General features: G+C 43.9%; 1 non-coding gene and 1 pseudogene across 1 annotated transcript; one reads left to right on the forward strand and one right to left on the reverse strand.

Moving 5' to 3' along the window:
- Positions 1–8,433: 8,433 nt before the first annotated feature.
- TRNAR-UCU (transfer RNA arginine (anticodon UCU)) lies at positions 8,434–8,519 on the reverse strand. The gene is given in 2 exon segments: positions 8,434–8,469; positions 8,483–8,519. It is a non-coding gene; the product is annotated as a tRNA-Arg (tRNA).
- Positions 8,520–25,696: 17,177 nt separating this feature from the next.
- On the forward strand, positions 25,697–31,220 carry LOC142198575 (dead end protein homolog 1-like; annotated as a pseudogene).
- The last annotated feature ends 40,869 nt before the right edge of the window (positions 31,221–72,089 follow it).

The following is a 72,089-nucleotide window of genomic DNA, read 5'->3' on the forward strand; positions in this document are numbered from 1 at the left end:
TGGAGGAGGCGGAGTCTAAGATAGCTCCACACCAGTCTCCATTCAGGTCCGACCTTAGACTCCGCCTCCTCCGGCAGAGCCAGCGCTGATTGGCCGAATTCCGTACTCTGGCCAATCAGCACTGGCTAATGCATTGTATTGGCGTGATGAAGCAGTGCTGAATGTGTGTGCTTAGCACACACATTCAGCTCTACTTCATCGGGCTAATAGAATGCATTGGCCAATCAGCGCTGGCCAATGCATTCTATTAGCTTGATGAAGCAGAGTGTGCACAAGGGTTCAAGCGCACCCTCGGCTCTGATGTAGCAGAGCCGAGGGTGCGCTTGAACCCTTGTGCACACTCTGCTTCATCAAGCTAATAGAATGCATTGGCCAGCGCTGATTGAAGCAGAGCTGAATCTGTGTGCTTAGCCAACTACTCCACCGGTGTAGTTGAGCTAAACACACACATTCAGCACTGCTTCATCACGCCAATAGAATGCATTGGCCAGCACTGATTGGCCAGAGTACAGAATTCGGCCAATCAGCGCTGGCCAATGCATCCCTATGGGAAAAAGTTTATCTCACAAAAATCACAATTACACACCCGATAGAGCCCCAAAAAGTTATTTTTAATAACATTCCCCCCTAAATAAAGGTTATCCCTAGCTATCCCTGCCTGTACAGCTATCCCTGTCTCATAGTCTGTTAGTACAATAAACCTCATTTCAATCCTGAAATATTACTGTGTCCATCAGTTATTAGATATATCAAACTGAAATGGCTGTTGCAAATACCAGAATATTTAGAACTAAAAATGATTAAGATTAATAGGGGTGCCTAAACTTTTTCATAGGACTGTATCTATCTATCTATCATTCTTCTATATTTCTATCTATTTTTCTATCTATCTATCTATCTATCTATCTATCTATCTATCTATCACCTATCTATCTTTCTATCTATCATCTTTCTATCTATCATCTTTCTATCGATCTATCTTTCATCTTTCTATCTATCTTTCTATAATCCTTCTATATTTCTATCTATCATCTATCTTTCTATCATCTATCTATCTATTTTTGTATCTATCTATCTATCTGTCTGTCTTTCTATCTATCTATCTATCTATCTATCATCTATCTATCTTTCTGTCTATCATCTTTCTAGCTATCATCTATCTATCTATCTATCTATCTATCTATCTATCTATCTATCATTTTTCTATCATATTTCTATCATCTTTCTATCATCTATCTATCTATCATATTTCTATCTTTCTATCATCTTTTTTTCTATCTTTCTATTTATCTATCTTTCTATTTATCTATCTTACTATCTATCATCTATCTATCTTTCTAATGATCTATCTATCTATCTATCTATCTATCTATCTATCGTTTTATCTTTCTATCTCTTTATCATCTTTCTATCTTATCTATCTATCTATCTATCTTTCTGTCATCTATCTATCTATATCTATCTATAGTGTTGACCAAAAGTATTGGCACCCCTGCAATTCTGTCAGATAATACTCAGTTTCTTCCAGACAATGATTGCAATCACAAACTCTTTGGTAATATCTTCATTTATTTTGCTTGCAATGAAAAAATACAAAAGAGAATGAAAAAAAAAGTTAAATCATTGATCATTTTACACAAAACTCCAAAAATGGGCCGGACAAAAGTATTGGCCCCCTCAGCCTAATACTTGGTAGCACAACCTTTAGACACAATAACTGCGCACAACCGCTTCCGGTAACCATCAATGAGTTTCTTACAAGGCTCTGCTGGAATTTTAGACCATTCTTCTTTGGCAAACTGCTCCAGGTCCCCCCTGAGATGTGAAGGGGGCCTTCTCCAAACTGCCATCAAGAGATCTCCCCCCCACAGGTGTTCTATGGGATTCAGGGCTGGACTCATTGCTGCCACTTTACAAGTCTCCAGGGCTTTCTCTCACCACCATTTTCTAGTGCTGACCTGAAGTGTGTTTTGGGTCATTGTCCTGCTGGAAGACCCCTGACCTCTGAGGGAGTCCCAGCTTTCTCACACTGGGCCCTACATTATGCTGCACAATGTGTTGGTCGTCTTCAGACTTCATAATGCCATGCACACGGTCAAGCAGTCCAGTGCCAGAGGCAGCAAAGCAACCCCAAAACATCAGGGAACCTCCGCCATGTCTGACTGCAGGGACCGTGTTCTTTTCTTTGAAGGCCTCTTTTTTTCCCCCTGTAAATTCTATGTTGAGGCCTTTTCCCAAAAAGCTTTACTTTTGTCTCATCTGACCAGAGAACACACACTCACACAGCTCTGAAAAGAATATAAAAAGTTATGGTTATTGTATGGAGGGGAGAATAGAACAAATATAAAAATGCTAGATGGTTAAACTAGGCTAGGTGAGAGAATAGAGGGATCTTACAGGAGACAAATAATGTTTGCACGGCTGAAGCAGGACTGTGTAGGTGGAGCCTCAAACACATTCAGGAGCACATGAGATAAGCGGCCATGAGTAGCCCATTACCTCTCACTTTCCTATTCCTGTCCATTCTCAGCCCCAGGTATAACAAGGTGCAGGTAGCAGAAAGTATTTACCTTCTTGTCTTTGTAAGAATATAGGAATTAGCATATAAATCACTTTTCTTATTAAGGTGCAGACAGTCAGTGCATAGCTATAGGATGGGACAGGGGCACAACAAAAAGAAAGCTTAGGCCCCAGGGACCACAAAATGGCCCATAATAGATGAAAGGGTTTTACTTTTCTTCCTAAACTGAGTTTGGAGGACTTTTTATACAAGTCATATTGTTAACTTGCTATGTGTCCCGCCCCCAAATACTCTACATACACCCCTGACTGCGCATAGTAACAATAACTTATTCAGAACTATTCAGATTCTGCTGTCCAGCACCAAATACCCAGTGTTCTGGTTCCCGGCCAATTGTCCACTTGTGCTAATGTGAGAGGCGACAACTACACCGCACTTGTCCATGTCTGACAACCTGAATGACTACTGTTGTATATAGTTACACAATGTCGGCTGATTACATTATATTGTGTGGACTAATGGCCGGCATATAATCCTAATTGGGGACTTTAGAAATTTACCTTTTTCTTTTAATTTGTACAGAGATTTTTTTTCTCCTCTCCCCAAAAGAGAAAAAAACAAAAAACAAAACACAGAATATGGTAACTTCAAGTATTTTTTTTATTTTGCAAAGATTTGGATTTTTTAGGCAGTTGAAATGTAAAAAGAACTATATAAATGTGATATCCCCAGAATCCTACAGACCCATAGAATGCAGGTGACATGTCCGCACAAATGCAGCTATTCCTCCCATCCCCCCATTCTGAAATGTTTTCCATCTTCCCAGTACATTGTGCGGAATATTAAATGGAGCCATTATGAAGTAGAGTTTATCCCACAAAGACTAAGCCCTCATATGTCTCTGTGAATGGAGAAATAACAGTCATGAGGTTTGGAAGGCGGAGAGTCAAAAACAAAAGAAAAAATGGTTAAATCTCTATTTGTATTTATCTGATCATAGGACACTATAAGGCCCCACGTAGCGAGGGCAGGCGCAAAAGTATCACGGATTTCCCAGCAGCGCTGTTCACAGAAAAACCGCAGACTATCTGCTGAGTTTGTTGGGGTTTGAGGGCCCATAAGCTCACTTACTGATTCCTGCTCCTACTTATGGCCGTCTCCGCTTCCCAGGCGCGAGGAAATAAAACAAAAAACATAACGGGCCCACTGGACCCTTTAATGTCCTGCGCCCTGTGGCAGCGGCTACCCTGGTATTTATGCCACTGGTCAGAGGGATGGCGGCCATTACTGCTTCGTCTACGCCGTGTAAGACATCGGAGACCCAGTGCTTATGGTGCCGGCTCTGCTACTGAGCAAGCGCCATGTTTGAAGACTCAACATCTGCCGTAATGGTATGGTGGATGTCAGGAAGGGAGAACTATTTATCTGTAGACATATACAGTCCTATGAAAAAGTTTGGGCACCCCTATTAATCTTAATCATTTTTTGTTCTAAATATTTTGGTGTTTGCAACAGCCATTTCAGTTTGATATATCTAATAACTGATGGACACAGTAATATTTCAGGATTGAAATGAGGTTTATTGTACTAACAGAAAATGTGCAATATGCATTAAACCAAAATTTGACCGCTGCAAAAGTATGGGCACCCTTATCATTTTATTGATTTGAATTCCCCTAACTACTTTTTACTGACTTACTGAAGCACAAAATTGGTTTTGTAACCTCAGTGAGCTTTGAACTTCATAGCCAGATGTATCCAATCATAAGAAAAGGTATTTAAGGTGGCCAATTGCAAGTTGATCTCCTATTTGAATCTCCTCTGAAGAGTGGCATCATGGGCTACTCAAAACAACTCTCAAATGATCTGAAAACAAAGATTGTTCAACATAGTTGTTCAGGGGAAGGATACAAAAAGTTGTCTCAGAGATTTAACCTGTCAGTTTCCACTGTGAGGAACATAGTAAGGAAATGGAAGACCACAGGGACAGTTCTTGTTAAGCCCAGAAGTGGCAGGCCAAGAAAAATATCAGAAAGGCAGAGAAGAAGAATGGTGAGAACAGTCAAGGACAATCCACAGACCACCTCCAAAGAGCTGCAGCATCATCTTGCTGCAGATGGTGTCACTGTGCAACGGTCAACTATACAGCGCACTTTGCACAAATAGAAGCTGTATGGGAGAGTGATGAGAAAGAAGCCGTTTCTGCACGTACGCCACAAATAGAGTTGCCTGAGGTATGAAAAAGCACATTTGGACAAGGCAGCTTCATTTTGGAAACAAAAATTGAGTTGTTTGGTTATAAAAAAAGGCGTTATGCATGGCATCCAAAAAGAAACAGCATTCCAAGAAAAACACATGCTACCCACTGTAAAATTTGGTGGAGGTTCCATCATGCTTTGGGGCTGTGTGGCCAATGCCGGCATCGGGAATCTTGTTAAAGTTGAGAGTTGCATGGATTCCACTCAGTATCAGCAGATTCTTGAGAATAATGTTCAAGAATCAGTGACGAAGTTGAAGTTACGCCGGGGATGGATATTTCAGCAAGACAATGATCCAAAACACCGCTCCAAATCCTCAGGCATTCATGCAGAGGAACAATTACAATGTTCTGGAATGGCCATCCCAGTCCCCAGACCTGAATATCATTGAACATCTGTGGGATGATTTGAAGCGGGCTGTCCATGCTCGGCGACCATCTAACTTAACTGAACTTGAATTGTTTGTCCAAAATACCTTCATCCAGGATCCAGGAACTTTATTAAAAGCTACAGGAAGCGACTAGAGGCTGTTATCTTTGCAAAAGGAGGATCTACTAAATATTAATGTCACTTTTCTGTTGAGGTGCCCATACTTTTGCACCGGTCAAATTTTGGTTTAATGCATATTGCACATTTTCTGTTAGTACAATAAACCTCATTTCAATCCTGAAATATTACTGTGTCCATCAGTTATTAGATATATCAAACTGAAATGGCTGCTGCAAACACCAAAATATTTAGAACTAAAAATGATTAAGATTAATAGGGATGCCCAAACTTTTTCATAGGACTGTATATATATATATATATATATATATACATATATATATATACTAGAGGGAGGACCCGGCTTCGCACGGGTATATTACATTTTATGTTTGTGTACTGGCCCTATAAGAATTGTCCAATTTTGCACTGGTGTATTTTGTATGTGGTTTGTGTGTATGTCCATAAGCGTCATGTGATTATGTGTATCTCATTTTGGATGTCAGTGAAAAACCTGTGATCAGTTGTTATGGATACCTGGAGTAAAGCTGTATCTAATCCTTCCCCGTGTAGTACTGTGTTTAGATGCAAGTGTCTAATTCTTGTTGGTGTGGTACTTTGTGCAGATGCACATATCTAATCCTCCCCATGTGATATTGTGTGAAGAGGCGCGTATCTAATCCTCCAGTAAGTGAAACTGTGTGCAGACGCGCGTATCTAATGACTCTGGCGTGTGGTACTGTGTGCAGATGCGCGTATCTAATCCTCCCCCATGTGGAACTGTGTGCTGAGACGCGTATCTAATTCTCTGGCATGTGGTACTGTATGCAGAGGCCTGTATCTAATCCTCCCCTGTGTGGTATTGTGTGAAGAGGCGCGTATCTAATCCTCCCCCGTGTGATACTGTGTGCTGAGACGCGTATCTAATTCTCTGGCTTGTGGTACTGTGTGCAGAGGCATGTCTCTAATCCTCCAAAGTGTGATACTGTGTGCACACACGTATCTAATCCTCCCCTGTGTGGTACTGTGTGAAGAGTCGCGTATCTAATCCTACTGCATGTGGTACTGTGTGCAGACGCGTGTATCTAATTCTATGGCGTGTACAACTGTGTGCAGACGCGCGTATCTAATCCTCTGGAGTGTGGAACTGTGTGTAGACGTGTGTATCTAATCCTACGGCATGTGGTACTCTGTGCAGACGTGTGTATCTAATCCTATGGCGTGTAGAACTGTGTGCAGACGCGCATATCTAATCCTCTGGAGTGTGGAACTGTGTGTAGACGCGCGTATCTAATTCTACGGCATGTGGTACTGTATGCAGACGCGCATCTAATCCTCCCCCATGTGGTACTGTGTGTAGACGCGCGTATCTAATCCTACGGCATGTGGTACTGTGTGAAGATGCGTGTATCTAATCCTATGGCGTGTACAACTGTGTGAAGACACGTGTATCTAATCCTCCCCTGTGTGGTATTATGTGAAGAGGTGCGTATCTAATCCTACAGTGTGTGGAACTGTGTGTAGAAGCACGTATCCAATCCCCCGGCATGTGGTACTGTGTGCAGACGTGCGTATATAATCCTATGGCATGTGGTACTGTGTGTAGATGAGCGTATCTAATCCTCCCCCGTGTGATACTGTGTGCTGAGACGCGTATCTAATTCTCTGGCTTGTGGTACTGTGTGCAGAGGCATGTATCTAATCCTCCAAAGTGTGGTACTGTGTGCACACACACATATCTAATCCTCCCCTGTGTGGTATTGTGTGAAGAGGCGCGTATCTAATCCTTTGGCATGTGGAACTGTGTGTAGACGTGCGTATCTAATCCTACTGCATGTGGTACTGTGTGAAGACGCGTGTATCTAATCCTATGGCGTGTACAACTGTATGAAGACACGTGTATCTAATCCTCCCCTGTGTGGTATTGTGTGAAGAGGTGCGTATCTAATCCTACAGTGTGTGGAACTGTGTGTAGACGCATGTATCCAATCCCCCAGGATGTGGTACTGTGTGCAGACGCGCGTATATAATCCTATGACATGTGGTACTGTGTGTAGACGCGCGTATCTAATCCTCCCCCATGTGGTACTGTGTGCTGAGACGCATATCTAATTCTCTGGCTTGTGGTACTGTGTGCAGAGGCATGTATCTCATCCTCCAAAGTGTGGTACTGTGTGCACACACACGTATCTAATCTTTCCCTGTGTGGTATTGTGTGAAGAGGCACGTATCTAATCCTTCGGCGTGTGGAACTGTGTGTAGACGCACGTATCTAATCCTACTGCATGTGGAACTGTGTGCAGACGTGCGTATCTAATCCTCTGGAGTGTGGAGCTGTGTGAAGATGTGTGTATCTAATCCTATGGCGTGTACAAATGTGTGCAGACGAGCGTATCTAATCCTCTGGAGTGTGGAACTGTGTGTAGATGCCTGTATCTAATCCTTCGGTATGTGGAACCGTGTGCAGACGCGTGTATCAGATCCTTCAGTGTGTGGAACTGTGTGCAGAAGTGCGTATTTAATTCTCTGGTTTGTGGGACTGTGTGCAGACCCGTGTATCTAATCCTCTGGTGTGTGATACTGTGTGCTGATCTGTGTATCTAATCCTCTGATGCGTGTATCTCAGTTTGGATATCAGTGTTGTATTGTGCATGTGGAGTGACCGTGTGTATTGCAGTTGGAATATGAGTGAAAGACTTGCAGGTTTGTATTGGCTAAGGGGGGGGCACTGTGTTTGAAATGGTGTATCTCAGCAACGGTACGTCCGAGCGAGTTGGAGTCTCGTCTTAAACCTTCCCGGATATCTGAAGTATCTCTGTACCAAATTTGGTGAAGATCGGTCCAGTCGTTTGGTTCGCATTAGAGCACAGACAGACAGATAGACAGACAGACAGACAGACAGACAGAAATTCATTTTTATAATATAGGGAGATATGTATGTATATAAATATTATTTTTTTTTTAAATCAGTAACATTTTTATATCTGAAACCAAATCAAAATTTCTATAAAGATATTTCAGGGATTATTTGGGGTTGAAACAAAATACTCTATGGGGACTAAGAAACCAGAGCGGATATTTCAACAAATCTGAGAAAAAATTCACATTTTGATTCATTTTTTTTTCTTTTCTGAAAAGCTATTTGAAAATTTTTGTGCAGCAAAACCGCAACTCTGGTGGGACTCGAACCCACAACCTTTGAATGTCGTCTTCTCACTAGAAGGCCAATGCGCTATCCATTGCGCCACAGAGCCATCAGTTGTGTGAGTGTTGTGAGCTGATGTCTCTGCTACACTACATGTCATTGACACGATGTAGCCGAGGCTGAACGTGTAGCCGCAGTGTATACAGTACAGGAAAGACAATCCCACAGTCACCAAACATCACACTGACTCACCCTAGTGGAGGATAAGAGGAACTACACTGAGAAAATCTCAAAAAGGCAGAGGGACGACAAAGTTTGGCCCAGATTACTTTTCTTATAAACCATTTTGGAAACCTATTTTCAGGGAGACTATTAGGACTTAATATTGGGGCTCCCCAGATTTTGGAGCTTGAAGAGCAACTACAAATAGTAAGTTTTTCCATTTTTGGGTTGCTGACACTTCCAGCGCTATTATTTTGCAGGGCTTAGACCCAGGTGTGACCCAACAAGGACAACAGGTCCATGGAGTTTGGATATTCTCCCATATTTGTATTGGGTTCCACCAAAAACGTACCATGAGGTTTAGGCCTTATTCACACAACATTTTTCAAAAAGCTGATATGCGCTACCCATCGTATTCTCCAACACAGAAACCATTGGATCCGCTTTTAATGGGTCGGCATCTGGGAAATAACGGATCAGTGGGTCGGGTCACGTACAGAAGACTGATAAAATTCATTGTTTTTTATCGGCCCATTAATGGATGACACTTGTCCCCTCTCCAAAAAATGGAACAGGAGCAAAACAACCTATTTAATGGACGTTAGAGGAGTTCAAAGTGGCACAGTCGTGTGAATAAGGTGAATGCATTGTGTTAGTGAAGCAGCACATTACCATGTGTGAACACGGCCTGAGGAAACCAATATGGCAAAATCTGCATCAGGCGGTGTTCACACCTGGTAATGTGCTGCTTCACTAACACAATGCATTTGTATGTGCAGAGTCCTATAGTCTATTCTTACCCATTACTTTATGAAGTATTCCTTGTCCCTGGGTATTACTATGGGATTGTTTACCCCCTACTGGGGCATTATCGGGGAGGTTTTGGGATCACTGGGGCTTGGAGATTCCCAAGTCTTGTCACAGTAATGTCTCCATTTGGGATATTGGTCATTTTATCTCTATTATTTATCCCCTTGTTTCCTATTTATACTCCGAACGCCTCCAAACCTTCTGGAGATTTTGTTCCCATTTCTATATTTGTGGATGAAATGTTTTCTTAAATGTTTTTCAATAATCTTATATTTTCTGTGTAATATTTTGGTGGTTTCCGCCTTTTTGGCGCAGTTTCCTTTATAATTTAGGGTTTCTACCATATCACTGTAATTAGTTGTCGGCCCAGATTGTGTATTTTGTGTCTGAGGCCGGGGCCCCACAAGACGGAAACGCGGCGATTTGTCCACGGAGGAAACGCCGCCAGAATAATCATGGCGTATAACAGTAAAGGCAAAGTGAATGGGATTTTAGCTAATTCCATACCCACTTTGCAGTATAAATTGCGGCCCGGACACGCCGCGATTTCCAAAACCGGTGCGGTTTTGGAAATCACAGCATGTCAATTATATCTACGGAAATGCCGGCGGTTTCCCCATAGATATTATTGTAACAGAAAGTCTGCGGAGGAAAACTCAGTGAACTTTCTGTTTAAATCGCTGCAGAAAGAACCACGAAGACATGCCATCGCAGTTTTTCCCGCAGGACACATTTTTGCTATAGGACATCCCGTGGGGTCTTAGCCTCAGTGTTATCAGTGGGAAAAATCCCTCTAATTCCACTAAAAAAAAGTCACAAGTTTTTTGAACAAATCCAGTTTTGTGCACCAATGTGCGACTTTTTTTCAATTTAGTAGCGCCCCCTTCCATTTAAGTAGGATTTGTGCAAAATATTTGCGACTAGATTCATTATCATTCACCAGTTTAATGTTACAAGGTCACTTTATACTCTCATAGATTCACTTCCAACCTCCATACAATGTTACATTGCTACATGGAAGCATAGCAGTGTATTATTGTAGCAATACCGCCACCTAGTGTCTAAGGCTCAGTTTTGTACTAAGTGTAAACACTATGGGAGTCAGGAATGTATTACTGGGAAAGTTTCCCATAGTTCCTTGCAAAGTGGAGTGCTAAAGGCTTAACAAGTCTCCACACACCTATATGGTGGTCTCTCCCTAAGGAGTGACAATATCCCCCGAACCCTGTCTAAGCCTCTCACCTCTACCAGGTTATAGTCCTCTCTACATCGGGCTGATGAGATCCAACCAGATTGAAACAGCTGTCCTCGATTGAGAGACTATAACCTGGTAATAATCCCAGCGTCATTGCTAAACAAAGGCCTCTTGGAAGGTCGGGCATGAGGCTAAAGGGAGCAGCCATTATTGGGTTATTTCACTGGAATCCTGTCTTAAGACAGGCTTGCACATTCCAGTGAGCGCCCTCTATTGGTTTGCAACAATGAGGCAGCAACTGTCTTCCTAATTACATCATGGAAGGCGGATTTGCATATTCTTCCCATAGTTCCTTGCAAAGTGGAGTGCTAAAGGCTTAACAAGTCTCCACACACCTATATGGTGGTCTCTCCCTAAGGAGTGACAATATCCCCCGAACCCTGTCTAAGCCTCTCACCTCTACCAGGTTATAGTCCTCTCTACATCGGGCTGATGAGATCCAACCAGATCGAAACAGCTGTCCTCGATTGAGAGACTATAACCTGGTAATAATCCCAGCGTCATTGCTAAACAAAGGCCTCTTGGAAGGTCGGGCATGAGGCTAAAGGGAGCAGCCATTATTGGGTTATTTCACTGGAATCCTGTCTTAAGACAGGCTTGCACATTCCAGTGAGCGCCCTCTATTGGTTTGCAACAATGAGGCAGCAACTGTCTTCCTAATTACATCATGGAAGGCGGATTTGCATATTCTTCCCATGGGAAAGTTTGGTGACAAGACCAGTGTGACATCACTTTTCGCCATTTTGCTTGCCACCCAGCTTTCCCAGGAGCAACTAAATACAGCTGAATAGAATTTTCCATTTTGGCTTTTTAACCTACAGATACCAGGGCTCAGACTGCAGAGATTGTGCCTGTAGTACTCGTTCATCACGCTGTGCTTGTGATTGATTCCAGTATCTCAGCAGCTTGCTGGGGTGCCATATAATGAGCGTGTTGTTGGCATTGATGATCCTCCTCAGCTGCGCTTGAGGAGAACTCTGTGACTTCTGGCTTCCTTCATGGCTCTCGTTGTTTGCGACAAATTAGATTCTCTTTTTCCAGGCATGTTGAAAATTGGCAAACTGCCAATTTGGTTTAAAGGTGCTTGTCCTGTCCATCTGCATTGGAGCAGATCTATCTATGTGCCGAATTTCATTCAAACCCATTCAACCGTTTTTGCATGATTGAGGAACAAACATACAAACTTTCACATTTATAATCTCCCTATATTATAAAAATGAATTTCTGTCTGTCTGTCCGTCTGTCCGTCTGTCCGTCTGTCCGTCTGTCCGTCTGTCTGTCTGTGCTCTAATGCGAACCAAACGACTGGACCGATCTTCACCAAATTTGGTATAGAGATACTTCAGATATCCGGGAAGGTTTAAGATGAGACTCCAACTCGCTCGGATGTACCGTTGCTGAGATACAGCATTCCAAACACAATGCCCCCCCCCCCCTTAGCCAATACAAACCTGCAAGTCTTTCACTCATATTCCAACTGCAATACACATGGTCACTCCACATACACAATACAACACTGATATCCAAACTGAGATACATGCATCAGAGGATTAGATACACAGATCAGCATACAGTATCACACGCCACAGGATTAGATACACGCGTCTGCACACAGTCCCACAAACCAGAGGATTAAATACGCGCTTCTGCACACAGTTCCACATGCCGAAGGATTAGATACACGTGTCTGCACAAAGTACCACACGCCGGGGGATTGGATACATGCGTCTGCACACAGTACCACATGCCAAAGGATTGGATACGTGCATCTACACACAGTTCCACATGCCGTAGGATTAGATACGCGCCTCTTCACACAATACCACACAGAGGAGGATTAGCTACGCGCATCTGCACACAGTTCCACACACTAGAGGATTAGATAAGCACGTGTGCACACAGTACCACATGCCGTAGGATTAGATACGCGCGTCTACACACAGTTCCACTCACCGTAGGATTAGATACACGCCTCATCACACAGTACCACACAGGGGAGGATTAGCTACGCGCATCTGCACACAGTTCCACACACCAGAGGATTAGATAAGCACGTGTGCACACAGTACCACATGCCGTAGGATTAGATACGCGCGTCTGCTTACAGTTCCACATGTCAGACGATTAAATACGCACATCTTCACACAGTTGTACACGCCATAGGATTAGATACACACGTCTGCATACAGTACCACATGCTGTAGGATTAGATACGTGCGTCTACACACAGTTCCACATGCCGTAGGATTAGATACGCGCCTCTTCACACAATACCACACAGGGGAGGATTAGATACATGCATCTGAACACAGTACCACACTTTGGAGGATTAGATACATGCCTCTGCACACAGTACCACATGCCAGGTAATTAGATACGCGTCTCAGCACACAGTACCACACGGGGAGGATTAGATACGTTCATCTGCACACAGTACCACATGCCAGAGGATTAGATACACCTGTCTGCACACAGTACCACACGCCAGAGGATTAGATACGCACGTCTGCACATAGTACCACATGCCGTAAGATTAGATATGCACGTCTGCACACAGTTTCACTTACCGGAGGATTAGATACAACGAGTAATACTAAATGGCTACACATCGAACTGGAAGAAAGTCAAAAGCGGGGTGCCGCAGGGCTCTGTTCTGGGCCCAGTACTTTTTAATATCTTTATAAATGATCTGGACGATGGAATTATTGGGGAACTCATAAAATTTGCAGATGATACGAAGATAGGAGGAATAGCCAACACTAGAGAGGAGAAAGAGTGTATTCAAAAGGACTTAGACACACTGGAACAATGGGCTGAGGCAAACAAAATGGTATTTAACAGGGACAAATGCAAAGTTCTACATCTGGGTAACAGAAATGTAAAAAACATATATAGTATGGGAGGAATAGAACTAAGTGATAGCATAGGGGAAAAGGACTTGGGCATAATAGTAGATCACAAATTCAACATGAGCCAACAGTGCGGTGCTGCTGCAAAAAAGGCTAATAAAATTCTGGGATGTATTAAGACAAGCATTGAATCTAGATCAAGAGAGGTCATTATTCCGCTGTACTCTTCCCTGGTCAGACCACACCTGGAATACTGTGTACAGTTCTGGGCGCCTCAATTCAAGAAAGACATCGATATATTGGAGCAAGTCCAGAGAAGAGCAACCAAAATGGTGGAAGGTCTGCAAACCATGTCCTATGAGGAGCGGCTAAAAGAACTGGGATTGTTTAGTTTGCAGAAGAGAAGGCTGAGGGGAGATTTAATAGCAGTCTACAAATATCTGAAAGGTAGTCACAGTGCAGAGGGATCTCCCCTATTCTCATTAGCACAAGGAAGTACAAGAAGCAATGGGATGAAACTAAAGGGAAAGAGATACAGATTAGACATTAGGAAAAACTTTCTGACAGTGAGGGTAGTGAGAGAGTGGAATAGGCTGCCACGGGAGGTGGTGGGCGCTCCATCAATGGAAATCTTCAAGCGGAATCTGGATAAACATATAGCTGGGATGATTTAGGAAAACCTGCACTCGCAGGGGGTTGGACCCGATGGCCCTTGAGGTCCCTTTCAACTCTACCATAAGAATAAGAATAAGAATAAGATACGTGCCTCTTCACACAATGCCACATGGGGGAGGATTAGATACACACATCTGCACACAGTACCACACGCCGGAGGATTAGATATGTGCATCTGCACACAGTACCACACCAACAAGGATTAGATACTTGCGTCTAAACACAGTACTACACGGGGAAGGATTAAATACAGCTTTACTCCAGGTATCCATAACTGATCACAGGTTTTTCACTGATATCCAAAATGAGATACACATAATCACATGACACTTATGACATACACACAAACCACATACAAAATACACCAGTGCAAAATTGGACATTTCTTATGGGGCCACTACACAAACATAAAATGTAATATACCTGTGCGAAGCCGAGTCCTCCCTCTAGTATAATATATCTCCCTATATTATAAAAATGAATTTCTGTCTGTCTGTCTGTCCGTCTGTCTGTCTGTCTGTCTGTCTGTCTGTGCTCTAATGCGAACCAAATGACTGGACCGATCTTCACCAAATTTGGCACAGAGATACTTCAGGTATCCGGGAAGGTTTAAGACGAGACTCCAACTCGCTCGGACGTACCGTTGCTGAGATACAGCATTCCAAACACAATGCCCCCCCCCCCCTTAGCCAATACAAACCTGCAAGTCTTTCACTCATATTCCAACTGCAATACACACGGTCACTCCACATGCACAATACAACACTGATATCCAAACTGAAATACACGCATCAGAGGATTAGATACACAGATCAGCACACAGTATCACACGCCACAGGATTAGATACACGCGTCTGCACACAGTCCCACAAACCAGAGGATTAAATACGCGCTTCTGCACACAGTTCCACATGCCAAAGGATTAGATACACGCATCTGCACAAAGTACCACACGCCGGGGGATTGGATACATGCGTCTGTACAGAGTACCACATGCCAAAGGATTGGATACACGCATCTGCACACAGTTCCACACACCAGAGCATAAGATATGCACATCTGCACACAGTACCACATGCCGTAGCATTAGATACGTGCATCTACACACAGTTCCACATGCCGTAGGATTAGATACGCGCCTCTTCACACAATACCACACAGGGGAGGATTAGATACGTGTGTCTGCACACAGTACCACACTTTGGAGGATTAGATACATGCCTCTGCACACAGTACCACAAGCCAGAGAATTACATACACGTCTCAGCACACAGTACCACACAGGGAGGATTAGATACACGCGTCTGCACACAGTACCACATGCCGTAGGATTAGATACGCGCATCTACACACAGTTCCACATGCCGTAGGATTAGATACGCACCTCTTCACACAATACCACACAGGGGAGGATTAGATACGTGTGTCTGCACACAGTACCACACTTTGGAGGATTAGATACATGCCTCTGCACACAGTACCACAAGCCAGAGAATTACATACACGTCTCAGCACACAGTACCACACGGAGGAGGATTAAATACGCGCATCTGCACACAGTACCACATGCCAGATGATTAGATATGTGCATCTGCACACAGTACCACACGCCAGAGGATTAGATACGCGCATCTGCACACAGTACCACATGCCGTAGGATTAGATATATGCCTCTTCACACAATACCACACAGGGGAGGATTAGATACATGTGTTTGCATATAGTACCACACTTTGGAGGATTAGATACATGCCTCTGGACACAGTACCACAAGCCAGAGAATTATATACGCGTCTCAGCACACAGTACCACACAGAGAGGATTAGATACACGCGTCTGCACACAGTACCACATGCTGTAGGATTAGATACGCACCTCTTCACACAGTACCACACAGGGGAGGATTAAATACGTGTGTCTGCATACAGTACCACACTTTGGAGGATTAGATACATGCCTCTGCACACAGTACCACAAGCCAGAGAATTAGATACGCGCATCAGCACACAGTACCACACAGGGAAGAATTAGATACACGCATCTGCACACAGTACCACATGCCAAAGGATTAGATACGCGCGTCTACACACAGTTCCACACGCCGTAGGATTAGATATGCGACTCTTCACACAATACCACACAGGAAAGGATTAGATACGTGTGTCTGCATACAGTACCACACTTTGGAGGTTTAGATACAAGCCTCTGCACACAGTACCACAAGCTAGAGAATTAGATACGCGTCTCAATACACAGTACCACATGCCGTAGGATTAGATACGCGCGTCTACACACAGTTCCACTCGCCGTAGGATTAGATACACGCCTCCTCACACAATACCACACAGGGGAGGATTAGATATGCGCATCTGCACACAGTTCCACACACCAGAGGATTAGATAAGCACGTCTGCACACAGTACCACATGCCGTAGGATTAGATACGCGCGTCTGCTTACAGTTCCACATGTCAGACGATTAGATACGTACATCTTCACACAGTTGTACATGCCATAGGATTAGATACACGCGTCTGCATACAGTACCACATGCTGTAGGATTAGATATGTGCGTCTACACACAGTTCCACATGCCGTAGGATTAGATACATGGCTCTTCACACAATACCACACAGGGGAGGATTAGATACGTGCGTCTGAACACAGTACCACAATTTGGAGGATTAGATACATGCCTCTGCACACAGTACCACATGCCAGATAATTAGATACGCGTCTCAGCACACAGTACCACACTGGGGAGGATTAGATACGTGCATCTGCACACAGTACCTCACGCCAGAGGATTAGATACACCTGTCTGCACACAGTACCACACGCCAGAGGATTAGATACGCGCGTCTGCACATAGTACCACATGCCGTAAGATTAGATATGCACGTCTGCACACAGTTTAATTTACTGGAGGATTAGATACATGCCTATTCACACAATGCCACATGAGGGAGGATTAGATACACACATCTGTACACAGTACCACATGCCGGAGGATTAGATATGTGCATCTGCACACAGTACCACACCAACAAGGATTAGATACTTGCATCTAAACACAGTACTACACGGGGAAGGATTAGATACAGCTTTACTCCAGGTATCCATAACAAATGATCACAGGTTTTTCACTGATATCCAAAATGAGATACACATAATCACATGACGCTTATGGACATACACACAAACCACATACAAAATACACCAGTGCAAAATTGGACATTTCTTATGGGGCCACTACACAAACATAACATGTAATATACCCGTGCGAAGCCGGGTCCTCCCTCTAGTAATAATATATAATATTATTAGTAGGAGGATTAGAAGGATAGGATAGGATATACAGTCTTTTGAAAAAGTTTGCATTTTCAATTAAATGGAAAGACGCCACTCTCAGGTCACAACAGGATTTTATTGAATAAGACAATGATGCACAACGCTAAAAAATCACCGCGTTTCGGGCACACCTGCCCTTTCTCAAGTGCGTAACTTCACACAAAGCTCGGTCAGTCCGGAAGATGTATACAAATTAGGAGCCACGCTGTTTACTTGCTATACAGAGTGTAGCTTAGTTTAGCTGTTGTATGGCAGGTGAGCAGCATGGCTGCCGACAAGTTGTTTCCATTAGCCGCCCTGTCTTGGTACAGCTGATCTGCAGAGGTCCTGGCGGTGGGCCCCTAGAAACAATTCCACTGGTGGGCCCTAGACATCCCAGTCCAACACTCATGGTGATGAAAAAACAATATATTTTTTTTACCAAAATGAGGAAAACATAAAAAAATCCCACAGAATAAATGTGGTATCGTCATACTCCTACTGATCCCTAGAGTCAAAAAATGAATGTTTTTTAATTTCCCCAGAAAGAATTAATAAAAAGTTGTAGGCACCCCAAAATGTGTTTCATTGACAAATTTATCTTAGGGTGCATTCACACTGAGTAAACGCTAGCTTATTCTGAACGTAAAACACGTTCAGAATAAGCGGCGTCTAAAGCAGCTCCATTCATTTCTATGGGAGCGGGGATACGAGCGCTCCCCATAGAAATGAATGGGCTGCTTCTTTCACTACGAGCAGTCCCATTGAAGTGAATGGGGAGTGCCGGCGTGTACGCTCCGGCATGAGCAGAGCTTGCCGTATACGCCGGCACTCCCCATTCACTTCAATGGGACTGCACGGAGTGAAAGAAGCAGCCCATTCATTTCTATGGGGAGCGCTCGTATCCCCGCTCCCATAGAAATGAATGGAGCTGCTTTAGACGCCGCTTATTCTGAACGTGTTTTACGTTCAGAATAAGCTAGCGTTAACTCAGTGTGAATGCACCCTTATACTGCAAAAACCTCACCCTCATATGGGTGTATCAATAGGAAAAACCCCTTACAGCTTGCACAATATAATCGGCAAATCCTTTTTTTTTTTTGTTGCAGATTGTGAGTTCCATATAGGGATCACAATGTACATTTTTCCTACCAGTATGTCTTTGGAGTATGGGAGGAAATCCACGCAAACATGATGAGAACATACAAACTCCTTGCAGATGTTTTGTCCTTGGCAGGATTCGAAGCCAGGACTCCAGTGCTGCAAGGCATCAATGCTAGTCACTGAGCCACCATGTTGCCCGTACAACACGTCCTTTTCTGCAAAATTGGTTGTAGTAGGAAGGACAAAGTAAATCCTGGTACATTCTAAGTTTAATGTTTAGGATGAGAGACACTAGAATTGACCACTGAGGCTGAGTTCACACACTGCTTTTCTGCTGAAGAACTGCATATGAACAGTTCACACATCCAGGTTTTCAGTTTTTGAAGCCAAAATCAGGTGAAGACACAGAAGGGGTAAAAGTCTGGAGGTGATATCACTGGTTCTTCTTTATAGTCCGCTCCTGGTTTTTGCTTCAAGACCTGATTCTGAAAACCTGCCCATGTGAACCCGCCCTAATGCAGAGTAACATGTGCTGCTCATTACTGCAATTAAACCCTGCAGATAAAAAACACCGTGTGAACCAGTGTCAGAAATGTGGAGAGTGGCTGGAGTCAGTTGGTATTGGAGCCATTGCTGTGTAACATTGGAGGAAATACTGGAGCAGGACCATGTACAAGGAACCCCATGTAACAGTAAGCTTAGACCACTGGTAGAGGGACAATGGTAGTGATCTACTAGGGGGTGAGAGGTCCTGTATCTGTACAGGAGGGGACAATGGTAGCGATCTACTAGGGGGTGAGAGGTCCTGTATCTGTATAGGAGGGGACAATGGTAGCGATCTACTAGGGGGTGAGATGTCCTGTATCTGTATAGGAGGGGACAATGGTAGCGATCTACTAGGGGGTGAGAGGTCCTGTATCTGTATAGGAGGGGACAATGGTAGCGATCTACTAGGGGGTGAGAGGTCCTGTATCTGTATAGGAGGGGACAATGGTAGCGATCTACTAGGGGGTGAGAGGTCCTGTATCTGTATAGGAGGGGACAATGGTAGCGATCTACTAGGGGGTGAGAGGTCCTGTATCTGTATAGGAGGGGACAATGGTAGTGATCTACTAGGGGGTGAGAGGTCCTGTATCTGTATAGGAGGGGACAATGGTAGTGATCTACTAGGGGGTGAGAGGTCCTGTATCTGTATAGGAGGGGGAGTGACCAGAAATACTTATCTGCGTATAGAATATCCAGAAACTGTCTAATATCCTTCATCTGCCTGGTGACTATTCTATATGGTTGTATAAGGGTTTCTATGTCGTCTACTTGCTGTATGTGATGTTATAAATGGTTACTAGTCCCTGACCCCTATATTAGGGATATATGAGCTAGTTATAAGCTGTTGTCTATAGTCATAAAATGTGTTTTGTGGTTTTTTTTTTTTTTTTTTTTTTTTTTTTTTAAACCATATCTGTGCCATAAGAAATACAAATGTCACTGACAGCCTTAAGATATAGCTTTCCTATAGGGGTTGTTGCTAATATTGGATGAATATTACCTGCACTATAAAGATTTTACTGTTATGTATTCTATGAATTACTGTTACTTTTGGTATTACGTTGGTTTCCTCCATTCTGTGTAGTAGAAAACTGTGTAAGCAGAGCTGTATCCTGAAGCTCCTGGGTCCCAATGCAGAATATGTAATAGGGCTCAGACTTGGCGTCTGCCATCTATAAACCGGATGTCTTCTGTAATAGTTCTCTTCCTCCAGGGCTTGGGGGTGACTGCGGCCTCTGCACCCCTATAGCTATCCCTCACAACATGGGACTCATAGTGTGTGTGTTTTGAGACCTTAACCTTCTAGTTCTGTAGGAGACTTCTTAGATGTTGTCAATGATATCTGTTCCATTCTAACTCCATAATCAGAACAAGCTTCATTGAGTCTCAGAAGCTCGGTGTGTTTTCTTGGCCTTGTATGATGAAGTCTAATTCCTCGCTATCCTCTACCATGAATGTTCCCAACTCCTTTTCTTCTTTCTACTCCTATCACCTCTATAGGACATTAACATAACTAAGTCCTGGTTCACATTGATATTCAGGCCATTTATACCCTCAGATAAGTATTATCTCCATTTATTATATCCTGGTGTGATGTTATAGTCACTTTGGGTTAACAATAACCCCCCACTGCTTTGCCTATGATAATATACATGAGACTGCCGGATAACCTCAGAGCAGTTAGTAACGTTCAGGATGTCTGACACATAGGATAGCTCAGATTGTAAAGGGGGTTTGTTGTATCTGATGGGGAGACGAGAGCGACTAGTGGGAATATTAATGGCATTCTTTTCTTCCAATCACTAATTCTAATACTGTAGAGGAGACTCATTGGTACTAATGGTATTGTTATATCCCCAGGCTTGGTGTGATCTTCATTCTGTATGAGCTCAAATTCTTTGCTGTCCTGTACAATGAAGGTCACCAACTCTCCTTCCTCCTCTCCACCTCATTGTCAGTGACTTATTGGCTTCCCCCGGATGTTAATGTAGTCCAAGACTGAGAGACCATAATGTCAGGTAGAGGGGTCTTGGGTGAGGAGCAGGTTACACATGGTTAAGGCTTCTACTGGGAACTTCTCCTTATTAGTTAATAGAGGAGTAAGGTCTGATGTTTGTAAATTTGGTCCATCCTGTCTCCTGCAGTTACTTACTCCTTGGGGAAATATCCAGTCAATGCCACTAGTCTAGGAAAGGCAGGTAGTGGTCAGGCACACAAGTGGTTAATTCTGAATGGCTATGTGATCAATGGGTTAATAGATTCTGGGTATTGGTAAACTGCATACACTCCCCCTATTGTATTATACCTGACTACAGACAATGATCATAAGAGATACCATGGTGGTGGGAGGTTTGGTCTAGTCTTTTACTGGATTGCATTGAGTAACCATGTGATGGGAGAGCTTTTCCAGCTGATGTTACTATTGTCTCTGCCACCTTGAGGTCATGGCTGGACATCTCAGCCTTCCATGGGATGTTAATGTAGTCCAAGACCAAGAGCACATAATGTCAGGTAGAGGGGTCCTGGGTGAGGGGCAGGTTACACATGGTTAAGGCTTCTACTGGTAACTTCTCCCTATTAGTTGGTAGAGGAGTAAGGTCTGATGTTTGTGGCCAGTCGCTGTATAGCCGGCAGTGTCTCCTGCAGTTACTTGCTACTGGGGGTAATATCCAGTCAAAGCTATAAATGTACCAGAAAGCCCCGGTATCCACACTAGGACTTGTAATAAAACCTTCATCTTGCCTTATGTCACTGATCTCTGGGAATATAAATAATATGGGACTTGATGGAAACCAAACTCTCCAGACAGTCAATCCTTAGTCACTCGGCCTGATCTGGTAGCAATCTCTGTCCATGAGCAGTATGTTGTCTGGCTTCTGCTCTGTGCACCAGTCCTCCTCCATACATGTAGTTCAGAGCCCTGGATATTTGCTCTGCCCATCTCTCTGAAGGCCTATGTTCTGCTGATGCCGAGTACCCAGACTGTGCAGTAAGAAACCTCTTCACCCTGTTCCTATCTCTGCAGCTTCACAGCCAGTGGTGTAGCTAAAGAACAAAAGGGATTTACAGCGACCACCGAGACTTACATGGAAACTAAGAAATCTAACCCAAAACTGTGTAGATGACACTTTTATAAGATCTTCTATCTGACACTCTTGCTTCAGTTTACCTGTCTTCTGAACCATGACAACTTGACCAAACAATAAGGCCTGACAGATGTGCCAGTCTGGGAAAGGGTGGGGTGACGGCTTTTGGATTTGTTCTCCATTTGTGATGCACCTTTATTAATAATGTATAGGTGCCATGATATACATCTGCTTTGGGGCTTGCTGAGCACACGGCTGGTAGCCCCTGGATCATATTTATGGTGAGCTGCTCCCCTGTAGTGTTGGTCGGCCCTCACTGCTGTGGTGCTCGGCTGTTGCCTTGTCGGTTAATACCAATGGTGTTTTTTTCCCTTAATACTTTCACCCTTGCCTCATACAATCTGCATTATTTGAGAATTCTTCACCCTTAGGCCACTTAAGATGGGAATAAAACACCTCTGTTCTTGGAGTCTCAGCAGTCAAACCCCCAGCAATTGCATCAACAAGAAATGTTTCTTAACCTATGGAATAGGTATAATAAAAATATATAAAGTATACACTTGTGCTATGGCTAAGTTGTTAGAAGGGGTATTGCTCATTTTTTAGACATATGGCAGCCAAGTCAAGACCCCAAACCTTCAAGTAATGACCAACTGAATAAACCATGAAGGAGCAATGGTAACTGGGTAGTGGTGCTTGGGTCTTGTCAGTGGAGATAATCCAAGCTGTGTAACTGCCTTCTCCTCACCTTCCAGAGGTATCTTGGGAATAACTTGATGACGTCCTTGGCTCTTTTCTCTATACAGCTACAAGGAGTTGAGTTCATTCTCCTTACATCAGTAACTGGATGTAGATCTGTGTCTCTCAAAATAATCAACTAAATCCTCAAGCTTTGCCGTTCCCAAAGACTCTCGCCGTTGCGCAGGTTCTGAATAAGTGGACTAAGGAGCTAAGCAAATGGATGGATAACCATTAAATGGTCTCCATCAATAACCTAAAGCTATGACAAAAGGCTGAGCTATGAGACTTTATGATCTCTCATTGGAAAATCCACACCAACAACCAACTTATTTGAAGCCAACCACGACACGTTTCAGAGATGAGCTGCCTTAAAGTAATAAAGTGGACACTTGTACTACAATACTCTTTCCATTAGTACATCTCAAGCTGCAGAGAACAGGATCTAAAGATATACTTATGTACTATATTATATATAGGATTGTGGGAGTGATATTGATGGAGCAGTATATGGCCCAGCTTATGTACCTGACTTTGCCTTGTCTATTATATTTATACCTCAACCCATTTGCTAATCACTGTTCCTGACCTCAGTCCTCTGCTGCCTGTCCTGACCTCAGGCTTGGCTGCTGACCACAAATGTGTACTGGCCTTAATCCAGACTACAATCCTGCCTGACCTCTGGTGCATTGCATCAGTTACTTGGCCAGCTGCTACCAATACCGGGACCACTCCAAGAGGTAGCGACCTGGTAGTCTCCTTGCAGCGAAGTCCAGATCCCCGTATGGGGGTTAAAGGGTGAATACCGAGGAGGCTACTTAGACAACGCCCTTAGGAGTGGCCCAAAGCCAAACCGGTTTGGTAGCACAGTGGGTTCACATCCATTGTCGTGGCAATTTACTCAGCATGGAGACAAGGAAGGAATGATAGTAACTACAGTGTCAGGGTAAAGTCTCTACATTACTTCTCAATCTAGTAAATGTGTCTGGTTTCAGGTCTCTATACTCCAGTTCATTACTGTGCATTTATTTTGGAGCTTGTCAACTACAATGCACAATTCTGCACCATTGCTTCTGCACTTCCATCCTAGTACAGCAGAAGAAGCCATTTAATGTCTTGAGATACAAAATCTGTCTTGGAATTCAGCACAAATCCTGTCCTCTAGGGTCCTGATCTCTAACCTGTGGTTCCCACCAGTAGGAAAACTAATGATCACACCGAGCCTCAGCAGCCAAAGGCAAGAGTTAGATGCCACAGGTTGGAGACCACTGATCTGAAATCCATGAGAACTGTCAATCATTAAACACAAGAAAAAAACAACTTGATTGACTTTCATCTAGATTATTTCATAACACCTCTTGCATGTAACTTGGGTTTTCTTTTCACTCCATGACAGTTTGTTCATAGGTCTCTTTGCCCAGATTCAGGATTCCATTAGGTGTCATAGTGGACTGAAATACAAGGATTATATTGTATACATATGGAGGTTTTTTTATTTAAAGTTGGCCTTCCTAAAGCAAGTCTATTTGGACATTTAACCAATCGTGTTCTGTTTGGGGTTGTGAAGCATAGGATTGCCAATGAACGCTACCAAACCCCTTCTGTGTCCAAAGCAAGGAGCAGAGATGGTGAATGAGACTCCTCTGCCCATTGAATGAGGTTCATAAACCTCCAGGTGCTGCTGCTCCGTAACAAAGCCCTCTCTATGGGCCTTAATAGTTGAGGTGGAATCTTATATAGTCTAGTAGCTGGAACTCTGGTGTAAATTATATCACTAGTAAAGAAATGGGATGGAAATTAATCTTTCCAGCTGAAACATTAGGCTCTGCCAAAGTTTCCATCGGTGGCTGTTCTGCTTAAATGTCAGTAAGATGTGGAGATAAAATATCAGAAAAGTCTAATAGGGGTCAGAGGAGCTGTCAGGACCCGGGGCCTTATGTGGCCGTAGACATGAGATTTCCTCCACCAGAAAGTTACTGTAAACTCTCTACAGAGACCTCAGGCAGAAACATGAGCTCAGGAAACTGACAATAACTATAGTGAAGGGTTGTGGGGTGGAGGGGTCCCCTTAATGTTATACAGGGCTTCATAATGGGCTCAAAATTGTTGAGACGTTAGCCTGTGGTCTATTTTGTTCCCTTGTGAGTCCATGAGTAGCCATCTTAGTAATATCCTTCTGCTTTATGTATATTGTGGTAGATAATCTTTCCAGTAAGGTTCGGACCTCCTGATATAACATGTTATCTATCGGTGACATGGCGAGAGCAGCTTGTCTTCATTTACTCAGCGGCTTATTCTGACCATTATTCACTTTATCCACAACATGACCATTGCAGGACGGTGAAGAGACCTCATACAGATCAGCTATTCAGCATATAATGTAGTAATGTTTTACCTTCATAGATGAGAGATCCACAGTATACAGGACCCAGGATATATGTCCTGCCTATCAGGAGAATGGGGATTCCTTACTGCTAAAGACTGAATGGTGACGTGGCCGTGTATGTGCAGGACTTTCTATAAATCCCATGAATAGGAATAAAACTGCTAGAGGCCAAAACTGTTGAGGAATCCCCTTAATGTAGACACATCAGCCCTCCATGGGACATTAACATGTTCGACAATGCACATAATGTCAGGTAGAGGGGTCTTGGGTGAGGGGCAGGTTACACATGGTGAAGGCTTCTACTGGTAACTTCTCCCTATTAGTTGGTAGAGGAGTAAGGCCTGAAGCTTGTTGTCAGTGCATGTAGAACCTATGCATATGGCCTACAGTTACCTGGTTTCAGAAGAACTACTGTCAAACCTACAAAGTACCCAAAAAATCCAGTTCTCTACACTAGGGCTTATACCTACTCATTGTTCCTTGTTATATAATTATGAGGACATGAATGGAGTAATATGGGGTATGGTGGACACCAGGCTCCCCGCACAGTCAATCCAAAGTGTGTGTGTGTGTGTGTACTGCTGTAGACCAATTGGCTAAGAATTTGAACTCTCTTGCAAGAGCAATTATGTAATTTCCACCTCAGATCCAAGAGTCTATGCAATATTCAGACGGGACAATTAGGAGTGGGTTGTCTTCTATCTTGAGGCTTGGTGTACCATCTTCTTGGCTATCTATAGTTTCTTCCTCTGTCTTCTACAATGACTCACTGATTTCTCTTCCACCTCAATGTCAGTCTGTCATATCAGCCTTCCATGGGATGTTAATGTAGTCGCAGACCAAGAGGATAAAGTCACGGTGAGGGGCAGGTTACACATGGTGAAGGCTTCTACTGGGAAGTTCTCCTTATTAGTTGGTAGAGGAGTAAGGCCTGAAGCTTGTTGTCAGTGCATGTAGAACCTATGCATATAGCCTTCAGTTACCTGGTTTCATAAGTGTCAAAGCTACACGGTACCCTAAAAGTCCAGTTATCTACATTAGGGCTTATACCCACCTCCCCCCCCACACTGTTCCTTGTTGCATAATTCTGAGGACATGAATGGAGTAATATGGGGTATGGTGGACACCAGGCTCCCCGCACAGTCAATCCAAAGTCTCCCAACTTGATATGGTGACAATCCCTGTCCATTAGCAGCACATTGTCCAGCTTCAGCTCTGCCAGTCCTTTTGTGTATGTAGTCCAGAGCCCTGGATATATGTAGTGACTCCTATCCTTAGCTGATATATAATCATTATAGATCTTTAGGAAACTGGATACACTCAAGAAGAGGCTGGACGAAGCACAGCGCTCAGGGAAGCCTCACATGACGTGGGGCCGGCCGGACGGGAGGCGATTGGTTAATTTGAATGACGCCGCAAGTTGCGTCTTCGTGATTGGGTGAGGGTCGGCCTTTTAAAGGAAAAGCCCGCCAAAGCGCAGCAGTCGCGCTGCTGCAGTACATAGGAAAACTTGTCTCTGGCACCGAGCAGCTGCGATGTGGCATTAGAAGATCTTATCAGCGAATTGCGGGTGTCTGGGGAGCACCGCGATCCGGAGTGGCTGCATTGCCAATTGCGCAGCCGTCTACGGGGGCCTGGGGAGGCGCTGGCAGCGCCTTCACCCAGACGGCCGCGGAGACCAGGCCTCCGGCGTGCCTGAGTCCCGATGAGGCCCTCGGGTCCAGCGCCGTTGCAGGAGCCCCTCACGGGACCCTCCGACCCAAGGTACTCCTAGGTCTGCTGCCAGGAGGCAACCGAGGGGAGGGAGAAATCCATCTAGCAGGCGGTACCCGAGACGGAGGCGGCAGGCCGCGCCTCCGTCCTCTCCTACTACCAGCAGGATTTCCGGACCGTTGTCGGCAGTGCCGTGAGCTTCCGTGGTTGGCCCGGCAGTTGCTCAGCGTGGGTTGGACTCAGCGTCGACAGGGCCGGAGCTCACGGGCCCTCAGCGTGTGGAGGCAAGAGGGCTAATTCCTTTGGGCCTAGCCGTCAGCGTGACCGGGTTGTCGCAGTCACTGGGCCCAGCGACTCCTTCCTCATCTCTGGATAGGGGGTCTGAACTCTCCAGTGCTGCAGTCCCTTCCGTGGTACAGAGGATGGAAGCCAGCGGGTCGAGTGGTCATCTGCCTGCTGTTCAGCTGGATTCCGGAATGGCGGCTGATGGGGTGGCTAGCCCCAGGCAGTCAGGTGAGTCAACTTCTGTGTTTACCATGCAGTTTCCTCTCTTATCGAGCCAGGGTGGGGTTGGTTTCCCTGGGGAGGTGGGCAGGGGTGTTATGGATTTTATGGGATTGATGGGTTCCATGTTTCGGTCATTTCAAGCGGCGCAGTCTCCAGTTCCGGCATGGGTGGGGATTAGTCCGGGTAGTGGGGTTACTTCTGTGTCGGCAGGCACAGGTGTATCGGGCACTCAGGTTTTCTTTTTTTTTTTTTTTTTTTTTCTCTCCCCCCCCCCCCCCCCCGCACCTTTTCTAACTGGTTGCAAGCAAAACTACTGTCAAAGCTACAAAGAACCCAAAAAGTCCAGTTATCTACACTAGGGCTTATACCTACTCATTGTTCCTTGTTATATAATTCTGAGGACAGGAATGAAGTAATATGGGGTATGGTGGACACCAGGCTCCCCGCACAGTCAAGCCAAAGTCTTCCAGCTTGATATGGTGACACTCCCTGTCCATTAGCAGCACATTGTCCGGCTTCAGCTCTGCCAGTCCTTTTGTGTATGTACTCCAGAGCCCTGGATATATGTAGTGACTCCTATCCTTAGCTAATATATAATCATATAGATCTATAGGAAATTAGATACACCCATGCTTTGTCTTATTGGCACCTTGTATCTATTAATAGGGACATTGTCTGCCAGGCTAGGTCTATGTACATAATACTATAGTGACATCCTGTGATACCTGAGTATAAGATGGGGAGAATATCTTTGCTCCAAGAAATGTATAATATACAAATGCACATGTCACTATCTACACGTCCATATTCTCTAACAGGAATGGCCGGGTTTAAGACTCATTGTTGTTGCTCTCCTGTCCATACTGCATAACTTTCTAAACTTGACAAATAAAAAATATATATTTAACCAACTTCCACCTCTTAAAATTGTCTACCTTTTTGCCCAGAGAATATTGCTGTGTATCTGCCCCTGATATATAATGCTGGACATTGGTGTTGTCCTGGTGTCTAGCCATCATGTCCATGTCTCTGATATGAGGACACTTGGTCACACAACCACAGTCTCTGGTTATATGGTAGACTATTAATGGTGGCTTATTAAAATGGGATGTCCTTCTGTACCAACAGGTTGTTTGGGGTGGGAAAAAAACCCACTCTCCCTATCCTTGGGACCGTTATTGGTCTTGATCTTTGTTTTGCTCCGTTCTGAATTTAGTGGTGGACAAGACACATGAGTGTCACATTATATAGAGTATTTATCTCATGAGCTTTAGGGACCCTTCACATGCTGTAAGCGCGCCGCTCACTTATACACATGTCCGAGCACATTACTTCCAAACAGAGCCTATTGCTTTCAATGGGAAGCACAAGTATATCGACATATACGTGCGCTTCCCATTGAAATCAATGGGCTCTGTTTGGAAGCGCTGCACTTGGACACGTGTATAAATGAGCAGCGCGCTTACACCATGTGAAGGGACACTTAAATTTGATACATGTCTGACTGTTGCAGTGACATGAATGGCTACTCCTTGTTGGACCAGGTATTCCACATGGGTTCAGCACAATCTTTTGTAAATGAAACCAAAATGAGCAGCAGAACAAGCTCAACAGAAAATGACCAAACTGTACAGGATGATCCCTCATAAAAAAATGACAAGGTCTTACAACTTGTGTAATGGGACGATTTCCAATACAATTTTTGCATTATATTATAGGTTTTTGCATTTGCCTAATGTTCATGTGTAAATATTCTCCCCCCTTCCCTGACAATCTAGAACTTTTTGGTCTTTGTACTGTCATCCCCATGTACAGAGTATAATGGCAGGACTCTCACTAGGTAAATATCCTCCATATAGCATTGGTTTTTGCAGTGACTAGTATGGCGTCATAACCTAATCCTGCTCCATAACCTGAGTGGCCGCTGCCATATAACTGGACGTTCTCCTGTCCTTGTAGTCCATGATGTCTCCTATTCACCTGGAGCCAAATAGTGATGGGGTTCATCTGATTCTGGAAAGGGAATTACCAATTCTACAAACTGTATTTGGGAAGTTTCTGCTGGTGTTGGGTGACCAGACCTTTTCCTAGGTGAAGAATTATTGTCCATATACAAATTTAGGTTTTTGTGGATCAATAGAAACTTTCTTCTGGCTCAGTTTTCTTTGCTACACTGTAGACAACTTGCACATGACCCCACAATGCTTTATGTAGATGTAGATCTGTTAGTTTTTGTCCCTGAAAGTGATGATCTGTATTCCTGGTAAATGAGCACTTGCTATATAGAACGTCCTGGAAGTTTCAGAGCCCAGAACTGCGGTGCGAGTAGCTTGTAGTAGTCAGTGATGTCACATCAGTAGTCCTGGATATTGTAGCGGGATATTGGTCACAGCCATTACATGTTACCAGTTACTTGGGTGTCAATAATCCTCATTTTCCCTGTCATAGGGGATTGTTCTTACATAATAAGGATATTAGATGGTGCGGATGACATTACTCCAGCAACATCATTGTAATATAGAAGTGATGAGGATGTTGCAGTTAGTTGAGCACTTCATTGTTGGTTGGGTTGTCACACAATGGCCATTACACTGGTGCCGGTGAGGAAGACTCTCCTGCTGAGAACTGACTGGTAAATGGGACTTCAGGTGACCGTACACTCTGGTCTGGCAAGGGGAATTTTTTTTTGGGGGGGAAAAATGGTCAGAATCACATCTGGTAGAATCCTTCTAACATCATAGTGTGAATAGGGATAACTTGTGACCTGCAGAGAGCAGATGTGGCCATTGTCATAAAGCTTTCCAGTGACCGCCTCCTGCACCATCTGCTCCAGGTTGTCTCTGTATTGGCCCATATGAGCCCCAGTACTGACTGCTGAAGACAAGCCTGTAGGCCGATGGAGACCTCACTAGATTAATACACAGCCACAGACCATACAAGATGGCATTCTGAGAAACTGTTAGTATATTGTTATCCAAAGCACCGAGAAGAGTGAGATTACACTGGACGGCCTGCTGGGGTTTCTGGATAAAGATGTGATAGTGATAATCCTGGGAGAGTCCAGAACTGACATATATACAGTATCTCTATGCCAGCACCACCGCAAACTCCAAAAAACATGGCTGTTGTGAAGTACATCTCTCACAGGGCTGCCGCCTTGGCAAAGAAGCATCTCTGTGAAGGTGTCCAGGTCGTATGTGGCTATCTCTTCACAGTAGACTGGCTTCAGCAGTCGGTAAGACAAAGCTACAAGCTGCCACCCTGGTGAAACCAAACTTCTTACCTCTGAAAGTAACACCAGCGGCTGAGGTTACACAAGAGAAATTCACACCCAGTGCTGTCCAATGTCTGCAACGACTGTGTGACAACATGAAACTTGGCCACCTACACTACCAGATCAAGTTCCTGACCCTCGCACATGTGGATGCACAAGGTTTAGGTAGTAAGTGCAAATCCTGATGCGTCCTGTACACTTCACAGGGTATTGTTGGCTTGCGGGTGACAAGCTGATTCCAACAGACAAGTACCAGCAGGCCAAGGAGATGGTAGTCTTGCATATTCTGAAGTAACTGGGGTACATTGCAGACTAGCGGGCTTTTTTATTCTGAAGATTCTGAAAAAAAAAAATATATAATTTATTTGTATGCCAACAAATGAAATTATTTTTTATTTTTTTTTTTTAAACACATAAATCTGTATGACTTTGTCCTGAACAAGGCCCAGTCACTGCTCATTGACACTACACCCCCTCACTCTTGGTCACATAACTTTTTATTTTTTTGCAAATACAACTTGTCCCTACATTCCCCGGCCCGGGCTCTCGATGATGATTTTGTAGCACTTAGTGATGTCCTGAACCTCCAGTTTGGATGATGGCTCTATTGTAGCTTTATAACTGGTAAGACTGGCTTTCCTATTTATTAGAGATAAGCAAACAGTAAAATATTCGATACTCGTTTCGAATAGCTGCTCAATATTCAGGTTATTAATTTGGTCCAAGACCACAGAATGTCGATCAGAGGGGTCTTCAGCAAACAGTAAGCTGAATATCTGTAACGCTTGTCACGGTCTCCCAATTTGTAGGTAGCGGTGTAAGTCCTGAAGTTTTCTGCCACTGTCTGAATAGCTGGTACATCCAATCTTCAGTTGCCCCCACCCAGGGGTAATATCTAGAGATGAGCAAACAGTAAAATATTTGATGTTCGCTATTCGTTTTGACTAGCCTCTCAATATTCAACTATTGAACCCCATTATAGTCTGCGTGATGGGGAGCAGGTGATATACGCAGTAACTGCACGGAACAACAATATAAAACAGTTTAATAAAGAAAGGAGGGGAAGGGAATGAGAACGTAAGAAAGAAGTATACAGTAGCTAAGCAAAACGTATAACTTCAATATGGCAGTGTACACAACAGATTGTGGTAGTTACCCCTCTAGTGTCCTTAGTTAGAACCTGCATGCATTGTCTAGGAGAGGCCTCTATTAAAGTCAGTAACCCGGTGCACCGTATCAATCTTCCAGACAGAGGCCTGTTTTTTTCTTCCAGCACACAAAGCTGCTTTAAAGCTTGACCGAGCTGTATGGCTACTCACTCCCACGTACCTCTGTTTACAAGCTGACACAAGGCAGGAAAAGTGAAGTCTCTCAGGGCCCTTGTTTATCAAAGGAAAGTCCTTAATGGGCACAGCAGCCCTGCAGCAGGTCCTCCTAGCATGACATGTGTCTCCTTCTGCCTGCAGCTTCCTGTAGTCACACGCTTTTCCTCTCTGGAACATACCATTTTTCTCTGAGCTGTAGGGGGGGGTTCTTTTGTGAATAGATTTGCCCTGCAATTTGGTCTTTCAGCAGCAGAAGATCAGACAAATGACAGTTATTCCACAAGCCCCTTACATATGGGAGAAAATGCTTAGTTTCAGGGGATCCCACCATTTGACTCAGGAGGGTCACTAAGTCCACTATGACACCCCAGGAAATGATGTCAACACCCTGGAATACAACTGGGACAGCAGGGGAAGCTCTGGGGGCATCTAACAAGCCCAAGTCCCTGTTTTACCCCAACATCACAGCCGAACTACTACACACTTCCCACACTCCAAAAACTTCTATCAAAGCGGGAAAATACCTGGAAACCTTCTGTACTCCCCAAACGGATGGACACAAACCCAAATTTAAGCTCAACAAACATTAACAAGCACCCCTTTAAATCACATTGCCCATGACAACCACAGATGGAATAGACAATGGGAAATCCTTCAGTCCCCACCCTGAACTGTCATTGTGGATGTGTGTGATGTGGTAAGACCTTCCAAAATTCATTTTTCTAGCCCTTAACATGAGCCCTTCCAAATTCAGTTACAGGCCCTTAAGCTGAGCTACCAGCAGAGATTGAGGCCCTTCAGGAGACTTCAGCCTTTACCTGCAGAGTTTTAGGCCAGGAATGTGAAAGAGGTCAAAATCCTACTATACATGTACTGTCACGTTAGATATAAGGCCGTCACCTCACCTATCCCAGGCTGTGGAGTCTGTAGTGTTATGGCAGGTTTCAGGTTTATGATGGAGCTTCTTTGTGAAAGCAAATACCATAGACCTGGACATGGCCATATAATAACCCTCCATATACTGGATATTCCTGTAGAGTAATGTGGAGTCTGTAGTTGAAGTGATGTGGCCTACAAAACAGACTCCACATTACTCTACAGGAATATCCAGTATATGGAGGGTTATTATATGGCCATGTCCAGGTCTATGGTATTTACTTTCACAAAGAAGCTCCATCTGAAACCTGCCATAACACTACAGACTCCGCAGTCTGGGATAGGTGAGGTGACGGCCTTATTATATCTAATGTGGAAAGTTACAAAGGACGGGCACAAATCCTTTACACACGACCCCTGGATGTCTGCACAGCGCTCTATACACTGTATATGAACAGCTTGTGTGGGGTTTGTGATGAACTGTATATACCTGAGGGAGTATCTTGTATTGTTTGGTGCTATGTGGTGTGTGTGTGCGCTGTCTTCTGCACGAACTGTGTTCAGTCTATTAAGCACTTGGCTCGCACCACCATTTTTATAGCCTTGTGCCTAGTAATGGTGGATGAAGCCTCTTGTATATATTGTACCTGCAGCCGACCAGGTCTAGTCATAAACTCGTCTATTTCTGCATAAGAATTCTCCTTAATTACCAGTTCACACCATCAGGGCTCCAGGGACTACCGTTCTGACTGCATATATTCGGTAACTACAGTTCTTGCTGCTTCTGTAGGATCTCCTGATGTCCCCCCATGAATCAGTCTATGGCAGCTGAAATGTGTGGAGTAGGGTGATATGGGGAGGGGGATGGCATTGAATAGCAGAGGACTGTATAGAGACAATGTTTGAGGTTGCCATTGACAATAGTAGACCTATGTTTGATTCTCTTGGCCTTCTGATAGTTCATCCTACATATTGTAGGTCACAAGGGAGGCTACAACATAAGATGAACAGTGGAGTGAATGTATCTCCTGTGGTGAGACTTGTAATGCTAGTAACCTGTATGTATGGGGGGGGGGGAGTTGTCTATAGAATTTATTTACTTGACTTGGGATCATTCAGTAACGCTCTGATTATGGTTTAATGAAGAGTAAGTGTGAACTTTCCAATATACGTCTGCAAATCAACAAGTCCAAATCATTCGGTTGTTGATCTGGGCAGAAAGATAAACCCTTGGACATTAGACAAGATTCAGCTTCAGTGACTGTGTAGGAGGAGAGTGAAGATGTCGGTGTTACATTGTTCTTTGGCTTGTGGATATTGTCTCTGGGCTTCTTTCCCTTTTATAGCCTCTGTCTTGTACAGTTTCTTCTGACTTGTGGACGTCTAATTTTCTCCAAGTTTACTGGACTGTAATAGTCCTAGATTTTGGTAGAAATAGTTTCCTTTGTGATTTATGAAGGGAGTGGTGTTAGTACTGGGAAGCCCTAAAGACTCGGATGTATTGAGTGGAGATCTTGCTGGTATCTGGAGGATCTGGTATTACTAGAGGTCTGAGTGGTGGATAGAGGTGTATTGTAGCTTGTGATCAATGAATCCTCTAGTAACTCCTCAGTGGATGAGATGCTTAGAAGCCTATTATGTCTTCTGGTGTAGTGGTCGAGACTCTCGTCTCTCTTCTCGGAGTTTAGTGTAATCCATAGAGCCGTCTTTAAGGGTGTTTGGGGCTTCAAGGCTTCAACAAAAACAAAACCTATTTTGGAAGCATTCTTACTATAAAGAGATTTTGTACACCTGAATAAGTTTTAAATACAGTATATTGCCAGCATTAGTCTACAGTATATGCAGAGTCAGATTTTTGCCTTTTTTTCACATTCCTGTTGTGTAGGCTTCTGCAAGCACGACTTGTCCGTACAATCCTTCTCCAAGAGTCTTGATTATCCCGAAGACTTGGCAGATGAAATGGCTGGACACTGAAAATGTTGATGACTTCCATTGTGACGATATGGCCTACAAAAGAGACTCCACATTACTCTACAGGAATATCCAGTATATGGAGGGTTATTATATGGCCAGGTCTATGGTATTTGCTTTCACAAAGAAGCTCCATCATAATCCTGAAACCTGCCATAACACTACAGACTCCGCAGTCTGGGATAGGTGAGGTGATGGCCTTATATCTAATGCAACCCAGCAGAGGAGACCGGAAAGTGAGAGTAATGGTGATACTGGCTGTGCCACTTGCTAGGCCGGGGACACTGCTCACACTCCAATCCTACTCCGGGGCTATACATAGTTGTGATTGGGATATCAAATACCTGCCCCGCTAGTCTCATAGATGGCCAAGCACAGAACTTCAGCCCTTCCTGACACTTATTGAAATGGATCAAGGGCACAACTTCTGCTTCTACCACTACACTTAAGATGGGGATAAAATACCTCAGCTCTTGGGGTCTCGGCAGTCAAACCTCCCAGCAATTACATCGGTAAGAAACTTTTCTTAACCCATGGACTAGGTAAAATAAAGCATACACTTGTGCTATGGCTGAATCGTTACGATAGGGTATTGATCATTTTGTAGACATATGGCAGCCAAGTCAAGACCCCAAACCTTCACGCAATGACATCAACTGAATAAACCAGGGAAGAGCAATAGTATGTGTGGTGGTGCTTGGGTCTCTTCAGTGGAGATAATCCAAGCTGTGTAACTGCCTTCTCCTCACCTTCCAGAGGTATCTTGGGAATAACTTGATGACATCCTTGGCTCTTTTCTCTATACAGCTACAAGGAGTTGAGTTCATTCTCCTTACATCAGTAACTGGATGTAGATCTGTGTCTCTTAAAATAATCAACTAAATCCTCAAGCTTTGCCGTTCCCAAAGACTCTCGCCATTGCGCAGGTTCTGAATAAGTGGACTAAGGAGCTAAGCAAATGGATGGATAACCATTAAATGGTCTCCATCAATAACCTAAAGCTATGACAAAAGGCTGAGCTATGAGACTTTATGATCTCTCATTGGAAAATCCACACCAACAACCAACTTATTTGAAGCCAACCACAACACGTTTCAGAGATGAGCTGCCTTAAAGTAATAAAGTGGACACTTGTACTACAACACTTTCCTTTAGTGCATCTCAAGCTGCAGAGAACAGGATCTAAAGATATACTTATGTACTATATTATATATAGGATTGTGGGAGTGATATTGATGGAGCAGTATATGACCCAGCTTATGTACCTGACTTTGCCTTGTCTATTATATTTATACTTCAACCCATTTGCTGATCCCAGACTGTCTCCTGAGTACTGAGCTGTAAACTCCTCTTACTGCTGATCACTGTTCCTGACCTCAGTCCTCTGCTGCCTGTCCTGACCTCAGGCTTGGCTACTGACCACAAATGTGTACTGGCCTTAATCCAGACTACAATCCTGCCTGACCTCTGGTGCATTGCATCAGTTACTTGGCCAGCTGCTACCAATACCGGGACCACTCCAAGAGGTAGCGACCTGGTAGTCTCCTCGCAGCGAAGTCCAGATCCCCGTATGGGGGTTAAAGGGTGAATACCGGGGAGGCTACTTAGACAACGCCCTTAGGAGTGGCCCAAAGCCAAACCGGTTTGGTAGCACAGTGGGGTTCACATCCATTGTCGTGGCAATTTACTCAGCATGGAGACAAGGAAGGAATGATAGTAACTACAGTGTCAGGGTAAAGTCTCTACATTACTTCTCAATCTAGTAAATCTGTCTGGTTTCAGGTCTCTATACTCCAGTTCATTACTGTGCATTTATTTTGGAGCTTGTCAACTATAATACACAATTCTGCACCATTGCTTCTGCACTTCCATCCTAGTACAGCAGAAGAAGCCATTTAGTGTCTTGAGATACAAAATCTGTCTTGGAATTCAGCACAAATCCTGTCCTCTAGGGTCCTGATCTCTAACCTGTGGTTCCCACCAGTAGGAAAACTAATGATCACACCGAGCCTCAGCAGCCAAAGGCAAGAGTTAGATGCCACAGGTTGGAGACCACTGATCTGAAATCCATGAGAACTGTCAATCATTAAACACAAGAAAAAAACAACTTGCTTGACTTTCATCTAGATTATTCCATAACACCTCTTGCATGTAACTTGGATTTTCTTTTCACTCCATGACAGTTTGTTCATAGGTCTCTTTGCCCAGATTCAGGATTCCATTAGGTGTCATAGTGGACTGAAATACAAGGATTATATTGTATACATATGGAGGTTTTTTTATTTAAAGTTGGCCTTCCTAAAGCAAGTCTATTTGGACATTTAACCAATCGTGTTCTGTTTGGGGTTGTGAAGCATAGGATTGCCAATGAACGCTACCAAACCCCTTCTGTGTCCAAAGCAAGGAGCAGAGATGGTGAATGAGACTCCTCTGCCCATTGAATGAGGTTCATAAACCTCCAGGTGCTGCTGCTCAGTAACAAAGCTCACTCTATGGGCCTTAATAGTTGAGGTGGAATCTTATATAGTCTAGTAGCTGGAACTCTGGTGTAAATTTTATCACAAGTTAAGAAATGGGATGGAAACTAATCTTTCCAGCTGAAACATTAGGTTCTGCCAAAGTTTCCATCGGTGGCTGTTCTGATTAAATGTCAGTAAGATGTGGAGATAAAATATCAGAAAAGTCTAATAGGGGTCAGAGGAGCTGTCAGGACCCGGGGCCTTATGTGGCCGTAGACATGAGATTTCCTCCACCAGAAAGTTACTGTAAACTCTCTACAGAGACCTCAGGCAGAAACATGAGCTCAGGAAACTGACAATAACTATAGTGAAGGGTTGTGGGGTGGAGGGGTCCCCTTAATGTTATACAGGGTTCATAATGGGCTCAAAATTGTTGTGCATTTAGCCTGTGGTCTATTTTGTTCCCTTGTGAGTCCATGAGTAGCCATCTTAGTAATATCCTTTCTGCTTTTATGTATATTGTGGTAGATAATCTTTCCAGTAAGGTTCGGACCTCCTGATATAACATGTTATCTATCGGTGACATGGCGAGAGCAGCTTGTCTTCATTCACTCAGCAGCTTATTCTGACCATTATTCACTTTATCCACAACATGACCATTGCAGGACGGTGAAGAGACCTCATACAGATCAGCTATTCAGCATATAATGTAGTAATGTTTTACCTTCATAGATGAGAGATCCACAGTATACAGGACCCAGGATATATGTCCTGCCTATCAGGAGAATGGGGATTCCTTACTGCTAAAGACTGAATGGTGACGTGGCCGTGTATGTGCAGGACTTTCTATAAATCCCATGAACAGGAATAAAACTGCTAGAGGCCAAAACTGTTGAGGAATCCCCTTACTGTAGACACATCAGCCCTCCATGGGACATTAAAATGTTTGAAGACCAATTCACATAATGTCAGGTAGAGGGGTCCTGGGTGAGGGGCAGGTTACACATGGTGAAGGCTTCTACTGGTAACTTCTCCCTATTAGTTGGTAGAGGAGTAAGGCCTGAAGCTTGTTGTCAGTGCATGTAGAACCTATGCATATGGCCTACAGTTACCTGGTTTCAGAAGAACTACTGTCAAACCTACAAAGTACCCAAAAAGTCCAGTTCTCTACACTAGGGCTTATACCTACTCATTGTTCCTTGTTATATAATTCTGAGGACATGAATATATTGGAGTAATATGGGGTATGGTGGACACCAGGCTCCCCACACAGTCAATCCAAAGTCTCCCAACTTGATATGGTGACAATCCCTGTCCATTAGCAGCACATTCTCTGGCTTGAGCTCTGTGCCAGCCCTGTGTGTGTCCTTAGCTGATATAATCATTATAGATCTATAGGGAATTGGATACAAGCATGCTTTGTCTTATTGGCTCCTTGTATCTATTAATAGGGGCATTGTCTGTCAGGTTAGGTCTATATACATAATACTATAGTGACATCCAGTAATACCTGGGTATAAGATAGTGAGACTATTTTTGCTCCATAGGACTGTATAATATACAGATGCACATGTCACTGTCTACATGTCCCATATTCTCTAACAGGAATGGCTGGGTTTAAGACTCTCGTTGTTGCTCTCCTGTCCATACTGCATAATTTATTATGAAAATATATTTATATTAACTTTTAACCCCTTTTGATCTCTTAAAATATTTTCTACCTTAATTTCCCCCAGTGAATATTGCTGTGTATATGCCCCTGATATACAATGATGGACATTGGTGTTGTTCTGGTGTCTAGCCATCATGTCCATTTCTCTGAGGTCACTTGGTCACACAACCACAGTCTCTGGTTATATGGTAGACTATTAATGGTGGTTTATTAAAATGGGATGTTCTTATCTTACAACAAAGGTTGTCTCAGTTATAGCACAAAATAATAGCCCTATCCATAGGACCCTTATTGATTTCGAACTTTGTTTTGCCTCATTCTGAATGTAGTGGTGGACAATACACATGAGCCAGTCCTATTAATATCAATGAGTGTCTTAGCGAGCCAAGCGCAGGACTTCATCTATTTCCAGCATGCTCAATGAAATGAATAGGACAATGCTGCACATTCCTCATCCACTACTACAATTAGGATGGAGGTAAAACACTCCAGTTATTGGATTGCTGGGGGGGGTCTCCACAATGTGACACCCACCAGTCAGCACTTTACCCCCTATACTATGGATGTTGGATATGGTTTGGTGTTCCCACTGCTGTAGGCCACTCGGCCAAGAATTTTAACTCTCTTGCAAGAACACTTATGTAATTTCCACCTCAGATCCAAGAGTCTATGCAATATTTTTAGATGGGACAATTAGGAGTGGGTTGTCTTCTATCTTGAGGCTTGGTGTACCGTCTTCTTGGCTATCTATAGTTTCTTCCTCGCTGTCTTCTACAATGACTCACTGATTTCTCTTCCACCTCAATGTCAGTCTGTCATATCAGCCTTCCATGGGATGTTAATGTAGTCGCAGACCAAGAGGATAGAAAGTCACGGTGAGGGGCAGGTTACACATGGTGAAGGCTTCTACTGGGAAGTTCTCCCTATTAGTTGGTAGAGGAGTAAGGCCTGAAGCTTGTTGTCAGTGCATGTAGAACCTATGCATATAGCCTTCAGTTACCTGGTTTCATAAGTGTCAAAGCTACATGGTACCCTAAAAGTCCAGTTATCTACATTAGAGCTTATACCCCCCCCTCCCCCACACTGTTCTTTGTTGCATAATTCTGAGGACATGAATGGAGTAATATGGGGTATGGTGGACACCAGGCTCCCGCACACAGTCAATCCAAAGTCTCCCAACTTGATATGGTGACAATCCCTGTCCATTAGCAGCACATTATCCAGCTTCAGCTCTGCCAGTCCTTTTGTGTATGTAGTCCAGAGCCCTGGATATATGTAGTGACTCCTATCCTTAGCTGATATATAATCATTATAGATCTTTATGAAACTGGATACACTCAAGAAGAGACTGGACGAAGCACAGCGCTCAGGGAAGCCTCACATGACGTGGGGCCGGCCTGGAGGCGATTGGTTAATTTGAATGACGCCGCAAGTTGCGTCTTCATGACTGGGTGAGGGGGCGGCCTTTTAAAGGAAAAGCCTGCCAAAGCGCAGCAGTCGCGCTGCTGCAGTACATAGGGAAACTTGTCTCTGGCACCGAGCAGCTGCCATGTCGGCATTAGAAGATCTTATCAGCGAACTGCAGAGCACCGCGTTCCGGAGTGGCTGCATGACCAATTGCGCAGCCTTCTACGAGGGCCTGGGGAGGCGCCGGCAGCGCCTTCCCCACCTTCACCCAGACGGCCGCGGAGGACCAGGCCTCCGGCGCGCCTGAGTCCCGACAAGGCCTCTCGGGTCCAGTGCCGTCGCAGGAGCCCCTCACGGGACCCTCCAACCCAAGGTACTCCTAGGTCTGCTGCCAGGAGGCAACCGAGGGGAGGGAGGAATCCATCTAGCAGGCGGGACCCGAGACGGAGGCGGCAGGCCGCGCCTCCGTCCTCTCCTACTACCAGCAGGATTTCTGGACCGTTGTCGGCAGTGCCACGAGCTTCCGTGGTTGGCCCGGCAGTTGCTCAGCGTGGGTTGGACTCAGCATCGACAGGGCCGGGGCTCACGGGCCCTCAGCATGTGGAGGCAAGCGGGCTAATTCCTTTGGACCTAGCCGTCAGCGTGACTGGGTTGTTGCAGTCACCAGGCCCAGCGACTCCTTCCTCATCTCTGGATAGGGGGTCTGAACTCTCCAGTGCTGCAGTCCCTTCCGTGGTACAGAGGATGGAAGCCAGCGGGTCAAGTGGTCATCTGCCTGCTGTTCAGCTGGATTCCGGAATGGCGGCTGATGGGGTGGCTAGCCCCAGGCAGTCAGGTGAGTCAACTTCTGTGTTTACCATGCAGTTTCCTCTCATTGAGCCAGGGTGGGGTTGGTTTCCCTGGGGAGGTGGGCAGGGGTGTTATGGATTTTATGGGATTGATGGGTTCCATGTTTCGGTCATTTCAAGCGGCGCCGTCTCCAGTTCCAGCATGGGTGGGGATTAGTCCGGGTAGTGGGGTTACTTCTGCGTCGGCAGGCACAGGTGTATCGGGCACTCAGGTGGAGACGGAGAATAATGTCGGGGTTTCGGGTAGCAAGGAGAAGGACAAGGAGGGTGATAAGACTGGGGATAAGGCTGAGGAAAGACTTGCCGATGCGGCGAAAGGGGAGGTTTACGTCTGTTTCGAGGGCCCCCTCGGGGCTCACTTGAAACAGGATGTGAGGGGAAAAATATGGAAAGGGGAGTATGTGGAGATTTTCTCCCTGCTCCCTTTGGAACACTTTAACTTAGACAGGTCCAGGAAGGAAGAGAAGCGGCGGTATAGGCTTTTTTTTTTTTTTTTTTTTTTTTTTTTTTTTTTTTCTCTCTCCCCCCCCCCCCCCCCCGCACCTTTTCTAACTGGTTGCAAGCAAAACTACTGTCAAAGCTACAAAGAACCCAAAAAGTCCAGTTATGTACACTAGGGCTTATACCTACTCATTGTTCCTTGTTATATAATTCTGAGGACAGGAATGAAGTAATATGGGGTATGGTGGACACCAGGCTCCCCGCACAGTCAAGCCAAAGTCTTCCAGCTTGATATGGTGACAATCCCTGTCCATTAGCAGCACATTGTCCGGTTTCAGCTCTGCCAGTCCTTTTGTGTATGTAGTCCAGAGCCCTGGATATATGTAGTGACTCGTATCTTTAGCTGATATATAATCATTATAGATCTATAGGAAATTAGATACACCCATGCTTTGTCTTATTGGCTTCTTGTATCTATTAATAGGGGCATTATCTGTCAGGTTAGGTCTATGTACATAATACTATAGTGACATCCAGTGATACCTGAGTATAAGATGGGGAGAATATCTTTGCTCCAAGAAATGTATAATATACAAATGCACATGTCACTATCTACACGTCCATATTCTCTAACAGGAATGGTCGGGTATAAGACTCATTGTTGTTGCTCTCCTGTCCATACTGCATAACTTTTTAAACTTGACAAATAAAAAATATATATTTAACCAACTTCCACCTCTTAAAATTGTCTACCTTTTTGCCCAGAGAATATTGCTGTGTATATGCCCCTGATATACAATGATGGACATTGGTGTTGTCCTGGTGTCTAGCCATCATATGTCTCTGGTTGTGTGACCAAGTGTCCTCATATCACAGTCTCTGGTTATATGGTAGACTATTAATGGTGGCTTATTAAAATGGGATGTCCTTATGTACCAACAGATTGTTTGGGGTGGGAAAATAGAAATCTATCTCTATCCTTGGGACAGTTATTGGTTTTGATCTTTGTTTTGCTCCATTCTGAATTTAGTAGTGGACAATACACATGAGTGTCACATTATATAGTGTTTCTCATGAGCTTTTGGACCCCTTCACATGCTGTAAGCGCGCCGCTCACTTATACACATGTCCGAGCACGGCACTTCCAAACAGAGCCCATTGCTTTCAATGGGAAGCAAGCGTATATCGGCACATACGCGCGCTTCTCATTGAAATCAATGGGCTCTGTTTGGAAGCGCTGTGCTTGGACACTTGTATAAATGAGCGGTGCGCTTACATCGTGTGAAGGGGCCCTTAGATTTGATACATGTCTGACTGTTGCAGTGACATGAATGGCTACTCCTTGTTGGATCAGGTATTCCACATGGGTTCAGCACAATCTTTTATTAAATGTAACCAAAATGAGCGGCAGAATAAGCTCCACAGAAAATGACCAAATTGTACGGGATGATCCATAGGAAATACCAAGGTCTAACGATTTGTGTAATAGGACGATTTCCAATACAACTTTTGCATTATATTATAGGATTTTTGCATTTGTCTAATGTTGATGTGTAAATATCCCCCCCCCCCCCCCTTCACTGACAATCGAGAACTTTTTGGTCTTTGTACTGTCATCCCCATGTACAGAGTATAATGGCAGGACTCTCACTAGGTAAATATCCTCCATATAACATTGGTTTTTGCAGTTACTAGTATGGAGTCATAACCTAATCCTGCTCCATAACATGAGTGGACGCTGCCATATAACTGGACGTTCTCCTGTCCTTGTAGTCCATGATGTCTCCTATTCACCTGGAGCCAAATAGTGATGGGGTTCATCTGATTCTGGAAAGGGAATTACCAATTCTACAAACTGTATTTGGGAAGTTTCTGCTGGTGTTGGGTGACCAGACCTTTTCCTAGGTGAAGGATTATTGTCCATATACAAATTTAGGTTTTTGTGGCTCAATAATAGAAACTTTCTTCTGGCTCTGTTTTCTTTGCTACACTGTAGACAACTTGCACATGACCCCACAATGCTTTATGCAGATGTAGATCTGTTAGTTTTTGTCCCTGACAGTGATGATCTGTATTCCTGGTAAATGAGCACTTGCTATATAGAACGTCCTGGAAGTTTCAGAGCCCAGAACTGCGGTGCGAGTGGCTTGTAGTCAGTGATGTCACATCAGTAGTCCTGGATATTGTAGCGGGATATTGGTCACATCCATTACATGTTACCAGTTACTTGGGTGTCAATAATCCTCCTTTTCCTTGTCATAGGGGATTGTTCTTACATAATAAGGATAGTAGATGGTGCGGCCGACATTACTCCAGCAACATCATTGTAATATATAAGTGAGGATGTTGCAGTTAGTTGAGGACTTCATTGTTGGTTGGGCTGTCACACAATGGCGATTACACTGGTGCCGGTGAGGAAGACTCTCCTGCTGAGAACTGACTGGTAGATGGGACTTCAAATGACCTTATGCTCTGGTCCGGCAAGGAGATTTTTTTTTTTTTTTTTTTTTTTTTGGGGGGGGGGGGGAGGGGGAATGGTCAGAATCACATCTGGTAGAATCCTTTTAACATAGTGTGAATAGGGATCTCTTGACCTGCAGAGAGCAGATGTGGCCATTGTCATAAAGCTTTCCAGTGACCTCCTCCTGCACCATCTGCTCCAGGTTGTCTCTGTATTGGCCCATATGAGCCCCAGTACTGACTGCTGAAGACAAGCCTGTAGGCCAATGGAGACATCACAAGATTAATACACAGCCACAGACCATACAAGATGGCATTCTGAAAAACTGTTAGTATAATGTTAGCCAAAGCACCGAGAAGAGTGAGATTACACTGGACGGCCTGCTGGGGTTTCATGCGGTTGCATGAGGTTTAGGTAGTAAGTGCAGATCCCAATGCGTCCTGTACACTTCACAGGGTATTGTTGGCTTGCGGGTGACAGGCTGATTCCAACAGACAAGTACCATTAGGCCAAGGAGATGGTGGTCTTGCATATTCTGAAGTAACTGGGTTACATTGCAGACTAGCGGCCTTTTTTATTCTGAAGATTCTGAAAAAAAATATATATATTTGTATGCCAACAGATGAAATTTTATTTTTTTAAACACATAAATCTGTATGACTTTGTCCTGAACAAGGCCCAGTCACTGCTCATTGACATTACACCCCCTCACTCTTGTTCACATAACTTTTTATTTTTTTGCAAATACAACTTGTCCCTACATTCCCCGGCCTGGGCTCTCGATGATTTTGTAGCACTTAGTGATGTCCTGTACCTCCAGTTTGGATGATGGCTCTATTGTAGCTTTATAACTGGTAATACTGGCTTTCCTATTTATTAGAGATAAGCAAACAGTAAAATATTCGATACTCGTTTCGAATAGCTGCTCAATATTCAGGTTATTAATTTGGTCCAAGACCACAGAATGTCGATCAGAGGGGTCTTCAGCAAACAGTAAGCTGAATATCTGTAACGCTTGTCACGGTCTCCCAATTTGTAGGTAGCGGTGTAAGTCCTGAAGTTTTCTGCCACTGTCTGAATAGCTGGTACATCCAATCTTTTTCAGTTGCCCCCACCCAGGAGTAATATCTAGAGATGAGCAAACAGTAAAATATTTGATGTTCGCTATTCGTTTCGACTAGCCTCTCAATATTCAACTATTGAACCCCATTATAGTCTGTGTGATGGGGAGCAGGTGATATACGCAGTAACTGCACGGAACAACAATATAAAACAGTTTAATAAAGAAAGGAGGGGAAGGGAATGAGAACGTAAGAAATAAGCATACAGTAGCTAAGCAAAACGTATAACTTCAATATGGCAGTGTACACAACAGATTGTGGTAGTTACCTCTCTAGTGTCCTTAGTTAGAACCTGCATGCATTGTCTAGGAGAGGCCTCTATTAAAGTCAGTAACCCGGTGCACCATATCAATCTTCCAGACAGAGGCCTGCTTTTTCTTCCAGCACACAAAGCTGCTTTAATGCTTGACCGAGCTGTATGGCCCCTCACACTCCCACGTACCTCTGTTTACAAGCTGACACAAGGCAGGAAAAGTGAAGTCTCTCAGGGCCCTTGTTTATCAAAGGAAAGTCCTTAATGGGCACAGCAGCCCTGCAGCAGGTCCTCCTAGCAGGACATGTGTCTCCTTCTGCCTGCAGCTTCCTGTAGTCACACGCTTTTCCTCTCTGGAACATACCATTTTTCTCTGAGCTGTAGGGGGGGTTCTTTTGTGAATAGATTTGCCCTGCAATTTGGTCTTTCAGCAGCAGAAGATCAGACAAATGACAGTTATTCCACAAGCCCCTTACATATGGGAGAAAATGCTTAGTTTCAGGGGATCCCACCATTTGACTCAGGAGGGTCACTAAGTCCACTATGACACCCCAGGAAATGATGTCAACACCCTGGAATGCAACTGGGACAGCAGGGGAAGCTCTGGGGGCATCTAACAAGCCCAAGTCACTGTATTACCCCAACATCACAGCTTAACAACTACACACTTTCCACACTCCAAAAACTTCTATCAAAGTGGGAAAATATCTGGAAACCTTCTTTACTCCCCAAATGGATGGACACAAACCCAAATTTAAGCTCAACAAACATCAACAAGCACCCCTTTAAATCACATTGCCCATGACAACCACATATGGAATAGACAATAGGAAATCCTTCAGTCCCCACCCTAAACTGTCATTGTGGATGTGTGAGATGTGGTAAGACCTTCCAAAATTCACTTTTCTAGCCCTTAACATGAGCCCTTCCAAATGAAGTTACAGGCCCTTAAGCTGAGCTACCAGCAGAGATTGAGGCCTTTCAGCCGCCTTTACCTGCAGAGTTTTAGGCCAGGAATGTGAAAGAGGTCAAAATCATACTCTGCATGTACTGTACTTTCACGTTAGATATAAGGCCGTCACCTCACCTATCCCAGACTGCAGATTCTGTAGTGTTATGGCAGGTTTCAGGTTTGACGGAGCTTCTTTGTGAAAGCAAATACCATAGACCTGGACATGGCCATATAATAACTCTACAGGAATATCCAGTATATGGAGGGTTATTATATGGCCATGTCCAGGTCTATGGTATTTGCTTTCACAAAGAAGCTCCGTCATAAACCTGAAACCTGCCATAACACTACAGACTCTGCCGTCTGGGATAGGTGAGGTGAATGCCTTATATCTAATGCAACCCAGCAGAGGAGACCGGAAAGTGAGATTAATGGGGATACTGGTTGTGCCACTTGCTAGGCCGGGGACACTGCTCACACTCCAATCCCACTCCGGGGCTATACATAGTTGTGATTGGGATATCAAATACCTGCCCCGCTAGTCTCATAGATGGCCAAGCACAGAACTTCAGTCCTTCCTGACACTTATTGAAATGGAGCAAGGACACAACTTCTGCTTCTGCCACTACACTTAAGATGGGGATAAAATACCTCAGCTCTTGGGGTCTCGGCAGTCAAACCTCCCAGCAATTACATCAATAAACTTTTCTTAACCCATGGACTAGGTAAAATAAAGCATACACTTGTGCTATGGCTGAATTGTTACGATAGGGTATTGATCATTTTGTAGACATATGGCAGCCAAGTCAAGACCCCAAACCTTCAAGCAATGACATCAACTGAATAAACCAGGGAAGAGCAATAGTAACTGGGTAATCTTGGAATAACTCAATGAAATCCTTGGCTCTTCCTTTATCTCTATACAGGAGCATCTACAAGGATTGAGGTCACTCTCCTTACACTAGTAACTGGATGTAGAGCTGTTTCTTACATAGTTAATTGATTAAATCCTCAAGCTTTGCCATTTAGAGACTCTCGTCATTGAGTTAGCTCTGTATAAGCAGCCTAAGGAGCTAGGCGAATAGATGGATAAATGAGCCATTAAATAAACTCAATCAATAACCTAAAGCTATGACAAAAGGCTGAGCATTGTAACTTTATGATCTCTCCTTGGATAGTCCGCACCAACAACCAACTTTTTTTTATTTGAAGCCGACATGTTTCAGCGATGAGATGCCTTAAAGTGGAGACTTGTACTGCAATACTGTTTCCTTTAGTGCATCCCAAGCTACAGAGAACAGGATCTAAAGATATACTTATGTATTTTATATATAGGATGGTGGCAGTGATATTGATGGCGCAGTATATGACCCAGCTTATGTAACTGACTACTGAGCTATAAACTCCTTTTACTGCTGATCACTGTTCCTGACCTCAGTACCTCTGCTACCTGTCCTGACCTCAGGTTTGGCGGCTGACCCTAAATGTGTGCTGTCCACACTGACCTTTGGCCTGAAAAGCGACTACTCTCCTGTCTGACCTCTGGTTCTCTGCACCAGAATTTACTTGGCCAGCTGCTACCAATACCGGGACCACTCCAAGAGGTAGCGACCTGGTAGTCTCCTCGCAGCGAAGTCCAGATCCCCGTATGGGGGTTAAAGGGTGAATACCGGGGAGGCTACTTAGACAACGCCCTTAGGAGTGGCCCAAAGCCAAACCGGTTTGGTAGCACAGTGGGTTCACATCATTGTCGTGGCAATTTACCCAGCATGGAGACTAGGAAGGAATGATGGTAACTACAGTCTCGGGCTAAAATCTCTATTACTCATCAGTTTAGTAAATGTGTCTGGTTTCAGGTCTCTATACTCCAGTTCATTACTGTGCATTTATTTTGGAGCTTGTCAACTATAATGCACAATTCTGCACCATTGCTTCTGCACTTCCATCCTAGTACAGCAGAAGAAGCCATTTAGTGTCTTGAGATACAAAATCTGTCTTGGAATTCAGCACAAATCATGTCCTCTAGGGTCCTGATCTCTAACCTGTGGTTCCCACCAGTAGGAAAACTAATGATCACACCGAGCCTCAGCAGCCAAAGGCAAGAGTTAGATGCCACAGGTTGGAGACCACTGATCTGAAATCTATGACAACTGTCAATCGTTAAACACTTAATAGTCAATCAAGTGTTTTTTTTGTTTGTTTTTTTAAATCTAAATTATTCCATAAACATCCTAAATGTCTGTGCATTTAACTTGTTGTTCTCGCTTCCATAACAGCTTGTCCACCTACATCAGCTGCCTGTTCTTCTGTATACAAAGGTGGAGTTGGGAAGTCCGGTGTTTCCTTTATAAACAAATGATTGAGTATAGTTTATGCCATGAAGAAGGTGCAATGCACCGAAACGCGTAGCTATTGTTCCGGACTTGGTCGTTTGTACCTTTTTTAAATGGATTAACAATAAATTTGGAAGTTTTTAAATAACTTTCGGACTTTGGATATTAATGTTTATCTGGTTGGAGCTGAATTTTACAAGCTATTTCTATGTATTTAATGGAGAGAGTCCTTCCAGCTTCTTGACTCCCAGGATATGGCGAGCGGCAATTAACTTTTTTTTTTTTTTACTTATACTATATACAAAGGTATAGACCTCATATAGTAGCTCTGCTTTTTCTTGATCCCTGGTGACCAGCTCTCCATTACCATGATCCAGGAGACCTACTTGTTCTGACCTTGTTTTCATTTACACGATTTAAATTTTTTGGGAATTAGTCTTTGCTCTCCTTAGCCATCTGGATTTTAGTTGATTTCCCTTTTTTCATCCCCCCCCCCCCCCCCAAGTCTCCACCTTCTAATCATGGCTGTGAGTAAATGTTTAAGTGTATTCCCATGGGGAACATTTTTCTATAGACTTGTTCAGTGAAAATGTCTCCCCTTAACCTCTGACCTGGGAGCTGTAGTAGGACGTGTCTGCTCTGACCTTGTAAGACGTAGTGTTAGAGAACTGCATAGGATTATGGGAAATGTCTATGGTATAAAAGGATTCCATTAGGTGTCATAGTGGACTATATAGCCTGAAATACAAGGATTATATTGTACATAGTGGAATTTTTTTTTTTTTTTTTTGGACTTTAGACCACTCGTGTTCTGTTTGGCAATCCCATGCTTCACATCCCCAATGAACTCTACCAAAGCCCTTCTGTGTCCAGAGCAAGGAGCAGAGATGGTGAATGAGATTCCTCTGCCCATTGAATGAGGTTCCAGGTGCTGCCGCCCAGCAACACAACCCACTTTTTTGGGCCTTAATAGTTGCATTTGAATCTTATATAGTCCAGTAGCCGGAACTTCAGTGTAAACTTTATCACAAGTAAAGAAATGGGATGGAAATTAGGTTTCGGCAGTGACTATTGTCACCTCACACTTCAGCTGGAAAGCTTCCATTGGTGGCCATACTGATAAATGTCAGTAAAATGTGGAGATAAAATATCAGAAAAGCCTAATGGGGGTCAGAGGAGCTGTCAGGACCCGGGGCCTTATGTGACCTTAGACATGAGATTTCCTCCACCAGAAAGTTGCTGTAAACTCTCTACAGAGACCTCAGGCAGAAACATGAGCTCAGAAAACTGACTAACTGTAGTGGAGGGTTGGGGAGTGGAGGGGTCCCCTTAATGTTATACAGGGCTTCATAATGGGCTCAGAATTGTTGTGAAGTTAGCCTGGGGTCTATTTTGTTCCCTTGTGAGTCCATGAGGAGCCATCTTAGTAATATCCTTTCTGCTTTTATGTATATTGTGGTAGATAATCTTTCCAGTAAGGTTTGGACCCCCTGATATAACATGTTATTTATCGGTGACATGGCGAGAGCAGCTTGTCTTCATTCACTCAGCAGCTTATTCTGACCATTATTCACTTTATCCACAACATGACCATTGCAGGACGGTGAAGAGACCTTATACAGATCAGCTATTCATCATATAATGTAGTAAAGTTTTACCTTCATAGATATCCACAGTATACAGGACCCAGGATATATGTCCTGCCTATCAGGAGACTGGGGATTCCTTACTGCTAAAGACTGAATGGTGACGTGGCCGTGTATGTGCCTGACTACTTTTTTATAAATCCTGTGAACTGGAATAAAACTGCTGTAATTCTTGAGGCTACAAATTTTTGAGGAATCCCCTTATTGTAGACACATCAGCCCTCCATGGGACATTAGCATTTTTGACAATGCACATAATGTCAGGTAGAAGGGTCTTGGGTGAGGGGCTGGTTACACATGGTTAAGGTTTCTATTGGTAACTTCTCCCTATTAGTTGGTAGAGGAGACAGGCGTGTAGTTGGGACACGTCTCCTACAGTGGCTTGCTATTAGGGGAAATATCCAGTCAAAGCTACAGAGAAGTACCCAGAGATCCCAGGTATCCACACTAGGACTTATACCATTGCTTAGTGTGGTTTGTCACAACTGTGAGGGTTTATGAATGGGATAATGTGGGACATCATGGAAACTAGGCTCTCTGCAAAGTCAATCCAAAGTCTTCCAGTTTGATATGGTGACAATCCCCGTCCCTCTCTACACTAGCCCTCTTCCATGCATGTAGTCCACAGCTCTGGAAATTTACACCGACATCCCAACCTGCGATGCTTCCAGGAGAAATATTTTGTTAGAGCTAGAAATGTCCCCTTGACTGGGATATCCCCAAGTCCTTCTAAATAAACAAAGGATTAACCCCAAACCTGTTTACTGACAATAGAAAATAGCTACTTACTACTTAATAACTGAGACAGACACAAGATTCCGATGGATTAGAACGGCCACAACAGCCTATTTATTTAAACAAGTAAATAAAACAACTATACAAATGGGAGGTCTGACTGGGCCCACCAAAAGGGGAAGCAGTAGGATAACAGCTCCCAGCCGCAACGCGGACTCGAAAGCGGACAATAAGTCAGAATACTGCTTGGCAAAACATCCATTACTCGTTTTAATATGCAATTTCTCCCATGAACATAACTGAAAAGGGGGGGTACCCTATACCTTGGGTCTCCCATATTCTCCCCAAATGACCTTAGTGTGCCCTGCCAGACCTTCCAACCGCCGGCTGTCGTGACAGAAGGACGGTATCTTGAAAAAGAAGAAAAGAAAAAACACAAAACAAAACCACACCATAGAACGCTCACATCGGGCGGGAGGGAAAGCTTTAATCCGGGGAAGAGACAGGGAATGAGAGGAAGGAGAGGGGATATATATATCATGCAGTGAGGGTCATTGCCCGGTCACCACCTGGAGACCGGGCCATGAACTGTAAACAGCATTTAACAAGGAGTTAACCCTTGTGGTGCTGCAGAACCAGGCACGTGCAAGACTAGGAAATCCCAGTCAGGCTGGGCCTGCGCCCACTTCTTTAGATGCGGCCCTTCCTGAAACACAAACTACAGCTGTGAGTACAGAATCCTTAATGTCTGGGTCTGTACTTCTGTCTGCAGTTGTGGATAAATGGTGGTCATGTGTATGAGGCCTTAGTCCTCTGACCCCTCACAGGTGGCCCAGCAGGTACCAATATCAAACAAAACTTCTGCCTCATAGTGAATAATTTGAGGTACTACTTGTAACCCCAGACTTGGAGCTAATACAGGGGGTCTGTCCTGAGGCCTAATATTATAGGGGGCCTGGGTATATCTAGCTACACCCTTTTACATGAGCAGTTTCCCCATCCGATCCAAGCACCTGGGCTGCACTAACATTAGGAATTTCCACTTCATATCCAAGAGTTAGTGCAGCGTTTCCTGACCGGATGAGTAAGGGAGCCTTGACATGGAGTAACGCTGGGCTCAATCTGTGCTTATTTTTACTGGTGTAGAAATGCGAGGGTAGCATTTACCTCGCGTTTACATGGAGTTTTTTTTTACTATGTGTATACGCAGCGTTTACAGCCGCATTTTTTTTTGCTTGCGTAAACGTTTGTGAGCAAAAAACACGGCCGTATACGCTCATAGTAAAAAAGCAGCATAAACTCTACCCTCTCATGTCTACGCCAGTAAAAATAAGCACACATTGAGCCCGGCGTTAGTGTGAAGGCTCCCTAAGAATGGATTGTCTTCTATCCTGAGGCTTGGTGTGATCTTCATGAATGATTATTTCTAAGAGCTGTCTCCTAGAATGGATGTTATAAATTCATCTTCCTCCTCTACTGCCTCAGCGTCAGTATAACATCAGCCTTCCATGGGACATTAATGTAGTCAGTCCATGAGCACATAATGTCAGGTAGAGGGGTCCTGGGTGAGGGGCAGGTTACACATGGTGAAGGCTTCTACTGGTAACTTCTCCCTATTAGTTGGTAGAGGAGTAAGGCCTGAAGCTTGTTGTCAGTGCATGTAGAACCTATGCATATGGCCTACAGTTACCTGGTTTCAGAAGAACTACTTACAAAGTACCCCCAAAAGTCCAGTTATGTACTCTAGGGCTTAACCACACACATCACCATTGTTCCTTGTTACATAATTCTGAGAACATGAATGGAGTAATATTGGTGTATGGTGGACACCAGGCTCCCGCACACAGTGAATCCAAAGTCTCCCAACTTGATATGGTGACAATCCCTGTCCTTCAGCTATTTCCAGCACGCTCAATGAAATGTATGAGAAGGCTGCACATTCCTCGTCCACTACTACAATTAGGATGGGGGTAAAACATTCCAGTTATTGGATTGCTGGGGGGCTCAACAATGTGACACAAACCAGTCAGCCAACATCCATACTATAGGGGGGTAAAGTTCTATGGTTTGGTGTTCCCACTGTTGTAGGCCAGTTATTCAAGAATTTCTTGCAATAACTTTTCCAGCAAGAACTCTTATGTAACTTCCACTTTAGATCCAAGAGTCTATGCAATATTTTTGGACGGGACAATTAGGAGTGGGTTGTCTTCTATCCTGAGGCTTGTTGTACTGTCTTCTTGCTCTCTATAATGTCTTATTCCTCGCTGTCTTCTACAATGACTGACATTGAGGAGGAAGAGAAATCAGTAACAGTCTGTCATATCGGCCTTCCATGGGATGTTAATGTAGTCTAAGACCAAGAGGATAGAAAGTCATGGTGTGGACCAGGTTACACATGGTTAAGGCTTCTACTGGTAACTTCTCCCTATTAGTTGGTAGAGGAGTAAGGCCTGAAGCTTGTTGTCAGTGCATGTAGAATCTATGCATATAGCCTACAGTTACGTGGTTTCAGAAGAACTACTGTCAAACCTACAAAGTACCCAAATAGTCCAGTTCTCTACACTAGGGCTTATACCTACTCATTGTTCCTTGTTATATAATTCTGAGGACATGAATGGAGTAATATGGGGTATGGTGGACACCAGGCTCCCCGCACAGTCAATCCAAAGTCTCCCAGCTTGATATGGTGACACTCCCTGTCCATTAGCAGCACATTGTCCGGCTTCAGCTCTGCCAGTCCTTTTGTGTATGTAGTCCAGAGCCCCGGATATATGTAGTGACTCCTATGCTTAGCTGATAAATAATCATTATAGATCTATAGGAAATTGCATACAAGCATGCTTTGTCTTATTGGCACCTTGTATCTATTAATAGGGGCATTGTCTGTCAGGCTAGGTCTATGTACATAATACTATAGTGATACCTGAGTATAAGATGGGGAGAATATTTTTGCTCCATAGGACTGTATAATATACAAATGCACAGGTCACTGTCTACATGTCCCATATTCTCTAACAGGAATGGCTGGGTTTAAGAGTCTTTTTGTTGCTCTCCTGTCCATACTGCATAACTTTATTATGAAAATATATTTATATTAACTTTTAACCACTTTCAACCTCTTAAAATATTTTCTACCTTCATTTCTCCCAAAGAACATTGAATATCAGGGGCAGATACACAACAATGATGGACATTGGTGTTGTCCTGGTGTCTAGTCATCATGTCCATTTCTCTGATATGAGGTCACTTGGTCACACAACCACAGTCTCTGGTTATATGGTAGACTATTAATAGTGGTTTAATAAAATGGGATGTCTTTATGTACCAACAGAGGTTGTCTGAGTTATAGCACAAAACCTCTCCCTATCCATAGGACCCTTATTGATCTCTAACTTTGTTTTGTCCCATCCTGAATGTTGTGGTGGACAATACACATGAGCCAGTCCTATTAATATCAATGAGTGTCTCAGCGAGCCAAGCGCAGGACTTCATCTATTTCCAGCACGCTCAATGACATGAATAGGACAAGGCTGCACATTCCTCATCCACTACTACAATTAGGATGGAGGTAAAACACTCCAGTTATTGGATTGCTGGGGGGGGTCTCCACAATGTGACACCCACCAGTCAGCACTTTACCCCCTATACTATGGATGTTGGATATGGTTTGGTGTTCCCACTGCTGTAGGCCACTCGGCCAAGAATTTCAACTCTCTTGGTTTTGCAATAAATTTTCCCAGCAAGATCTCTTATGTAATTTCCAATTCAGATCCAAGAGTCAATACAATGTTTTTAGACAGGACAACTAGGAGTGGGTTGTCTTCTATCCTGAGGCTTGGTGTAAGACCTTGGCCCTCCAGAATTTCATATTCCTCGCTGTCTTCTACAAGGACTCACTGAGATGTCTTCCACCTCAATGTCACTGTCATATCAGCCTTCCATGGGATGTTAATGTAGTCTAAGACCAAGAAGATAAAGTCATGGTGAGGGGCAGGTTACACATGGTTAAGGCTTCTACTGGTAACGTCTCTCTATTAGTTGGTAGAGGAGTAAGGCCTGACGTTTGTGGCTAGTGGATGTAGACTTGGATCATTGTGTTTCCTGCAGGTACTTGATTCCAGGGAAAATACCTTACCAAAGCAATAGAGTACCCAGAAATCCAAGGTGTCCAAATGGAGGATACCAGAATCTACCTTTTATAACCACTGGCTAACACGGTACCAAAACACACTGGTGTATACAATTAACCACATAATGCCTTATGTTACATAATTTTGGGGACACAATGGAATATGGCTGTCGGCTATTGCTCAATTCACCCAGCTTGATATGTTGGCCAGCTCTGTCCATTAGTTACATGTTGGCTTCAGATGCCTGTACACCAGTTCTCTTCCATCTATGTTACCCAGTGCATCATCTGACATCCCAACCTGCAGAATTCAGATCAGGATCATGATATTCTTGTATACTACCATATACAACCCTTATATACACTGATGTGCTAAGACACTCTTGTATGCATCCTTGTACAGTTATGAGACTCTACCACAATAGTATGGATCAGTGACAGACAAATCTCCAGCTTTTGTTATCTCAAAGCAAAGAGGTTATAATGTGTGTGGGGAAGCTTATATGCAGTCGGCTTTTCATACCTGGGCCTTGATGAGATCGTGCATGGTTCCTGACGTTACTAGCTCCTGAGTAATGTCAAAGGTTGGATATGTTCTTCTGATTCCAGGTTACTGAGATTGTGATCCTCCATAAGAAACTTGTTCATTTCAGTCCTTTCCTTCCTCTGCAACTTCACAGCTAGTGGTTTACCTAAAGACCGATTTTAGGTTTTACAATGATCTTGGATCTCGCATGAAAATGTTATTAGGAGAACTTTTTATCAATATATTGGATATCATGTGTCTTACATATAGCAGGTATCTTCTACACATCTTTTGGGTAAGCGCTAAACTTCTTTCCATCCTCTGAAGTTTCTCAGATGCAGCAGGGTTCAGCACACTGTCAGCTCTGCATCTCAGATGGAGCAGAGCGGTGTCAACACTGCTACATCTGAGAGCGGACCACAATGGAGACTGCTGTGGACCGATCTTAGACTCCACCTCCTCTGGCAGAACCAGCATTGATTGGCCGAATGCTGTAATCTGTATGGCATTCAGCCAATCAACGCTGGTCAATGCATTCCTATGGGAAAGTCAGCTCGCGCATATTGCAAGCTGACAGGGATCCCGACCAGATAGAGCCCCAAAGAGCTAGGTGAGTAACATTCCCACCTAAATAAAGGTAATCCCTAGCTAAACCTGCCAGTACATCTATCCCTGTCTCAGTCACGCTATGGCTAAGGAACAGTAGGTTCTGAAACGCGTAGGCATTTTTAAATTATTTGTTTTCTTTTTTGTATGTTTTCATTTCACAAATGGAATAAAGGTTATATTTTAATATAAAAGTAACATCGGTGAGTTTCAGAACTTCCATTCCTTTTTTTCTTGTACACGTTGAAGCCCTAGGAGTCCGAGGGAAGTTTTCGTGCACCCCGAAGTGTTCCATGGATTATGTGGTGAGCTCCAAAGGCCTATTACTTACCTGTTTGTCACAGTCACATAGTTCAGGCTCATATGACCCGAATCTGAAATCAACTGTTTGTATAAATTGGAGGTCACCTGATTTAGAAATGAATACACAAGGGTGTAGGGAAACTAACTAATGCAAATACTTGAAGGGTCCCCACTTATCAAAATAAATTATAAAACTTAACTTTTAATAAATATACTTATAAAAATCGTCCCTCCTCAGTCCCTCTTAAAATGAAAGCTGCACCCTCTTGATACCAAATTGGGTGTATAAGAGATTCTGTGTGGACACCCAGATCAGGAGGTAAGTATTGCTAGGTGAGTGTTAACAGATGACTAATCAACACCCCAATCTACATTACCTCCACATCCATTCATTTTGGAGGTGTCATCACTATGTGTATAAAGTTGCTGATGCCTATCAGATACATAGCAGATACATTGTTAGGAATGCACTGATTTATCTGGTTGAGAGAGTGAAGGGGGTGAGTGGGTATGAGACCCTATTCATGTAGGTGGGCATTTAGCAGTCAGTCATTCCACCCCACGTCTATATCTCACCACTAATCCATCCCCCTTAGGTTAGGAACGGACACAGACCTGGTAACTAAAACAATCCCCTACGCGTTTCCCTATTTAGTTCAGTTCATCAGGGGGAGTAAATAATTAGATCATGCAACCGATGTGCGGTAAAAACCGCAGTTCGCGGGACCACGGTGGTTGGCCCCACTACTTGGGCAGACACAACGTCCAGTGTCAGTCTCTGAGTCTATATAGAATGAGATGGGCCGGCCCCGCCCAGAGTACATGCCCTCCTCGCCCTAGTGCACCAATCATTGTACGGGCTGATAGCTACTCGCGCATGCACGAGCTGAAAATAAAGCACAAATCTTTCCTTCGCAGCGCTACATGACCTACCTACATTCCGAGAGTATATCTATTAACCCTATTGTTTACTGCTGCCACCTATGTCTGTATACCCAACGCAAAGGCAGGGACCCGATTCGGAACCCCCAACCTTCCAGTGTACCTATAATTACTATAGATTGGGTTTCTTTGGGTGGTATTGGATCGGAACCTTGACTCATATACTAGAGATGTAATCATGGGGCATGGCATTTTTATGTATACTGTCACACTGTTTGTCTACTACTCTTCCCCCCCCCCCCCCATGTGTACCCTTATATCCAAACAAAGAACCGGACAGGTGAGTGTCATTTAATATTTTACACTACACATGTCCCGATGTATTACTTATTGCCACCTCCTGTATCCATACAGTCAGGGCAAGGACAGGTTTCAGAATCGGAAACCCAGAACTCCAGTATGCCCACAGGTACTGTAGATTGATATTTTTGGTGGTATTGGATCGGTACCTTAATTCATTGACTCAAGATGTCACATTAGGGCATGGTTATACAGTCACAGTGTCTATCTAATGATCACCCCATGTGTATCCCTCTATCCAAGGCAGCAAGACAGGTAAGTATCATGTTATACGCTCCACGTGTCATAATATTTTGACGTTTAATCCCCTGCTCCCACATAGTCGACCATACATTGAGAGGAGCCGCGCGTGCGACATTCATAAATGACATGAATGACAGCTTTTTATGGGCACCATGGATAACGGTTTCTACACATGCGTGTCCAATAAACACTGTCTCTTTTAAATAGTGCCACTGGGTATGGTCCTACTCTCCACTTTCGTAGCTCAGATGATGATCCACAAATTCCCATGTCACTAGAGGGTGATTCTCTGACAGATACCACTGTCTGGAATTCAAACAAAGGGTAGAAATGATATCGACTCATTTAGACCAGTCGGTTTAGTTGACTTGAATCTAAAGATCCATTGAGTCTCCTTCCGGAGAATCAATCCGTCCCAGTCTCCCTGTCTATTGGACCTTGGTACCCTCTCGATTCCTTGGAATCTAATTGCAAATGGATCGCCCGCATGGTGTAACCATATGTGGTTCGCTACTGGGGTATCCCTCCTGTGGACTATATCCCCTGTGTGGTCCAGTATCCTCCTCCTGAACTCTCACTTAGTCTTTCCAACATAATTAACCAAGCAAGAGCAGGTCGTGGCATAGATTATTCCCTCGCTCTTGCAGTTTATGAATTGTCGCGTCTTAAAGCTCCTACCCACTCCATACGCCATCACCTCCATGCCTTTCTTGATATAGGCGCACGCTCTACATGAGCCACATTTATATGTCCCTGTAGTTCTAGTTGCATTCAGCCAGGTACTCTCAGGGGATAAGGGAGCAAGATGACTCCTTGTTACAATGTCAGCTAGGTTTCTACCTCTCATGTACGTTATTGAGGGGCGTGTTAAGTCCTTTATGTCATTGTCTTGCTTCAATATCCCCCAATAATTGTCAAAAATCCTAGAGACCTCCATAGCATGTTGGTTGTATGTTCCAATCATGCGTATTGTCTTAGATGTTTGTTCTCTGACCTTTGGAACAAGTAAGGACTCTCTTGGGGTAGCTCTCACATCCTTCCGTGCCTCCTCCAGGATGCCCCTTGGATAGCCCCTGGCCAGGAATCTATCTAACAGGGATTGGCTTTGCTTCTCATATTCCATTAACGAGGAACAGTTCCTCCTGACGCGGAGGAATTGTCCCCTTGGTATTCCCCGCTTCAATGGCAGGGGGTGATGGCTATCCCATGCCAATACCGAGTTGGTCGCGGTATGCTTTCGAAACAAAGTTGTTTCCAGCGTGCCCTCATCCGTGATTGAGATGGTAATTTCAAGAAATGGTATCTGTTTTTTGTCAATGGTGGAGGTAAAACGTAGGTTCAGGTCGTTTGTTAAGCAGTTCCACAAACTCATTAAATTGTTCAATGTTCCCTGTCCACACTATCATAATGTCATCTATATAACGCAGCCAAAGCTGCACATGCTCCGTCCATTTTTCAAATTCCTCCCCAAATACAACAGTTTGTTCCCATAGTCCTAAATATAGGTTGGCATAAGTTGGTGCGGCGGGGCATCCCATCGCGGTGCCCTGCTGCTGGTGATACACTCTGCCATCAAAGAGAAAAACGTGTGTAAGTGTAAACTCCAGAAGCTTGATGATAAAGCTATTGTGGTCCCTAAAGCGATTGCCCCGGGTCCCGAGGAAGCGCCCCACACCCCTTATCATGGGGGATGGAGCTGTAGAGCGCCTTCACATCAAGGGATGCCAAGGCCTTCCCCGATGGTATATGGACGCCCTCTAAACGGCGGAGGACGTCCATGGTGTCCCGGACATAGGACGGGAGCGCAAGGACAAAGGGACGTAGTACTTTGTCCAGGTATTCACTTATTCCCTGCGTCAACCCGCCTATGCCCGAGACTATGGGGCGGCCCGTAAGAGGGGGATACCCCTTGTGTATCTCTGGTAGTGTGTAGAAGGTCAGGACCCGGGGGTGTGATGGGGACATGTATATCCACTCCATGTGTGATATGACCTTGTGCCTTGGCTTCATCCAATATTTCCCTTAACTGACTACAGAAAGTTTCAGTGGGGTCAGTAGGGAGAGCCTGGTAACCCGATGTATCTGATAATATCATTACACATATCGATGTATTGCTTATGGTCCAGGATCACCAGGTTCCCCCCTTTGTCAGAGGCCTTAATGATTGATTTATCATTTTCCAGAGCCTGCAAAGCTTTTTTTCTTTGTAATTCAGGTTATCACGTTTAAAGCCTAAATTTTGTGACAGTTCATCTAACCCATTTAAAACCAGTTTTTCAAAAGCATCAATTAGCTTGGTTTCACAGGGTGGAGGGTTAGTTTTGTTCTTTATTCTGAGGGCTGTCAACTGTAGCGATTCCGTGTACCCCTCATTTTCCCGTTCTAGGGCCCTAATCCCTGGGAGGTCCGTTGTCTCTACCCCCAGTTCACGTGCCTGTAGACGTTCAGTTAAGGTCATATACTTGGACCATCTTAATTTTCTGGTAAAGAGGATGATATCCTTTACCCACTCGAAATGATTGTATCTCGAAGAGGGTACAAATGACAGTCCCTTGGCTAATACCATGTTTTCACTTTCTGATAGTGTGCGACTGGAAAGATTAACAATTCTGAGCATATCGTCCGTGTTTGAATCTACACTGGTGCCTGGGTTCCCGTTTGTTCCACCCTGCCCCTCAGCATGTAGTGTGAAATCAGCGGAGTCTGTCCTAAAAAAAAAAAAAAAAAACCCACTGTTGCTATTGTTGGATTTTTGGTTTCCAGGGTCATTTCTAGCACCAGTATCTTTCCTGAATCTCCCCCTATTCTGAGACAGATTACCACGTCCTCTTCCCCTGGTCCTCTCCTTATTTCTCACACTTCTTTCAGTGTCTGAGGTATCATACTCAAAAGGTGTGTGTGTGTGTGTGTGTGTGTGTCCCTAAAATCATTAAGGCCGCGTTGAAACTGGTGGTGTTTCCTCGTTTTTATAAAGTGTGTACATTTTTCTATGTTTTGTTGGAGATCTTTTTCTTTCCTAACAAACTCTGGGTCAGAGGAATTCTTTCGCCTTATTCACCAATTCATTTAGACTAGTGTAGTATTTATCAAAGTTCTTTTTCTCCTCCACCAGTATCAATGCTATAAGGCGCAGCTAGGATTCGTTTATTTCTTGAATCCATAACGCCATTAGCTGTGGATTTTACATGATCACCCCCTTGCTGCCTTGGATAGAGGGATACACATGGGGTGATTGTAATGTCCCAGTACTGCTAGTCTCATTCCCTTTAATAATCCGTGCAGATCGAGATTGTATGGACATTTTCATATAAGCTAAAGCGTTTCCTCCCCCGTCATTCCTTCTATATTTCACCAGAGCATGTGCCATCTTGTGGATGTTTTTGTGAACTACACCTGCCTATACTTTGTCATTGTAATTTGAGCTGGCACTGTAAAGGGAGTGTCTATTATAATTAGGTGACCTCCAGGACCACTCGAGGGAGCTTGGCTGGCCTGGAGGCGGAGCTGAGTGACCGCCCACTCTAGAGAGGGGGTTGGGAACTTTTGGGCTTTTGTCTTCGGTGTGGAGCTGAGCACATGGGAAGCTGGAAAAATGGCAGCTAAGTCTCTGGGAAATTGTAACAGACATCTTTTCCTCTGTACCCAAGCTTCTTCTCAGAGAATACTTTCTTCTGAATCTTCAAGCAGAGATGCCTTTTCCTCTGCCTCCAAGATGTTCCTCAGGGAGTGTTTTTCTCTGAAGCTCCACTTCTCTACGAGTAGGCCGTCCTGTTATCCATACATCTGGGAACTCCACACGTATCTCGCTATGCAAGTAAGTCTTTGGGACAAATCTATATTTAAAGGAGCCCATAGCTAGTTCGACGGAAATTGAGGGTCGCCCGCCGTTGATGACTTGTATCTCCTCTTCTATATACGTGTACCCAGCTTTGTTGAGGTCTAACCCCCTGGATACAGGCCATCCCTACAAGTATATACAAGTTTAACTTCCCAAGCTACTACGAGTTAACCAAGTCCAAGGTATTCTTGCTCAAAGCTCCATCACCTGATTAAGTGGAGACTGTCTATAAAGATCGCTGTATTGTATGTGAAGAATCACTCAGTCATCTGTATATTTGTATCAACTCGTCCTGCTAGTAAAAAGAGCAACGATTACCCCCGAAGCCTGGTTGTCTGTTGTTATTGTCAGATATCACGTGGGGGCGGGTAATCGGGGACATCAAAAAGGGAGATTTTGTGCACATTTGGGACCCAGGGACTCCCTGCAAGGCGGCCACATCGGATATAATCACCAGTGATACCAGCCCTGGCCCTTCCTGAGTGTTGCATGATCATTAGATAGACACTGTGACTGTATAACCATGCCCCAATGTGACATCTTGAGTCAATGAATTAAGGTACTGATCCAATACCACCAAAAATATCAATCTACAGTACCTGTGGGCATACTGGAGTTCTGGGTTTCCGATTCGGAAACCTGTCCTTGCCCTGACTGTATGGATACAGGAGGTGGCAATAAGTAATACATCGGGACATGTGTAGTGTAAAATATTAAATGACACTCACCTGTCCGGTTCTTTGGATATAAGGGTACACATGGGGGGGAGTAGTAGACAAACAGTGTGACAGTATACATAAAAATGCCATGCCCCATGATTACATCTCTAGTATATGAGTCAAGGTTCCGATCCAATACCACCCAAAGAAACCCAATCTATAGTAATTATAGGTACACTGGAAGGTTGGGGTTCCGAATCGGGTCCCTGCCTTTGCGTTGGGTATACAGACATAGGTGGCAGCAGTAAACAATAGGGTTAATAGATATACTCTCGGAATGTAGGTAGGTCATGTAGCGCTGCGAAGGAAAGATTTGTGCTTTATTTTCAGCTCGCGCATGCGCGAGTAGCTATCGGCCCGTGCCGGAAAATCAATCACGCCCCCTGGAATGGAATATACGCCCAGCCGCACAATGATTGGTGCACTAGGGCGAGGAGGGTGTGTACTCTGGGCGGGGCCGGCCCGTCTCATTCTATATAGACTCGGGCAGACACAACGTCCAGTGTCAGTCTCTAAGTAGTGGGGCCATCCACCGTGGTCCCGCGAACTGTGGTTTTTACCGCACATCGGTTGCATGATTTAATTATTTACTCCCCCTGATGAACTGAACTAAATAGGGAAACGCGTAGGGGATTGTCTTAGTTACCAGGTCTGTGTCCGTTCCTAACCTAAGGGGGATGGATTAGTGGTGAGATATAGACATGGGGTGGAATGACTGACTGCTAAATGCCCACCTACATGAATAGGGTCTCATACCCACTCACCCCCTTCACTCTCTCAACCAGATAAATCAGTGCCTTCCTAACAATGTATCTGATAGGCATCAGCAACTTTATACACATAGTGATGACACCTCCAAAATGAATGGATGTGGAGGTAATGTAGATTGGGGTGTTGATTAGTCATCTGTTAACACTCACCTAGCAATACTTACCTCCTGATCTGGGTGTCCACACAGAATCTCTTATACACCCAATTTGGTATGAAGAAGAGGGTGCAGCTTTCATTTTAAGAGGGACTGAGGAGGGACGATTTTTATAAGTATATTAAAAGTTTTTTATAATTTATTTTGATAAGTGGGGACCCTTCAAGTATTTGCGTGTCACCTGATTTAGCCAGCGAATTACTTTTTTTTTTTTTTTTTTTTTTCTTCGATGCCTCCGTTGTCATAATTTCTGTCCCACCTCCCCTGCACAATTATTGGTGCAAAAAAAGCGCCAGGAAAGGTGGGAGGCGATACAAATTTTTAGTGCATTTGCATACCTCCCAACTTTTGAAGAACCGAAAGAGGGACAAAATGTGCGGCGTGCTGTGGCAATTTAGCCCCACCCACTTTTGTGTTGACTCCACCCATTCTCATTAATTTTTCATGTGCCCGCACACAGTATAATCCTCCTACAGTCACCCGTAAATTATGTCCCCCCCCCCCTCTATCTCTCCCCCAGTTTCATATTCACCCTTCATCTGCCTCCAGTTTAATGTTCCTCCTTCATCTCTGCCCCCAGTTTCACACCATCCTCTCCTTCATCTGCCCCCAGTTTCACATTCTACCTCAGTGTACACATTACGCTTGCCTTCTCCTCGCTCCCCTGCCTCCCTCTCTCTCTCGCACACAGTTGTAGACACGATGTGACGTCATCACATCACTTCTACACAACCAGTAGCCGGCGTGCAGCGGCGAAGCAAGGAGCTGAACTGTGACAGCTCCTTGCTTTAGCTGTGTATCTGTTCAACTCAGATCTGCGTCCTCTGGACATACCTCCCTCCAACCGGGACCACGGGACACATCACTGGAATCATGAATGTCCTGCGGAAATCGGGATGGTTGGGAGGTATGCATTTGCCTAGTGATATTCGATTGTAATCGAATACATCGAACTGCCTGATATTTGATCAAATAATTTGATCGTACGCTGTTCGCTCATCTCTAATCATACAAAGGAGGAAAATGAAATGATCTTCCAATCCAGCAGGCGTCACACTCTGAAGCTTGTAGGTCCATTTTGCCTTCTTCCGTAAAATCCTTTGTAAATGGCAATAATCTCACTACTAAGCAATAACTTCTGCAGAAATGTTCTAGGAGCAGCATTTACAGAATTTTCTAGTGAACTGAGTAGATGGTCATACCGGTCACCACCACTAGATGTCATGGATATACTAAGTGTCTGCTTAGGAAATCCTTCCATCTATAACTACATCTGCTGTTGGGCTGAACGCTAGAAACTACCGCATGATATATAGGAATACAACTTTTTTTTTTTTTACCCCTCCTTCCAAAATGATTATATCTGTCTATGGTGTCTACACAGTTGTGTATGTCATGTAAACTTATACTCCACTTGTCTCGCCTCTCCAGAGCATCAGTCTCCTGGCATCCTCTTTGGGCCTCCAGGTGACATCCTTTGCCCCAGGGTCATCACTGAGGACTCCACAAAAATACCTAGTATAGGTGAGGCAAGGGGAGTATAAATTTCCTATTTGACTAGCACGCTCCTCTCCTACTGTATCTTATAATAACCCTTCCAGTTCTATCCAAACAATTGGTACGAAACGAACAGGAGAGATAAATCTCATGATGTTCACTGATCTCTAGTGGAGGTGACTTTCCCTTCAACACATCAGTCTCCATCTACTCGGACTTCACCTATTTTGCTTTTGGGAACAGACTTCTGACTAATTCCTCAGCGCCTCTGACTATTTATTGCTGCATTTATCCTCTATGGGAATAGCTTGTGAAAGTCCCGATCAAAACTTCTAGAAAATAAATCTCTGGCACCTAGTTCCTGCATTTCATCTCACGGTCATTCATGGACAAATGGGTTTCCCCCATATTGACTGAGACCCCATTCTACATCTGCACATGGGGGTCATATAACTTTGGTTTGGACCACCCTCATCCCAGGTTGGGAGTTCTAGATTTTTCAGATAGTACTTATAACTTCATAGACCCTTCCCCCACCCCCTTTATACTCACCTGTTCCCCATGTTTGGTACAGTTTTGGAAGACCCAATCACAATTGATGTAGAAAGCACGGCATAGATTGTATGACATTGTCTTGGTTTGGAATATTTCTATACATTCCCTTGTATTCCATTATGACTTTTGATGTATTAATATAGATTTGACCGCATTGTAGAAGGGTTCACTACTGTAAATAATGTTACTAGTCACATGCGCTGGGGGATGAATTGGATGTCTGACGTCTGTCATTTTATTTTGCTCTTGGTGATGGAGTCCTGACAGCTGCGGATTGATGAAATGTCAAAAGTCAAGGCGACCTCTACTGTGCGGAATATACATCAATTTAGGATTACTGGCAGATGCTTTCTCTCCACTGTGAGTGTCATATTAGGCCCTTTGAATATCTAGATTTTAAAAAAATGCTTTGGCGTGCTCTGCCTGCTCTGGCGTTTTGGCTCTGCTACATCTCTGCATATGCACAGCAATCCAATCTCTGCTACATCTCTGCATATCCACAGCATACCCATCTCTGCATATCCACAGCATACCCATCTCTGCTACATCTCTGCATATCCACAGCATACCCATCTCTGCATATCCACAGCATACCCATCTCTGCTACATCTCTGCACATGCACAGCATAGTCAGCCCTGCTACATCTGGCAATTTGGACTAAAGTGGTTTTCCTATCTCAGTGTCTGAGCTGCTTCTGTTATGTATCTGTTTACATAGACAGACAGATAGCAGAGCAGGCTTTATCAGCAAAAATTGCAAATGGCTGAAATCTCCGGCAGTGTAACATAGTATATGAACATAAATTCATAAGTGGTGAAGCCATGTCATTTACTGGGATAAAAAGTAGCCGATGTGTTAATCGAGGTTACAAACTATATGGCAAATTTCATCCAAATCTGTTCCTCAATCAATCACAAAAAAAAAAATGAACATCCAAACACACTTTCACATTTATAATATTAGTAGGATAGGTTTGTGTGTTTGTTACACTCATGCAAAAACTACTGAATGAATTTGAATTAAATTTAGCACATAGTTTGTAACCTCAATTAACACACAGGCTACTTTTAATCCCGGTAAATGACATGGCTTCATGACTGTTATACAGTAGAATATGAACATAAATTCATATTACACTGCTCTTGCAGTAGCTTATCTCAGGTCCCAGGTCTGTTATCTCTCTATGTAAACACACAGCTAACCCTGAGCCCAATGTGTACATGCACTTGCATATTATCTGATCTGCTCTAGGAAGTGCTGACACACTGAATAAGAAAACACCTTTAATCCAAATTGGCAGTTTGCTACTTTTAAACATGCCAGGAAAAAGAAAATCTAATATGTTGCAAAATTCTAAAACAATGAGAGCTATGAATGTAGCCAGAAATCAGAGTTCTCAAGCGGAGCTGAGGGGAATCATCGATGCCAACAACACACTCATTATATGGCGTCCCAGCCATCTGCTGAGATGCTGGAACAATCACAGGCACAGTGCGAAAAACATTCAGCGGCAGGCCAGCTTGACAGCTGCCGAAATGATCAATATTAAAATATATAGAAAAAACACATAAAATGATCAATACAAAAAGTATGCAGGTCCAATGTGATGTTACATTTTTTTTTTTTTTCTAAATTGCAATATTGAATATGTATTTTTGAGGCATACTGTTTATGCATGAACAATTATAGGTATGTAAATATTAGAAAAAAGTGCCACGACTTCATATCCACAATAAATGCATCCCCAAGTGCAACAACCATTAAAAGTACATGGACCCTAAATAAAGTACAATGATGCCTCCTGATGAAGCCAGAATAGGCGAAATGCGCGTCTTTGCACAGTAGGATATTGATATAGAATCATTGTACTTTATTTTTGATCTTTTTAATATACTGTATATTGTGGTAGTGTTGCCTTATTGGCAAAGGTTTTTGCTAACCTAGAGAAGGTCAAACATGTTGCCAAAAGCAGCAGCAAAACTGTGCAAAACGTCCCATGGGAGCTTTCTCTCACACAGGCTGCAAAGCTATCCGCCCTCCTTTTTACCAGGATTCCTTCCCCAGTAACAAACATTAGGAAACCTCACCTGGGACTAGGGCAATGATGGCGAACCTATGGCACGCGTGCCAGAGAAGGCACGCAGAGCCCTCCATGCTGGCACGCGTGCGGTCACCCAGATCGCTCACCAACTGGGAATCTGTACAGGATTCTCTGTTGATGAGCGATTGCTGCCTTCAGTTGTATGTGCAAATGCACATACGGCTGAAAGCCGTCAGTGTAGGCCGCGGATCGAACGACCGCGGCCTACACTTACTGCAGAGGTTGACTTCTGCACTGACGCGGGCACGATGACTTCATCAGAGCACGCAGTGAAAAGGAGGTGGATGCTGGCGGCTCTTCATGGGTGAGTATGTGAATGAGTGTGACTGTGTATATAATATATGTGTGTGTGTGTGTGTGTGTATATATATATATATATATATATATATATATATATATATATATATATATATATATTACACACACACACACACTCGGGGGGGGGGGGGGGGTATTAAAGAGCATATAATACTAGGGGGTGTACTAAAGAGCTCATACTGGGGGGTGTACTAAAGAGTATGTAATACTGAGGGGATACATATGGAGGAGCATATAAGACTGAGGATGTGTATTGAGGAGCATATAATACTGTGTGGGAGGGAGTATATAATAATGGGGGGGGGTGGCGGCGTATTTATAAGCATATAATACTGTGTGTGGGTGCCTCTGTGGAACATATAATCCTGTGGAGGGCTACTATGGAGCATATAATACTGTGTGGTGGGCCTACTGTGCAGCATATAATACTGTAGGGGGGGGGGGGGGCACTGCAGAGCATGTAATTCTGTATGGGGTCCCCTCACTATATCTCACAGTATCAGTTTTATGGCAGACTTGATATTAGTACAGGATGTAATAACATTTCATGGTCACTATGAAACTGATCCTGTGCAATGTAAATAGTGAAAATTAATTGTTCAAAGTACAAAATGCAGATTGCTTTATATTTCAGTACAGTTGTTTGTATTATTGAAAGCTCTGTAAAGCCCCATTCACATGACTGCAATTTGTGGGCCGCAATTGTGAATCTGTACAGTATTAAGTATAAATTGCCGTGTTAGCACTCCGCGAAAATTTAGTGGGTTTTGGGTTGCAGTTTGGGCACTCGGTCACTAAAAAGTTCACCATCACTGGACTAGGGAGAAGTCCATAGTGGACCAGGGGTGTGGACTGGAAGACTCCCACTGCCAACCTGTCCTCCAGTCCCAAAAATCCAGCCCATGTAACTTAAATGCTGCTCTGACAGAACGTAATTATCTCCTGGGTGTCTTTTCCTACTTGGGTGAGGAAACCATGTGAGATATACACTACGTCCACCACATTACCATACAGTTTACCACAATATATACTTATTTCTCTCAAAATTATTACAATTACACACACTTAGTTATACACTTTATTTCCATTCTTAAATTGGAATTCTGTTTGCTGGGAACTGTGCTGCTTGCTTGGGGGAAGTGCAGCGCAGCAGCTGCTGGAAAATTTCAAAAATTTAAAATGGTCATCCAGTAGCATGTCTCTTCCAATTTTACTTGGTTGAGACATGCTGGATTCCTCTAGCTCTGGTTTCTGGCAATTCTTTGTGCAGGGATGTCCTCTGTACTGATGCTGCATCTTCAGGACTTCCAGAATGGGTTAATGGTTTCAGTCTAACTAGACCCAGTATGGAAGACCCGAGTGACAGAATTGTCTATCTGGAAATATACCAACTACTGTCACAGCAGGTATGGTTGTGTCTTGGTGATTTTGATTCTGGACTACATTGTTTTGAAAATTAGTTACTGCTCACTTTTAATTTAGTGTAGGACTCGCAAAAGAATGAGGACCCTTGACGTGGGTTGCGAGCTTAAGTATTTCTGCACAATACCTTTTTTTTTTTTTTTTTTTTTTCAATTCTATCCTTTGCTTTTTAATTTTGTGTTAAAAACAGGTACCGTATGTGCAGAAATACGAACCAATACCTCATTGTGTAGAGAACAGTCATATTTTGAGATGATGCTCAGATCAGTCCCTGGTCTCCTCCATGTGATTGATACTTGTGTTGGACATATTAATCCATGTGCTTGTGTTGGGATTCGGGGCTGACACATTTGGACGTTGCTGATGTTGTGGTCATAGAGGAGGAGACATGGCTATCCCGGAAGGTTTGGATTCAGAAAAAAACTGTAGCAGTAGTGTCCTCAGCAGAGCCAGAGGGGCAATGGATAAGGGACCGCTGGAAATCCAATTGGACTTGACCCCATTTGAGTCAATTCATAGATTTTCATTCTTCCTGAAATCACCAGTGCTATAGATTGGCAATAGCTGGTATCCTACATGTGTCTTGTATTGGTCTTGGAAGTGTCGGCACGCAGCTGAGCAGTGGGGTAGATTGCAAGAGTTGGACTAAGGTATAGGACATCCAAAGAGGCAGAGACAAGGACAACAGTGTTTTTTGGTGTGGATTTTTTTCTTTTTTATATTAAATCAATTTTGAGCCTAGAAAATCCCTTTAAGACTTGAATGATCGATGAGCTTATTGACTGGAACTTTAATGTACGAAAGTCAATACAATCCTATAATGCCTGAAGGATGTTTTTAGATGCTGCTTTTTTGAATCTTGAACTAGGGTTGAAAAGATAAGTCGTAGTTCCAAATCTTTATACTTTAGCTTTATACTTGGCTTATTCATTCCTGGGTTTGGCTTCGAAAACTGCATCTGAAAACGTGAATCTGTAAACTTACCAGGTCGCTGCATATTCAACAGAGTGAAACACAAAGGTCTACTTGTAACACAATATAGTGGGTAAATAAATCCTCAAAATACAAGTACGTAGCATCTGCCAATGGAAAGAGCCGTTTGTCATCTAGGATAATGTGGTGTAAGAATGACAGCAGGCTCACTAGCTGCGGTGCTGATATCTTTGTGGCCAAAATCCCACTTACCTGGGCAGTAATCACTGGATGTTAAATACTATGGCAGCGCTGCTACATTCACTTGACTGGGTTGTACTATGTGACACAACCCATAGACATAGCAGCTTTTTTTTCCCCTGCCTTCACTAAAACTGCACCACACTTGTTGGCTTTCCAAGAACTTAAGGCCGAAGGGACACAGCATCTGAGGACCTGGATTCCTTTGTTCTAGAGCAGGGATAGGGAACGTACGGCTCTCCAGCTGTTGCAAAACTACAACTCCCAGCATGCATATTTGCTCTGCTGTTCTTGGAACTCCCATGGAAGTGAATGGAGCATGTTGGGAGTTGTAGTTTCACAGCAGCTGGAGAGCCGAAGGTTCCCTACCCCTGTTCTAGAGTCTTCCATGACCCTGTTGTATTAGATCAGGAGACCCCAGTGTGACAGCACCAGGTAAGGCAACTGTTGTCCACGGCCTAGCACCTCCATGGATTGAGGATCATACCCATTCCTGTCTCTTGTTCTTTGTACCTAGTTGTGACTCTTGATCTACCCTAATCCTGATTCTACTTTGGCTCTAGATATCGCTTCTGCCCATTGGCTTGTCTGGTACCTCTTGTACTACGCCCATCTTGGATTTACATTGCCTTTTCACCTGTGGCAATGTGACCACTCTTGGTGACTACCTGTAGTTGCTTGAGATGATCTAATTTTAGGATTTTCCTGGAGCAAGTGTCTACCTTGACCGGTAAAGATCAGGGGGTCTCTTCGCCTCTACACCCCAGTCTAGCTTACACCAAATGAGTTCCAGCTTAGAGAATCCACATCTCCGGCTTGTGGCCATAACAATAACTTACAGTGCTTGTCAATGCCTCAAACCTTATTCCAGCGTTACATAAATCTTTGTTTCCCAGGACATATTTGGCTTATCTATGGGAGTCTATCACCCTACAGTGAGCACATAATCGGATCCTACGGCGGTGTTAGAAATCCCGGCCACCAGATCTAGTATAATGAGCTCTAGTGACACGTACGGCTGTAGGGAAACTCATTCCTGGCATCCGCTTAACCTACACAATGTATATCCCAGAAGGAATGCTACAAT

The sequence above is a fragment of the Leptodactylus fuscus genome, chromosome 3 (genome assembly GCF_031893055.1).
Source record: "Leptodactylus fuscus isolate aLepFus1 chromosome 3, aLepFus1.hap2, whole genome shotgun sequence".
Classification (NCBI taxonomy): domain Eukaryota; kingdom Metazoa; phylum Chordata; class Amphibia; order Anura; family Leptodactylidae; genus Leptodactylus; species Leptodactylus fuscus.